Genomic DNA, 72,089 nt, shown 5'->3' on the forward strand with positions numbered 1-72,089 from the left:
TACGTTTAAATCTCCTGTCAAAATTCCTTCTTAGCTTTTATAGCTGAATATATTAAATTAATGAGGACGAAAGCCTATTACAAAATAATCCTTCTAACGTTAGAGAATAATTTGTAATAAAATGTCAAGAAAGAAAATTAATCTTCGTACTTATAGAAAATAAAGCTTATGCATTCTTTCACTTTATGACATTATCTTTTCTCTTTTAATATTTCCAGTAATAGCCTATAAAGTTTGTCTACATTTATAAAAAACATTACATTATACATTTCCGTCTAGGTTTCTGTATTAATAATCCCTTTTTCGCAATAAATATTCATAATTCTGAAGTTTTACTATAGGCTATGATGATTTCATCATCCTTTCTTTTTTGTATAGTAGTGATTCGAAGGAAAATTAGTTTCTTACAAATGTTGTAAGATTTTAAAAGACAATCGATGTTCGTAAAATAGAAACGAGTAAAGCTTCCTGCACATCCAGTTACTTTCAGGAAATTTTGGAGGAGATTCTGTGAGCAACATTTCAGCTTTCTATAGCATTAATACGCACCGGAATTTCGGAAGCTAAAACAGACGAGTTAGATTTACAGCTGACACATTTTCTCACATTGTAGCCGTACCGAACGGCGGAAATAACTTTCTACCGTCAACACAGCAACCTAAGTTCAACGACATCATCGATTCGGTAGATAATATCCTGTGCGACTTTGAGGCACTACAACGAAGTGAGCCACAAAAATTTGTTCAGAGCACAGAAAACGTTAGTACTAGACTGAACATTTTTAACAAGTTAACTTATGATTTCTACCATTGTTTGTAGAGCATGATAAAATATCTATCTAAATTCTCACATATTATATTAACATTTTTAAGATCCTACTATTTTCTAAAGTTATAGATAAATCACAGATCATATTAGATGAAATTTTAGCATTACTAAAACATATTTGGCTGCATATTCAATTCGTATGTGGGCCCTGTCAGAAGGATTCTGATTACTTTTGTTAAAAATATGAAATCTGCATATTTGAAAAAAGTTAAGGTAAGTAACTTATGAGACGTTTTAAAGAATTCTAAATTGATGTGTGAACTTATAGGGAAACAAAATACATTTTGTATACAGGGCTTTCATTTCAAAACTTCCCAGTCCAAATAACTGATTATTTAAATTGAATTCAGATCAAACAAAAACCACGTCAATTTAGATATTGAGGGGGAAATCTGAAACCAAGTTTAATTGCATTTTAGATTTCACTTCCCACACCCCAGTCACCCCCATTCTGAAATTTCAAATGGCACTCCAATATTTTTATACTTAAATATGAAAGAACATTCAATTGTTTATACACCTCTTTAATTTGTTTTCGCATTCCTTTTGTTTTCTGTCGTCGCCTGGCAACCTGTATTTTTGTTGTTATCACTTGATTTTAGGATGAAAACAACTTATTTTGTGTAATTTCCTAAATTTAATCAATAAGGATGATTTATGTTCTCTCTAGAAGGGTATACACCATTTTAAAATAATTTAACTAACTATTACATGAAATGCTCAATAAGTTTTTGTAGCTTTATTCTCTTCAGCACTAATCAACAATAACAACAATCCAGGTTGCCTGGCGACGCTAGAACATAAAGGGTGCGAAAACAAATGAATGAGGTGTATAAACAACTGAATCCTCTTTCATATTTAAGTATAAAAAATTTCAAAGTGGGGATGGCTGGGGGTGGAGGGTGAAATCTAAAATGCGATTAAGCCTGGTTTCAAACTTCTCCCTCAATATCTAAATTGATGTGGTTTTTATTTAAATTGAATTGAATTTAAATAATTAGTTATTTAGACTGGGAAAGTTTGAAATGAAAACCCTGTATGTGAATGCAATAAAATTGAGTTAAAAGTAGGTCTAAGCATCTACTTGAAGAATTTTTTACCTTTTGCAACACAGCCGAAATTGCATTTTTATACAGATTTCATGAATTCCGTACAATGTCAATAATTATACATCATGCCAAATATTTTGGCATCATATTTGATATTAATAGAAATTAGATTGCGAATATAATTTCAGTTTTGATTTCATGTCTAATATAAATTTTACATATTGAATGTGAAGTAGGAAAGTGTGAGGTGTTTTATAAGTGAGTTATTATTTTTACTGATATGGTTGCTTAAACATGTTTTGTTTTTAGAGGATCGGAAGATTCAGTTCGTATCCTCAATCTGAAAGCGTCTTCTCGGCTAATTCACGGAAATATTAAAGAACCTTGTCAATATAACTTGAAAAATATTTGTGTGGGATGCTGATAGGGATCAGATCGCAGGAGTGCCCTGCCTTCTTCAGGCCTTGGCACCGATATCAGGACCTTGCAGGCACAGATGTAGACTGGTTGCTCGACCTGGGCAGTGCATCATCAATATGGTAACAGGTTGTAGCTATAGATTATCCAAGTATAGGCACGCCACAAGACAAGGTTTTGTACATTTTATTACTAAATTAGAGTCGTTGTTTCATGTTTTGTTTTAACACCTGTACAATAAATACAGAAGAATGTCTTACCTCCTGCATGAGGAAGGTCGACTTCTCTTACTCTAGCGTTACTAACCAATTTGGGGTTTACAGTTTTGCAGTCTAACATTGTGACTATTTCTCATTACATTTCAGTACACATAAAGTAATCTAAATTCCCCCAAAAATGATTCTTTACAGATATGAGCATTTCATCAGTCGTTGTTTGTCAGAAAGACATGTTTTCTTTTGTTAGACTGTTTTTTTTTTAAGATGGAATGATTAGAGTATAATGTGCAATGGCTATTCCAATAGACGTTCTGCTAAGTGATTGCCTTCCACCGTGGTGAACGGTGTGATGCATACGAGCGTCTATGTCTGGAGCAGTCATTTGAGTGATACCAGCGTCTCAGTAAAACCCGAAGGAGATGTCGTGCAGTGGCTGGCCGCCAGGAGGCAGTGCGTAGTCCTTGGCGAGCTGGTCGAGGAGTCCCCCGGTTTGTCGGGACTGGGGGCGCGACGGGGCTATGGGCTGCGCATGGTACACGGGTGCAGGGGGGCTCTGACGGACGGTTGCCTGGGTGAATGCGGATGGCTTCTGGATGGGGGGTCGGGGTTGAGAGTACACGATACCGCTGCTGGAACCGCCGGCGGGTATCGCTCCCGGTATCTGCGCCCTGGGGGGCACGGGGCCGAAACTGCCGCCGCTGCTGGGTCGTGGGGGACTAGGTCTGGGGGCGGGGGCGGGAGCGGGGGCAGAATAGGACTGCTCAGACTCGTAGGAATCGTAGCTGGGTGGTGGGGGAGCGGGGCGCGGGGCAGGGCGGGGGGCAGGTGCGGGCGCGGGTGCGGGGCGCGCTACAGGGCGCGAGAACCTCGACGCAGACTGAGAGGCGCGCGCCGGCAGCTGCTCGTAGTACTGGCCGTCGTCGTACTCGACGGCCTCGGCGCCCTCCCGCCGCTTGCTGTCGTCCACCAGCGTGGGCGGCGCCACAGTGATGCCCTCCCCCGCGGGCTGGAAGCCGTACTTGTTGGCGCCGTACTCCACGACGCGTACCTTGCCCAGGTCGTCCACGTAGCCGTACTTGCCCATCACCTCGCCTGTTTGCAGCTTCGTCTCGATCTTGAAGCTGCCGTCGGCGCCCTCATAGCCGTACGTGTAGGAGCCGTCCTCGTTGTGCCTGCAACACACACCGCATCACTCATAACCTTTCGATCTGCCGTATGACAATTTACGAATAGATCAATATTCTTTAGTAACCAATCATGTATCACGTATGGGCGAAGCCAGAAATGCATTTAGAGTGTTAGTTGGGAGGCCGGAGGGAAAAAGACCTTTAGGGAGGCCGAGACGTAGATGGGAAGATAATATTAAAATGGATTTGAGGGAGGTGGGATATGATGATAGAGAATGGATTAATTTTGCTCAGGATAGGGACCAATGGCGGGCTTATGTGAGGGCGGCAATGAACCTCCGGGTTCCTTAAATGCCAGTAAGTAAGTAAGTAACCAATCATAACATTTGCGGAACTTTGAGAAGGAATTTTTAGGTTCTAATAACTGTATTAGGTATATTTATCTGTTGTTTAAAAAGTAATCAGAGGTTCTACACTAAACAGAATCATTACTATGCTGCATATCTGCATATCTTTACATAGAAAGGTTGACCAACAAAGTGCTGAACAAGAAGAGCAAGGGGAATGCAGGGAGAACAAGGAAAATACAGAGAGAAGAAGGGGAAGATAAGAAGAATAAATGGAAAACAAGGAGAAGATGGGGAATAGAAGGAGAACAAGAGGAAGACAAGAAGAATAAAGGGAAAACAAGGAGAAGATGGGGACTATAAGTAGAATATGAAGAATATGAAGTATACCACGAGAAATGCAAGGAGAACAAGTGGAAGCCATAGAGAACAAGGAAACTATAAGGAGGAGAAGAGGAATTCAAGGATAACAAGGAAATTAAATGGAGAACAATCGAAAAACAAGAAGAATATAAGGAGAACATGAATTCAAGTATACCACAAGAAATGCAAGCAGAACAAGTGGAAGTCATGAAGAACAAGGAAAATATAAGGAGAAGAAGAGGAATTCAAAGATAACAAGGTTGAGGTTTTTTCCGAGGTTTTCCCTCAACCCAATATGAGCAAATACAGAGTAACTTTCGGTGCTGGACCCCGGACTCATTTCACCGGCATTATCACCTTCATATCATTCAGACGCTAAATGACCTAAGATGTTGATAAAGCGTCGTAAAATAACCTACTAAAAATATACATGGCACGTTAAGAGATGGCAACCTACCAAAAATCTGTCTGCTCCTCTTACGAGAAAATCACAGTTACTGATTGTCTTCAAGAAAGCAGTCGAGATGAAAACTCTGTTTGAAAATGTCCTACTTGTTCAGGAACTCAGGATAATTCCTATAGCTTTATTGTAACTGTTATTCTGAATAATGTGAAATACGTTTTGACATGACGTGACGTAAATTAAGGTCGCGGCTTCTCAAGCTCTGCACACACCCATCGCCGATCATGTGGTCGCTTGCTGCCACATTCCAAGCAGGCATCACGTTCAGACCACGCGGCAATGCTTTCACTGCCCGTTGCACAGTTATTTGTCGCCTGGACGTGAAGGTCACTTTCAATTCCTTTGTGCAATGTTGTCCGGCAGTTGAACTAAAGACTGCAATTTAAACAGAACGAACTATAGGCCTATAGATACAGGAATTCACACCGTAAAGTGAGGCATGATGTGCAACCTGAGGTATTCCACCACCAATTTTGGATCAAGATGTTTGCAGTTATACAGTAGTACGTATCTTTTTCTAAAGACGGGATATGACAGTTAAGCGGCCGGACCTGGAACTACAGCGCTATGTTTCCAATATGGACGACTAAGCGATCAGCTGATGTTAGCTACCAGCTGACGTTAGATGTCTGACGTCAAAAAATGCATTGATACTATATAATATTTGGCGTTTTATACAGAAGACAGAATGAAATACAAACGTATTAATAAATGACGCTGCGTGCACAGAAATTTCGCCAAGAGAGCCATTGAATACTCAACATGTCGGAATGTAGCGTCACAGTAACATTTATTTATTTATTTATTTATTTATTTATTTATTTATTTATTTATTTATTTATTTATTTGTCTATAACAGGGCAAAGCCCCAATTACAATATACAGTACAAATAGGTGCTTAAAACATGAAAAAGAATGTGAAAAAAAAAAACAAATATTTACAGATATAAATACCAGACACAGGTATAAATATAAATGAAAAATAGAAAATAAAAAAATGAAAAATAGATAAATTCAGATAGTATAAACCAATGATATTCAATCTTCTTTGCAAGCGTACCCTCAATATATAGGCCTACTTGTATCCCCCAAACTGCATTGCAGTTATATAAGAATTAACAAAACACTATGATTGATGTTGTACTAAAAATAAATTATTATTATTATTATTATTATTATTATTATTATTATTATTATTATTATTGTACAGTAGTTTTTGATTCAATAATAATAGTATTGATTTACATAAAATGATATTCAAGCAAGGAGATATTGCAAAAGAAACTATTATATGCTGTAATGCAGTAATTATCAACAAGTGTCGCCCTCGGTAGCGCAGTTGGTTTAGCGAGGTTGCGGGTTCGATCCCGGCCGAGGTCGATGGCATTTAAGTGTGTTTAAATGCGACAGGCTCATGTCAGTAGACTTACATGGCATGTAAAAGAAGTCCTGCGGGACAAAAATTCCGGCACACCGGCGACGCTGATATAACCTCTGCAGTTGCGAGCGTCGTTAAACAAACCATAAAAAAATCAACAAGTATAGCCTAATAAAATTAATATGCCAGTATTTTTACTCCGGGAGCATTCTGGACGTTTTGGCAATGAAAAAATTCCCATCTGAGATTTAACCCAGGACTTTCAGGCCGTAGAAAATTACTCTAACAACTGATATACCCGGTCACCTAAATCGTTAATAGGATAACATAAAAACTCTGCAGAAAATGGTCACACCGAGAAGAAATTCATCCTTATGCCCAAATAGCAACACGTTGAATTTCTTAGAGCTCCTCTCACCAGTTGACCTACTCCACATGTATCCTGTCATTTACCACTCATCTTTCGGCCTATTAATTTTTTTCCATTTGCATTCAATCCAAATGACAGATCAGAACACATAATGCGAGTGATTTTGAAGTAATTTTTATACAACGTGACTTCGTACATGGACCACATTGATTACGAACTTATAAGATGCAAATTTATGGAACGCCCACATGCTTCAAGTTCTTGAGAAAGATCGGTGATAAAAACTAGACCGTACGAGACTAAAGCCATATATTGTCCTTGAATGAATCACCTTTCACAGGATGTATGTTCGATATGTTAGTAAATGAATAAGGAAGTTGAAGAACTGGCTCATTACTCTAAAAAGCCGGTTGAATCACATATATATTGCTGAAAGACCGGAAATAACAATTCATGTCATTGGTCTTCATGGACGTCTTAATGTCAAGGCACAGGCACCTCATGTCCGCCTCAATGTGATCAACCTTACTGTCAATTACTGGCAATTTAGGTCTGCCTTTTGCCCTGCTGGAACTCAGTATTCTGACGACCATGGAAGAGGTAATGTCCCAGTACTTCAGTTTCATCTGTTAGCATACTCCTGAACCATTAATGGGCCTGCTATATGTTTATCATCATGACAAAGTCATTATATTTTTTCAATGTATAGTTTCAATCTAAGCATGTGCCGACTTCACGTGTCTTTGGACCGTCCTGTTCAAAGCCTACCTTGCTCTCTGAAGAGGTGAAGCTTTGATTTTTTCCAGCGCTATAACAAACAACATCTATCAATGTTTCAAATGCCAGTTCTAGCTTCTTCGCCTTCAGGTGAAAAAGAGAGGGAAATAGTATCCTGCTCGTTGAGGTAGTTACAAAAAATGGAGAACTACAAACGACTGTGCGAATTTTTAAGCTTTGATGGCGATGTGTTCATAAATAGATTTTTCGATATTCCACTGTGTCCTGGAACTCAACATTTAAAGCATTTCAGAACTAGAAAGAGCTTCCATTATCAGGATAGGTAGGATTCGCCTGCTTTGTTGCGCTCTAACTGGTTACCTCAAACAACTGAGCAAGACTAAATACATGGTTCCTTGCTTATACAGGGTGGAAGTGAAATAATCCTCCAGATTCGAGGGGATGATGGGTACACTAAAATGAATATAAAACCTACATTATGTCTTGTGATTAAATTCACGATTAAGGATCATTGGTTGAGAAGAAACTGCCTTCTGAAGGATGTACTGGAAGGAATGGCGAACAGGAGAAGAGTTCGGAGCAGAAGAAGATATCAGATGATAGACGACATTGAGACCATATAAGGAGACAAAGAAGAAGGCAGATAATAAGGAAAGACTGGAGAATTCTGGGTTTTGCAGTGAAAGACCTGCCCTTGGGCAGACACTATAAATGAATGAAATTAGAAAATTGCATTATATAGCTCGCGCAAGGAACGATTACCGAAAAGTAATGATGGCGTTGCTGTCTGTTTTGACATGTGCATGTAGGAACACCGAGGGGGGGGGGAGCGAGAGATGCGGGCCGATGGAAGTACCGTCTCTTCCAAGAAGATTAAAAAAGATGACATTGCTGTGGAAATAAAGAATGTAGCAAGAGAAAAATTCGAAGCTAATTAAACGCGCAACATATGTTTACGAATGAAATAATAATACCGTGCGATACAAGACATGTATTTACATGCAATGGAACAAACTAAAGTCGTAATGTAACTATCACAACGCAAGACTGATTCTATCGATGTCATTTCTCTACCGAATGTACTCTTGAATATCATACAATCTATCTCGTGGCCTTTCCTGTCGCCCGCTCTTCCTTATCGCATTGTTTCATTCGCATTCCTTCCGCCGGTATTCCCTGCTTGCGAGACCTATAACTTTCAGCAGTCTGGCAATATCGTCGCTAACACACTACTGTTTATTCTCGTAATACAGATGTAAGATGTCAACGAACTTAGGTTTGTCTGACTTTGTGAACTACTTCCCACCTCTTTTCCTGGCTACAGTGTTGCAAGCTGGTCGCATCGGTCAGTGGCTTCAAATTAGTGGTTTTTAAATTAAATTTACACGAAAACCGCCCTTACTATTGAAATACGCCAGAGGAATAAATTATTCTTTATAATATTTTCTATCGATATGGACAAAAATCACGATCCTACTCGCAATAGTTACCGAATAAGAGGGAGTTAAACGTTTGGGAAAAAACATTTTTGTGAGAAATCTATGGACTGTCCACCAATATGGTATTACAATTGTATAGAGCTAACTATTGAAGTACAATGTGATACCCGAAGAATACGAAAATATAGGCCTATATTATGTAAAAGAGAAACATAAATAATCTCTTTGAATAATGTTTAGTCAAATTTTAGAGCACATTTGGCAATATAATTTTTATGCAGATGGAGAATTTTAAGGTTTTAAAATTTTTTGGTTATAGAGTACGGCGTAGTTTTATGTTCTTATTTCTTTGTAAACTTTTCTCATTAGAACGAGACAAAAACTTTGGGGTAGCAATTCCAATTTGATGTCAGTAGCAACATTTAGTATTTCCAAGAAAAATAGAAAAACTTCGCACATCATTCTGTTCAGGAACCAAAAATATAACATAAAATAGCACAATAAAAGCAACTGAAATATATTAAGGGTTCAGAACTATAGTGGGCCAAGCGCCATTTACTAAAACCGTAGAAAACAAGGGTTAAAATGAAGTTATTACCATAATTCAATGGAAACATATAGCAAGTAATATAAAGTATACACATTAAAATGAAATGATATGTCAATCTTCATTAAATTATGGTATTCACTTAACTTTAAGCCTTGCTTTCTCCGTTTTTAATAAATGGCGCTTGGCCCACTATGGCTCTGAGCCGTTCATGTGGTAGATTATGTTATGCAAGACTTTACGCTTGAAAGGTTTAACATTGTATTAATAAACAAAGAGCATAAAGTTTTGCACATTAATGTACGAAGAAGCTAAATGCTCTAAATCGTTCCATCAACACGATTTCCTTTTCTACTCTCTCTTTCTTGAAGATTATAATGAATGTTACTCGTACTTTAGCACTATTCAAAGTACTCTTATTTTATAATGTTTCTGTAAATCAGTATTTAGTTTGTAATTCCGTGACGTTAGCGCCAGACACAGCTGGAAGTGATATTCATCTATATATACATTTCATTTACCGTCCTTAGCGTTAGTCAATACTTTCCAGTCAATTTAGCTACTACAATGATCCAATTTCTTCAGTAATCCCTTCTCTACCTCTGCATATTGCCGATGTATATCCTTTCACCGAGAAACTGTTGAGAAGTTATCAATTCACACCCGGGAATTGTTTGTACGTCAACCAGGAAACGCACTGATGCGTGTCAACGTTTTGCACCAGGCCGTGCGGGTGAGCTTCATGATTTCTGGCACCAAACTACAAAACGCACGGATCACAATCTCTCACATTCCTAAAATCCTCATTTATAAGTGCATGAAACTATTATTACATATCGTCGTTGTTCCTGCAATAACTCCTATGTGACATATTTATCGATTTTCAGATTTTTGCTCTATTAAATAACTTAAATAGTGATACAGCAAATAATAAAATCCCCTATATGTATTTTCTTTCTTTCGTTTGTGTTGTTTGTTTTGTTGTTTTTTTCTCTCTTATTATGTATTTTGTATATACATCTGTGTAAGCCACCTGTAATTGGAAGCCTGCTTCTGTTGGTGGTGGATTTAAAAATAAAATAAAATATTTCTGTGTTTTCAAAATGTAAGAATTAAAAATCTCCTATGTACGACTGCTATAGGATGAATAAATGTGTTTTTTCTTCCTACTGAAAATTTTCATATTTTGCACATAGCAGCTATACCAGGAACAACGACGATATACATATGCTCGCTATTATGTGCTAAGTGGTTAAAAGCAAATAAGTGGAAGCCTCAATCGTGGGATTGAGTCCAGTATAGGGCATTAATTTTTGTCGTGAGTGTGGCGATGTCTGTGTTTATAAGGTTAAGATAGAGCGGGGTGTTATCCCCACGTAACTTATTCCCAGTGAATGTTTATTTACTGCCTGTTCGAAAAGAACATTAATATGGAGTGTGTGTGTATAAATACATATACATGTATATATACGTGCAGTAGGCCTATGTATGCCTTTGTATATAATGCACTGTAATGCATGAGTATGTATGTATGTACGTATGGTATGTATGTATGTATGGTATTGTATGTATGTATATATGTATGTATGTATGCAGCCTACGTGATGTAAGTTATATAGCGTACATAGACGCTTTGTACACATTATAAAGTATAGTACATTATGCAACGAGCCTATAATGATAGTAATTAAGACGCAAGTATGTTTGGTTATGAAACGAGCGCAAGCGAGTTTCATAATTTTCATACGAGCGTCTAGAGTACCATTATAGGCAAGTTTCAAACGACTTCTTATGCTCGACCATATTTCTAACTTGAAATTATTCAGAAGTATCATTTTATTTGTATCTGACACAAGATCGGAAGTGACCTTGTGCATAGCTCGTGTGAGATGTGCGCAGACGCGAAAGTATTGATTTTTTTCCGAGGAACAATAATGTCATTGATCTTGATGTAGAGAATACATGAACTAATTTTGGTATAACCTGGAAATTGATTTAGAGTTGAAAATCGAGATGACAAATTGAATTTATTTGAATATTATTTACAATTAACGCTAATTATTATAGTAACAGAACATTACCTTCTGCGACATTATTGGATTTCCAGCCTCCGTGACGTTTCCCTCGTTGTCTTTCGATTGCATATCCGAGAATAATCGAAAACCTGAACTTTAATGAATAGGTGTACTTTAATGACATGCATTGAAGTACTGCTACCAGGTGTATAATTACTACATTTCGGCATGGTCGAGCATAAAATATATAAACGTTTAGGAAAATACCTTACTGCAAAATTCCGGTTATCGGTTTTGAGAACTGTTATGTGGAATGACAATCTCAATGATCTGCTGAAAGTTTAATGTTATTTAACATTACAGAATAATGCTTATTTCTGGTTGGAAAATGAAGGTATATATTTTATATAGGCCTAATACTAATATTTATAATGTTCCATTCTTTATGTTTATTATAAGATCAAAAATATCATGCCTTTGTCGCCAAATGATGAATAATTCGACTTCCCATATATACCGGAAACTGAAATCATCCACCTTTCACAAATAGCGAAGGAACTGGGGCGATCAAAGAATGACATTTTCCGTCTTTCAAACAAACCGGAGACACAAGATGCAGTTTACAACTTTCTTAACTTCCTCTTGTACAGGAACTCAAGCAAACACGGAATATTCTCCCCTCACGAAAATCTATGCTCGAAGCTTAGAATTGTTAAAAAAAAAACCATGAGAATGCAAGATGGACGCTAAAAAATATTACCAATTTAAAATGCAATTATGTTATCAAATCTGGATAAATTTATGGAGCAAAAAACTATCAATAAAAACTCCAGAAAGATAAATTGAAACATTTCATTCCTCGTACCTAAAAGGTTTGCATGATCTAATTTGTTGCTGACATCTAACCCGGATGTGACCTTGAGAGGCGTGGCTGCCATCTTAATCGCTTGTTGTAAGGTCAATTTTCATCTACAAGTTTTGCACCGGGTACCAAATTTAGCTCCATCGCTTTCAAAGAGTTCATTATTCACTGAATTTCTTTCAAGATATCGCTCATAACGATTATTGTGACCGGGTGCTCCAGGATCGAGTCTGACGGGTGAAAGGACGGCAAATTGAAAAGCAGCGACTGCTCGTGATCTGAAGTCAAGGCTGGAGCAACACTCCACCGCTTTGTTTTGCTGAGTCCACTTTGGCGTGGCTCTGGGCGAAGTACCAGACAGGAAACAGGCCAATGTTGTTTCTAGAAGCTTCAGTTTAATATAGTGTAGAAAAGAAACAACTGATGTTTCTATAATATTCACTTCACGAGTCACGGGAAACAGATTAGCCTAACTAATATTTCTAGATAGGCCTAGTTTACTTCATCAGATGAGAAAACAGATAGCAAGTAGGGGGTATATGATGAAGGATGGGTGGAGCAGACCGGCTCCGAGAGTCGAACCCGTGTTTTCAGCTCTACTTGCTGACGCTTTATCCACTAAACCACACCGGATTCCAGTTCCGATGCCGGATTGAATCCTCTCAGTTTAAGTTCCACCTCTTAGTTTCCCTTTAGTGGCCAACCCTCATGCACTATGTCAAAATGTCCAACACATTATGTGCAGAGGTGCACTCATTACGAGTGACTAGTGGCTGGGATCCGACGGAATGAGCGCCGTCTTAAATCACTAAATGATTATTTACGCATATCATATTATTGTGATGTAAGGAAGTACGTATGATATTTCCGTGCACGAATTCTGCAATACCATAATATGATGAAGGATGAGCGGAGTGGGACTCGAACCCGGGTTTTCAGCTCATTCATGGAATTTTCATGGGTCAGGTCGTCATTATTTTTATAATAGCACCATGAAAACTCTGATATTAAATTTTATTGGGTTATTTTACGACGCTGTATCAACATCTAGGTTATTTAGCGTCTGAATAATATGAAGGTGATAATGCAGGTGAAATGAATCCGGGGTCCAGCATCGAAGTTACCCAACATTTTCTGGTATTGAGTTGAGGGAAAACCCCGGAGAAAACCTCAACCAGGTAACTTGCCCAGACCGGGAATCGAACCCGGGCCACCTGGTTTCGCGGCCAGACGCGCTGACCATTACTCCACAGGTGTGGACGATATTAAATTATCCGACAATGAAATTATATATATATATATATATATATATATATATATATATATATATATATGTTGTCTTTCTTAATTGTTCAGTATTTTGCCCTGTGTTTGATTCGGATTTTTTTAACTGAACAGTAAACAGATGGCAAAGTTTCAAACTTCTGTCACGGAGTCAGCATAGGGTCTTACATTTGATGCAACATGGGGCTTCACACAACAACTGAAATAAACCCATATTCTCTATGAGGTTAAAATTAATGTGGCTTTTGCGGTCCTTTACAGCTGCATCTTCTCACTTCTAGTCTCTCACATAGTAGGACTCTTAACATTCTAACTATTTCAATCTAGTTTTACCAGAAATTTATCACTTCGTGCTTAATGTTTCTTTTTCAGAGAATTATCCATTTTTAGTCACTACTAATGGTGCAATTGACTCTGTCTCCTAAATTAAGACCATTTATCCCTGCTATGGCCTTCCTTTGGTTTTCCCAAGGCGTTAAGACAAATGTCGAGATGAATTCTTGAAGAAATGGGCCCCGGACCTATCACCCACCAGTACATTTCTGATTTCCTAATTTTGTCGTACACTTTTCTCCCGACAACGAAGCTTTAATATTAGCAGAGTTTCTTAAACACCGTAGGCGTTGGGGACTTGGCTTTGGCTGTGCTGCTTTTCTCCCTCGGTTCGATGACTGGACGGGGGATACTGTGGGATGCAGCGGGATGCGGCAGTAGTAACTGTCTATGTCTATACTACTGTGAGTACTTGTGGCCTGCTGGCTGAACTTCCATGCAATTTAACCTTCTACTAGTTGACGATCTTTTCGGCTTTTATCCCTGCGAAATTTCCTTAAATCCCTTAAGGGGAGAGGATGGTATTTTTTGGTGAAAAATGAGTGAATTTTCAACAAAAAAATTCTTTAAAATACTCTGTGATATGTGTGGAATGCATAGCATAACATTTTGTGGGTATTTGTGTCCTTATCGGATGTTGAGTCGCCATTTTTAAACGTCCTGCGTTATGGATTTTTAAATCACTCGCCCAATTTTATTGTTGTTTCCGGTAAATTAAATTTTCAAATTTTTTTAAATACCCTTTGGTATGTGTGGAATGCATTGCATAACATTTTGTGGGTATTTATGCCCTTATCGGATGTTGAGTCGTCATTTTTAAACTTCCTGCGCTATGGATTTTTAAATCACACGCCCGCTTTTATCGGTTTCCAGTAACCTCATTTTTTTTTTTTTGCTACATTGCCAGACAAAAATGGATATAATTTCTGAACTATTAAAGATACATGCATGAAATTTAGAACACACATTCTTTAGACTATTAGGAAACTTTTCTCTGTAACAGAATTTTGTCAATTGATTTCATTTTAAAAATACGTCCGTTTGTTTGCAAGATAGGAAATCAGAAAATTGTTATTAAATTTAATTGTTTATTTTACAAACGTAGGGACAAATATCAAAATTCTGTTACAGACAGTTTGTAGAACATGCTTTTGCGAATACATTGCAAAAAACTGTTTGAATCTATCTTTAAACACGGTTGAGATATATTGGTTTCAGTACAATTCTGCATTGGGTATTTTTTTTTCAAATTTGGGCCCCCAAATAATTTTTTTTCAAACTATTTTTATTTGGTTGAGTTGCCACAGCTATGAGCTCTCTAGATACAAAAAATTAATATTTTACGCCAAATAGGAAAAAAGCTAAAAAAAATACCATCCTCTCCCCTTAAGTGGGACAGTGTGAACGAAGTAAGACAAATGACCTTTAGGCTAGGAGCTCACATAGAGATTAAGATGAATTTCTAGAGCCCGATTATCATGTATTTTAATTTCCAATTCCTCTTCTTTTCCTCATTCATTCATTTACTTTTGTTTTGAACATAATGAACGGTCGATATATTATTTTTAAGAAACTGTTATAGTAAAGGCAGAAGAAATAGGCGGGTTTTTGGTCTTGTGCGGGAACTACTCACTCCACACTTTCTCTAGCGGTTTATGACCTGAACAAAGAGACCTTCCTGTTGCTGCGTTCAAATGCTAGTTGTTGACAAGTGCTCGTCTGTGTTATAGTTTGTTCGAAAAATATATCATAATAACGTAATAAACAGTATTTTTAATACTAATCATCCAAGTAATCGCTATCATGTCTCTGATATCAGAATTCATACTAAAGGCGTTATTTATCAAGTTTACTGTTTCTTGAAAGAATTTAAAATTTGTGACGACATTAAAAGTGTCCTGTCATCAACGCAGACAGTCACTGCCAAGGCATGTGGTGTTTCTCTACGATCGATTAAGAGAACCTGTGCAGGACGATTTTTTTAGTCATACTTATTGTGTCATTTGTTTTGTTAAACTAAGCGATTCTTAAGTGTGCTTCTAGTAGGCCTACATAAGTATTTTTATTACGAAACTTGTTCATGTTACAATAACGTGTAAATTTTTTACATACAGTAAAATTATATTAATTTTTTGCACTTTAATTTTTAATTTCCTCATGATTCACAAAGTTGATAATTGTATAAACATTATTTAGTAGTTACTAATTCAATACAATATTCTAAAAACACATAAAAACAAAATACTAACTGTGTGTAATGCTAAATATTTGATTTCTCGTATTAGGTTTGCATTATATGATAATAATTATTGCATTTTTGTGAAATGGCTAACTTGAGAAATATTATAAACGATAATATCATCTAATGTAGGAAACAGAAAACGGATGTAGGTAAATTCTCATTTTTAAATAGAACTGTAAATGATTGGAATGACCTACCTGCAGCGGTCTTTCCTTAAGGAGATTCAAGAATAATTTAAAAAGTTGTATATAAAGTGAAAATTAAAATTAAGGTGACATTCAACATTTAATTTTTTTAAGGTGACATGTATTTATCTAGGCTGACGAGTTTACTTCCTTGGTTTGAATTGTAAATTATTTAAAACTAGCGTGTAAGAGGGCCTTAGACTAGAAATGTTTAGTTTAAATGTAGTTCTGTTTATAAGTATGCATAGGGGTGTAATTATTTGACTTATTTGAACTGTTGTATCAGTGAAGCGAGGTGAGTCAGTGAAGTTATGGTTTTACAGTGCAGTGAACAGTTCCGATCAGTGATAATTTATAGCGTCAATGAAATGTGTTCTATAGTGTCAGTGAAATGTGTTACAGAGTGTCAGTGAAATGTGTGCTAAAGTGTCAGTGAAATGCGTCATAGTGCCGCTACAGTGAGTGAGATGAGAGTAAAGTGAAAGACTATTGAAACTTATGTAGGACCTATAGATAATTATGTAGGTTGTATTGTAAAATTAGGTATTTTATTTTATGTTTTATTATTATTGTGTTAAATTGTATTATGTATTATTATTGTATTGTGTGTAAAATTGTATATGTGTTGTAAAATTGTATTGTGTATTGTAAATTTTATTGTGTATTGGTTATCATTTTATTGTGTATTGTTAATATTGTATATACCACTGCCACCGGGTGCTTGCCCACTTGCAGTGTAAATAAATACATACATAAAGTCTGATTAGTGTAATATGTTACTATTCAGCGACGTATGCAATGTAGGAGGAAAGAGAACTGGCCACCATAACCCATTATCTCCTGGCTTAGTTACATCATTAGTGATGTCTTATTGTTGTCACTTATGAGTTTCAGACCTGCATTCGGACAGTTGACTAAACAAAACTACAATATTCAGTAAATCAGGTTTTTTTTTTTTTTTTTTTTTTGTAATTACTAGAATGACATTATTTTATTTTTTGTTCTTTTAAGTTTTCCTATAGTGCAAAACGTGTGAATGGAGGAATAAGTTATTTGGGACAGGACCATACACAAGGCAGGTTCTTAGGTATATAGGAGTCGAGGTTCGCCATACCCGCCTATTTCTTCTGCCCCTAGTATAGCGTCAGAGCAGTATAGAAAATGCATAAGTATTAATTGGAGAACAAGAGTGCATCTAGTTAAAAAAAATGTCAGCTATGCGGAAAACTTACCTGTTGATTTGCTTGAGAATAGGAACTGGGGTTGCCCGAGGGCTAGGCGGGCCGCTCTGTCGGATGGGGGAGGGTGCGGGACGAGAGTAGGACCTCGGAGATGGCCTTGGAGCTGGTGCAGATTGCGCCGGGGCTTCATAATCGTAATCGGAATCCACGTAGTTGCTTCCGCCGCTGTACTGCTGAGCCAATGAGACCGATGCTAGGAGCGCTAGCACCGTCATCTGTGGGAAGTGAAAGAACACGTAATTGGCTATTAGATGTAAGAGTGCGCCACTAAGCAACCAGTTTAAATGAAGTGACATTTCATTTCGCGCGCACGTATACACACACAGAGCTAGATATTATTGTCATGTGGATTCTCAAAAATATTGAAAATTATACTTTTTACTGAAAAATTCTTGAGACTGTATGTGTAGTACGAAAAAAATCTAATCCGGATGGGTTAAAAACGAATCTAATATTCGTACATTTTCTGCTTCAGGTAAAGAAACTGACGAAAAATCCTATCGATGGCCTAGATCTGATATTACGTATCTTTCAATTTTACGAAATCGAGTTTTTTAACTATTCTAGAGTAATTTTTTATGTTCTATCCAATGATGCTAATGCCACGTATGAGAAAAAATTGCATTGGGAGCTTTTTACGTTATCTAATAACTAGACTTCAAAGTTAAGATCCCCGTCGGAGAGATACAGGTTAACTGATAGCAGAGTATCGGGTGGAGACGGGGGGAACAGGCGAGGTTTTGTTTACTTCGTTCTGAACTATCCACTGTGCTGTCTGTCTACGACTGGTTGGAAGTTTCGTACGTAGGCCTACTAGCACTGAAGCTGGGACAGTTTGGACAACGTGAAGTCATTGCGATGTCTATAACAATTCAATTCGAACAAATTTTAAAATATAAATTATTAAATTCCTTCTACAATAAAAAAACCTTATAAGTAGAAATAAGTATAAGCTTATTTTATTTGAAAAAAGCAAAAATCGTAACAACTGCTGGCAAAAAATACAGAATTATGGACTAAACATTTATAATCACGTGATTTTGAAGTACCGGTATCTATATTAAAAATTATAACGTATAATTAGAAATAGGAAATACTTAAAATACGTAATATAAATTAGCATAAATATATCGTAATTAACATAGTGTATAGTTTAAATAAGTATCTTGTGATTCCGTTACTTCATTTTGATTCGCTTGATTCTTAGTTTACTCTATTTTGTTATCAAGTTAACCAACAAAACTTTCATTCTAACTTCTTACTAATAAATTCTTACTAAATGCAATACTTGAGTTATTTCAATGTTAAGTATAATATTATCTTCTTTTTCGTACTCTATGCTCACTTGTCCCACCCGAACACTAGAATTTTTTCTACCCTCTTGTACGGAGGAGGATTCCGAAGGCTTACACTGTAGCCTGAGGCTTATTGTGTGGACACGAATTTTACTCATAAGGAGGTTAGATTTATATTAAACGGAACATAATGTTTTTGGATGCTTTTTGTAAGTGTTGATTATTTTATAGTAATCTTATTATTCTCAGACAAGTTTATTTCTGTAACCTATAATTTAGAATTACTGTAATATGTCTCCTCGTTTCTTTATATTGTAATTTATGTATAATTACAAATAAAGTCTTTTCTGATATTCAAATAATAATAATAATAATAATAATAATAATAATAATAATAATAACAATAATAAAATATTATTTTAAAAATTGTTATCAAGTAGGCTACCTGCGTAAAAATAATATTTCCCTATATAACTGTTTATACACCTAAGAGAAATATTACGCTTCTACATCCGAGAGACGATAATGCATTGTATTCTCACCTACATAAAATTTACGTATGTCATTCAGATGAACGTTTAATTATTTTCATTGCTAGGTATACATTACAAATGGTTCTGCCAAATGGCAGATCTGTCACTGTAAACCCAGCATCCTCCAATCTTGTTTTCTGCCTTCCTCTTTGTGTCCGCATATGATTCATATATCTTAATGTCATGTCATCTGATAGCCTATCTTCTTCTGCTCCGAACTCTTCTCCAGTTCACCATTCCTTCCAGTGTATCCTTCAGTAGGCTGTTTCTTCTCAGCCAGTGACCCACCCAATTCCTTTTCCTCTTCCTGATCAGTTTCAACGTCATTCTTTCTTCGACCATTCTTTCCAGCACAGCTTCATTTCCTATTCTGTCTGTCCACTTCACACCTTCCATCCTTTTCCATATCCACATTTCAAATGCTTCTAGTCGCTTCTCTTCACTTCGTCGTAATGTCCATGTTTCTGTCCTATACAATGTCACGCCTCATACAAAGCACTTCACTAGTCTCTTCCTTAGTTCATTTTTCAGAGGTCCGCAGAAGATGCTCCTTTTTCTATTAAAAACTTCCTTTGCCATTATTACCCTCTGTATTACAAAAGCCCCATCTTACATAATATGTAAGTATATGAGGGGAGAGGACTATCATGCCAGCTGCTTTGTAAACACTGTATTATTCCGTGTGCACTTAACTTCAGAGTAAATGTGCCTCAACGTAGAAATATACCATTAATACGCATCATAATTTTGGAATTATTGCTGCTAATGTCACGTATGACATATTTTTTTAATAACGCCTATTAGGTATCCTATTAGAATATGTCCTAATATCATAGTCTAGTATACAGTCACGAAGCTCAATATGTATTAAATATGCATCCATAGATAGTTACTAACCACTAGGATCGCTACTGTCGCCCCATTATAGACACTGCGAAATAGTACCGGCACAGTCTATTGTTCCTAGTACCCTCAAAACTCAAGCTTCATGATTGTATATACTAGACTGTGCTAATACTATTTGTCTGAGTTCATATTCGTCTTCCCTACAAGCCACAATCAGAAACTCCTCTTATTTTACAAGATAATACATTTTTTGTCAGATCTGATGGCTGTACGCTATCCAAAGTTATTAAGAAATCTACCAATATTCTTTACACAACTGGAAGTCTACAACTTAACCACACCAATCGTCGAAGAGAGTTCTTACCACTTTTCTAACATACTTGAGCAGCCACTATAAGAAAATTTTGCTTCCAATACGAAGTTAGTACCTTACAACAACTCTGATCGGGAGACAAATTCAGATAATGTTAATATTTTCAGTTTTGCATTAAAATATCTTAAAAATAATCTATAGTAAACGTTGAACATTAATCTGAGATTGTACTGTGTAATATACTCTTCATTTATACACATCGTGTACAGCGTGGTCCGTCGAAGTAGTGTAAAAATTGAAAATGGGTCACAATTCTGCCATCTATCCGCAATATGTGGAACTCGAATCACACAAGTGAAGTGGGTAGGCATTAGACACACACATTTGTACAGTATTTTGATAATAACTTATCTGCCACAAAAGTAGTAGTAGTAGTAATAATAATAATAATAATAATAATAATAATAATGATAATAATAATAATAATAATAATAATAATAATTTATTTAATAATTAATGGTCTAGCTATCTTTTAAATTTTTTTCGTATATCTTACACTTTCTTATTGTTTTAGTGCAAGTTTCGATCATTACATCACAAAAGTAGTAAGCTATATTTATTTTGAAATTTATCTCATGCTTTTAAAATATGTGCTTCAGTGAAATGATTCAGATTGATTCTCAATGACAATAACTTATAATTAACACCATAAAGATGAGATATTTCAGAATAAAAGTACAGTGCCACGACTGATGTCTCGCCATATTCGTATACAAGCATTATTCTTACGTTTTAAACAAAGAGGTAAATTTCTGAACGTGAACTGATTACATCTAGCCTATTATTTCTTCACCTGCGTTCCTCAGGTCTAAACTAGCGCCATCTTTGAACATGACTGGAGTTTTTAAGCGAATATAACTGCTCGACTTGCTTTAAATAGACCGTCAAGGTTGACGAGAGAGGCTAGTAACATTAACCATGGCAGCCACACATTTAATTATATCAGTTGTAACTGTGGTCATGTCACCCGACCACTTCCACTCAAGGTGGAGGAGCTGGACTGGAACCAGAAATCCACCGTTAGCGTCGTTACGTATACATATTGTCTATTGTACCGTTAACCTATGTGAGCACCTCCCATACCCAGATTTCAGTTCAGTCCTTGACTGCTGGAGTGACCTAAACCATACTAAATTATGATAGTAACTGTCCGATAAAGATAATAGTAATATGCGTTACAAGAGCGGTATGTTGAAGTTTTCATGCTCGATTAAAAGTTTTAAAAAGCGAAACGTAGTTGAGCTATTTTAATTTCCGAGAATTGAAAGAAAACATACCGCTCGTGTATCGTACATTATTTTGTGCGAAGATCGTTTATTACATACCTGAAAGAGGAATTTCTAATTAGTTGCAATGAAATCTTCATCTTGGTTTCTGTTCAATGACGGCAAATTTGCAAAACAAAAATATCTATCTTTAACATTGTTGCTTTAAAATGTTTTCTGTGTTTACTATACTCCAGCAGGCTGTGATATACGTCTGTCTTCCCCCTCCCCCCAGTCCATAAATGCGAACTTAAAACAAACGGTAAGGTAATGTAATGATTTATTTTTCATTTTGATACTTTAACAATATTATTTATATAACATATTGCAGTAATAACATCGGCATCTGGAATCGTGTTGATTTTTTCACGGCTTCCTTAATGTTACTTGCATCACGAATGCAGTAACTTTAGTGGAGTTGTAGAGTTTACTTAATTTTTGCAAATATTTAAAAACAATAATTAACAGTGCAATTTAGGTGAAATTGCAGTGGTAAGTTTCCGATTTATAATTATTACTATATTGAACGTCTCTAAAAATAATATGTTAGAAGCCTAAAGCAGTAAAATCAGTATGTCACTTAAGCGGTAAGAAGAGGGAAATTGTTATGTGTGTTAGGTTGGGAATACTGAATGTGGAATTTTAGACTTACCGCGGATTGGTTTTGTGCGGAAACCAAGCAAATACGCACGATCTCGCACAAAACTGTTTTCCTTTAATCATTTCTGAAGTGAAACTTCTTTTGTAAAGAACATTGCAATATAAAAAGTCGAACTAAACTCAGCTCTATTTTGCTTTTTTGCAGCACTGACCAACACTTAAATTTTGTTGTTATTTTAACTTTTTCGCCTTATTTCACCACTGCTACAGTACTCCCATCATATAATTTCGTAAGTACTGAATAATCACATATATTATAGACATTTTCTTGTTAACTTTAATAAATTTATGCTTTTCTATATTTTATTTTTCTTTATTCAGAACATTCAAACTTCATGTAATAAACAGACAAGTGCAGGACTCTCCTGAAGTGTGGTAAGCACGTTGACGGTCTATGGAAGCTACAATGTTTTGTACGGACGTTCGTCTGTTATCAGTGTGATATTTTTCTTGTCTTGTCCTAGGTGGAAATGAAACATCGTGTTCACCCAATGTTCCGGTGTCATGTATCTGTCTTGTGTTTTCATTGATAGGAGTAAAATACTAACTGAAGGATGGAAGAAAGAAAGAAACAAAGAAAGAAAGAAAGAAAGAAACAAACAAAGAAAGAAAGGGGAAGGGAAAAAGAGAACGAACAAATTGTAAACACCAAGAAAGAGGTAAAAAGGGAGTAAGAAAGAAACAAAGAGTGAAATGAAAAGAATTAAAGAAAGAAATGAAGAACTAAACGTAAAGGAAAAAAGAATGAGGGAAAGAGAGAAGACAAGTAACCAGATAGATAGAAAGGAAGAGGGAAAATAAGAAAAATTTAGAAAAAATCAGAAAGAAAGAAATTAAGCAGAAAAAGGAAACAAGAAACAAAGGAAGATAGACCTGAAGAAAAAATGAAGAAAGGAAACGTAAGAAAGAAAACAAGAAAGAAAAGATGAGAAAGAAATGAAGAAAGATAAACGGAAAGAAGTAAATAAAATCCAACTATCGAAAAGATACAGGAAAGAGGAAATTAATATAAAAAGAAACCATAAAAATAATTAGGGCCTATTGAAAGAAGGGAAGAAATAGGAAAGAAAAAATAAAATAAGGAAAAAAGGAACAGAGGAAGAAATGGAGGAAGGTGGAAACAAATGAAGAAACAAAAATGATAAACAATAAAATGAGAAACAAAGGAAGATGGAAATGAATAAAAAACAGTGATAGAAAGGGCAAAGAGAGGAAGAAAGAAAGAAGGAAAAAAATATATATAAATGGTGGAAGGGAAAGTAGAAAGGAAGCAAGAAAGAAAGATGGGAAGAAAGAAGAAAAGATATGAAAATACGGAAGAAAAACAAGAACAAACAAAAATGTGGAACAAAGAAATAAGAAACGAAGAAAAATAAACAGAAGGAAAGAAATAAAAACTAAGAAACAAAGAAAAATACACAGGAAGGAGAATGATAGGAAAAATGGAAATAACAGAAAGTAATTACGGGAAGAAAGAAAGATGACGAAGAAATATTGGAGAGAAAATAGAGAACAAAGAAAGACATGAAGGAAGAATGGAAGAAAGAAGAATTAAATAAGAAAAAAAAAAGATATATGTGCAGAAATAAAGGTAGAATTTTGTTTTGATATTTTGTTAGTAAACACAATAACAATATCATAGTCTAGTGTTCACAGTGTTAGGCGTGACGAGTGACCGTTCGGTTGAACCTGAAATTCCACTCTCGATTTCAGAATGGGTGTCAGTGACCACTTTCTCCCGGTCCTCTAAGTCTATGCGAATTCTTTACATTTCAGTACCACTTTCGTTACACTCGACATCACGTAATGTGGATGCTGTAACTAGGCAACGTGAGATCCGAGCGCCGAGCGTGGCTAACGAGAAAGACAGACTACGGCGCGACGTCACATTCTTAGTCATAACATGGCCAACATTGAACAAGTTTATATATAAATGCACGTTTATCATGAGTTTTTTAGAACTTTGAAGATGTATTTATATTAGGCTATTGTCAAGATGGCCATGGCTAGACCATGATAATCACATGGCTCCAATTCGTGTAGCAGCCTGTCTTTCTCGTTAGCCGCGAATCCGAGCTAGTGACGCAGTTTTTGTGAGTACTATGAAAAAGCTACTTAACATCTCAATTCTTTATATTAAGTTATCGACATTTGCGTTATGAGATGTGCGGTTGAAACCGTTTTCATAATCTCTTACTCGAAATGTCGGAATTTAAACATACTTTGACGTCACTAGCCAACTTCTCAAGGAAATTGCCGGATGGTCTCCAATTGAAATTTGTGGTAGATAAAGTGGTTTAAAATTTTGATTGATATTCGATATTCTCCCTTACCGACATTCCACCATTGTTCCATTAATCATCATACTGGTGCGCTAGATCAACTCCAATGGTGCACAAAAATTACCCTCCGAAGGCAAAAAATTTACAATTACAGACGTGGACAAATTATTGTATTTATCGGTAGAAATAATGAATAAAAATGAATTTTGGACAGCTATAATGAACAGAAAATTGAGTCTTGAAGTTACTAATATTTTGTGAACATTTCCTTATTCTTTATTTACACGTTGGTTTTGTCAGGTATGCTGGAAACAAAAGTTTGAGCCTTTCTTTGAATATCAGCATCATTTAGCCAGATATCAGACAGTGCTTAAATGAGCCCATATTTTGTTGTAAGCCTCTTTTTGTTCACTTTCTTCTTCAGTATAGATCACAGATTTTCAATTTCGTTCTTGTCCGGTCTTCTTGCAGGCTATGGCAGAATATCTTCTGCAGTATATAATTAAAACACCAGTAGTACCAACATAGCCAGAAAAAATATACTTAACCAATGGAAAAATATACCAGAAGATGTAAACAATCATATTTATATCAATAGAGACTCTGTGAATTATACTGATAGTTGATATGACGAATTATATTATGTTTCCAGGAAAAAGTTTTAGTCTAATAATTTGTTTACGTCTGTACTGTAAGGCGCGGCCATCCTAGAGAAGGACACATGGGGGAATAACGTAAATCAGTTCCCGCTGTTTTAAAAATGTATTTATAGAACTGTATGTAAGAAATTAATAACATTTATTTTATTTGTAATTTAAACGTTCATTTAGTTTTAATTGTTGTAAATATACTATACATTATACTGCAGATTTCTTGACCTATTGTCATAATGCACTCCAATGCCTTGTTAATCTACTATAACCCCTAGCGTCATTCCCGGTGATCTACCTAGCCGTCGTATTACAGTTTCAGGAGTTCGATTCCGGCTGACAAGACGGAATTTAAAGAGTGACACTACTTTAGCATGGTATCCTCCGAAAAGGAAATAAAGTTGTCTCTCTCGTGTCGTTGATTTACAGCAAGTCAAAGAACCCTGTATCTCATAGCGGGCTCCGGGCAAATTTGTCTACCATGTCTCATCCATTTTGAATTTTAATGTTGAATAATCTCTGCAACTCAAAGCGTCGTTAAATAAAATACTACAACTACTACTACTACTACTACTACTACTAATATTACTACTGAGTCCTTCGCATATAACGCCACGGATGTACAGAAAAGTGCCTCTCAAAGTGCGATTCGTATGTGCTGAAGGTCAAGGGCGTTTATCGGGCGTTGCATGCGTACAGTTCACCTCAGTCTATTGTGAACCACTAAAGGAATTACTCATTCGTGCGTAATGTAGTGCAAACTATTGTATTTTTTCTAATTGTTTGATTACATTGAAGGTATAATTAGGCCAAATTCTTACGCAGTGTAGTGCGTTCTGTTATTGATTTCTTACATACAGTGTATATATATGTATGTATGTATGTATATATATATATATATATATATATATATATATATCCGACAAGTCATTTTGAACATTTTACAAGAAGACATTAGTTGAGTATTTCAGAACGATTTTTAGTCTACTACTACTATTCTTTGCACACAAATGCAAAGTAAAGTGTTTTATTTTATATTCATTTGGGGAGATTCAGTAACAACAACAACAACAATAATAACAATAATAATAATAATAATAATAACACTGTAAATTGTCTCTGATTGAGATTCTGGCTGATATGTAGCCTACATCTATTATCAGGCAGTACATCTCACTTGATGATGTGTGTAAGAGAAAGAACAATTGTTTGTATGCATCCGAAGTCTGATTAGTGTAATACGTAGTTAATCGACGATGGAGGGAAAAAGGAACTGGCTACCCTATCCCATTTTATCCAGGCCTATTTGCCTCATAAGTGGTGTCTTGTTTGTATCACTTGTGAGGTTCAGTCCTGTCCTCGGACAATTGACTAAACAACAAACAACAGTGTAAACAAGTTCAAGTTAATATTAAGTTCTAATCTGTCCATCAGATGTATATTTATAAGATTTGACCATTTTATATCAAATATTGTAATATTTTCACTATTAATTTACCGGTATTTGTTTTATTTACTTTTTAGTAAACATTCCGGACTAGCTCCGTTAAATATCTCATATATTTATGTTTTCGCCAGCAATATGTGTGGAGAATTGAAGGCTGTAATCCTTTCTAAATTATTCTGGTCTTTTCTTTTCTTTTATTTCCGCGAGTGGGAAGCTTGGTTGAAAACAAGTATATCGGATTGCTATTGGATATCGTCACTGTCCGTTGTAACTGGTTTCCGTTGCCTCCAGATATGATCGAATAAGATTTTTCTGAAGTTATATTAGTCTGCATTGTACAAACGTACTCATACTATTAATGAAGAATAACTGTATTCACTTTTTCTCGAAGTGTTTACTTGATTCTGCTCCTTATGTTGTTTTTAAATACCGGTACCGTATTACTTCGTAATCATAGAGTGTTTTATTTGAACTATAAAACAGGAATGTAGAAATAGTCATACTGTTTCTGACCTTCAAATACAAGACATTTGTCGCGTTGCTCCAACTCCATGAAACTACAGCCGCTAGAGGGGAGCCAAGCGTCTGCCATCTAGTAGCCTACTCCGTTACTACCGAACGGGATAGGGGCGCTTCTTTGTCAGTGGTGCGAGTTCGTACAAGCATTATTAATCGTCTTTCTTTTATTTTATTTTTTTTCCAATTACGAGATGGTTTCGATCTCCGTTCCAGACCTTGTAACCTTGAAAAAGTCTTGTAAATTGTCAGGAATGGAACCCAGGACGTCCGTGTTCATAGTTAGACAAGTATATAGACTATAGTAAGGAGGCAGTCTATGTCTATTCTCTGGCATAGATAATTAATGAACATCGCTTCTTCTATATGTTGCTTATTTTACTGCTTTACAATTTTTCCACCTCTTTCTACAATATTAATGAAGGCGACATATCGGAATTAAGCTTAAATATTGATTGCTGATGATTTATTTAAATTTAAATTTGGCGACCTTGATATTTTTAGATCTACTAAACACCATTAATTAGGACTGCAGATGTTTTAAAAACTGAATATTTTGCATAACTGCGATAATTCTAAGTTGGCTTGTTTAAAACTTCAGATTCGGTTTTCAGGGTTTTATGTTTTAGAAATACCGCATATCTGTATTTTATAGTAAATATGAAACTTGTAGTAGGCTATGTTACCGATTACTGGGCACTGGATATATTCGATATATCAATAATTTCAGATATTGGTTTTAAAAATTAAATTATAGGAAATTATTTAAAGTAAAGTAAATCCATGGCTCTATAACCCTGAAGGGCCAAGACCGACCAGCCGGCTGCTGGCCTCACGTTCACATGCCGAAGCGGAGGTGGACGATCAGCCAACCAAAATGGAGGTATCGTATGGTTAGCACGATGATCCCTCCTGCCGTTATAGTTGGTTTGCGAAACGGGATTTTCGCTACCTATCGTAGCTCCCCAAGTGCATCACGATGCTAGGTGGGCACCGATCCCACACACTGGCCGAAATTTCTTCCCCCATGAGGACTCGAACCAGCACGCATTTCGTAATGCGAGTCCTAGGCAGTATGCCTTAGACCGCGACGCCACGGCGTGGAACTTACGAAATTATTTACTGAACTAATAGTCTATGTAAACTGTTTGATATAAACCTTCAAAATTAAATATTGCTCTTTCTAATGCATATTTATGTGGGAAAACTGTATATTAAAATTACTCGTATTTGTCTGAATTTAGTATGAAACATCTCAGACTAGAACATCTCCAGTTAACATTATTTTCAGAAATAAGCAATGATGTTTAAAGCTGAAATTTAATAGAAGATCTAGTACTGTATTTGTTGGATAACGAAACTTCTCTCTTTATCCGACTTTTACCGATATTCCTGCACAAGAAGAGGATCTTACATTCTTTTATGATAGATAATAGAACAGGGAACTAGGAAATTTTTTAGGAAAATCTTCACAACTTAGCCTACTGGTATTGTAGTTCAAATTTAAACTGAAGGCGTTTTAATTGTTATTCGTTTATTCAGAAATGAGGGAATGTAACTTATGTTATTAAATTTACCGATTTTCTCTTTGAAAGTGACCAAGATGTACATTTTATAGAACAACTCTCTAATCTTTGTCCCGTCTTCTACCTTAAAACTGTAGAATCCAATATGTGAAGAAAAATAAGTTCTCACTTCTGGTTTTAAAAATTGAGGAGGATCCTACAGGTAGATCTTCTCCTCAAGTAGGCTAAATTTGGTGGTTACGTTATGAAGAAGCTGCTCTGGTAATATTCTGAAAGCTTGATAAAATTTATCTAATAGAGGAAAGATTTGAAGAACTGCAGTCTCCATAAGAGCCATTGGTCGTCTATAAATGACATAATAAGTCCGAAGTTCGATCTCAAGCGCCGGCTATTCGTAGACTACTTGGATTTTTCGTGGTTTGCCTAATCTCTTCAAAATACCAATTACAAAAGGACAATGACAGGCATCCTATGCGATATTTAACCTTTAACAATCACACTGCAAGATATCGTCTGACATGTTCTGCGACAGACAAACCATCTTTACGGTAAGTAGCGAACTAAATGGTCGAAAACATCGCCCTCCATCGGAAAGCAAGAGGGTAGACGTGTGAGTTACCGCTGAAAGTCCCGGAAAAAAAAAAAAAAAACTTTAAGTGATAAATTAAAATTGAGATGCCATATTCGATGCAAAACTACATTATCTCCTCTTACTCGTAACATATTTGAGTAAAAGTACCTCAGTCGTATCCACACCCATAGTTAAAGGAGTTAAACAATTACAGGTATCATGAATGTTTTGTTTTCCTTATGATTGGTCTATTATGCGATCCTTTCGAATAGCAATTTTGAATTCCACCAACGCCTACCCATCCAATACGGAAGAACATGTGTCCTTGCCTATTATTACTTTCACGTCTTGCATCACGTAGCTAAAATAACAGTATGGACACCGGATTATACATGCCCACATCAGATCAGATCAGAGAATACATTTGCATATTCAGGTTTATACTATGCTTGATCGAAATGTAACGTCATTCAATACTGCTCTACCGAATTGAAAGGTTACTGAACTTACAGATACCGAAGTATGAGAAATTATAGGTATGGTGTTTTATGTTTTGGTAGGATGTAGTTGGCTCTTTGGTTAAGTCACATGGATGAGTATGAAAATCTTTAACACAAAAATCGATTAAGGGGATACTTACGTGAGTTTTAAATCTTTTACAATTTTCATCCAAAATTTATTAATTTTAAACTACATAAACATGCCTACACTACTATCATCTGTACAAAATTTGGTGCCATTAGGGCTCATAGTTTTGAAATTATGTTTTTAAAATATATTTTATATTGACATCATTAAAAAGGCTCCTCGCGTCTCAATTTTCACAATTTCTAGTTTATATTAGCTCAAAAGTTTCAAAATAGTCATGGGAACATAAATTAATTAGCTTTTTTTGAGCTCGGTCTAAATAGAGAGTCACAATAAATTGTTAAGTGGATTTTCTTAATTTTTCACCATTATATCACCATAGTGCCCCCTTCCGCTGAAAAAAATAATTTTGACATGAATTACAGTTTTGTATGCGAATCAGAATATATAGTAAGAAATATGAAAGTAAACACAAAAAAATAAAGAAATTCTCATAATAAGCGAAATGCTTCCTATTTCAGTATCTACTTTTAATTCATACGAAGTTGAATGATAAGTAACCAGCCAACGTTTGTAAAGTGTTGGAAATCAAGTAGACTAAATGAGTTTTATAATAAGTCTACTTTAATAATTTGATCTTATGTAATAGTACTCTCACAACTATTGTCTTTAATAACATTATTATACATTAAATCCTGTTTTTATACTTTATAAGCGCATTACTTTCATGTAATTTCAATAAATGTACTTAAAGTTCCCTGTTTTCAACATTTATTGCTTGAAGGGGACATATCCACATGATAAAAATCACTCTAACAATAACAAATACTTTTAAATAGGGTAATATCACCGTCTAGTAGATATATACAGTCATGAAGCTTGAGTTGTGAGGCTGCTAGGAACAATAGACTGTGCCGGTACTGTTTCGCATTGTCTGTAATGAAGCGATATTAGCGATCTTAATGGTTAGCAACTATCTATGGATGCATATTAACTACGCATTGAGATTCGTGACTGTATATACTAGACTGTGGTAATATTCTTACACATTTCCAATAAAGGGCTCTAAGTTATGGCACAATAAAAATTTTAATTATTTTAATAAAAATAATTCTAGAATGTTTTTTCTTTGTCCTGAAATATTTGTAAAATAGGACTTATCCCCATTTAGAAATAAGCAATTTAATTGTTCTATTATAAATTGCTTCGTACAGACATATAATTAAATTGGTAAGTAAGCCTAGGACTTTGATAACGAAATTTTGAACAGTATTTTAATGTCTGAAAGAAAATGACACAATACATCAAATTAGAACTGAAGGTCATTTTAAAATATAGCCTATTAGCTATGCATGTTCTCATTTGAGTACAATTTGCAATGGAAAATTATTACTTACGTTTTCCTCAGTCCTATTTATATATTCATACTATAGTGAAGTTAAGTGAAATAAAATAAGGCAAACACAACAAAATAATAAGATAAATACGTAAAGCAGGTTATGAAAGTCACATTTTAAATATTTCAAGGGTATGAGGTCTGCATATGTAGGCCTATTAATCAATTTTGCCGTATAAATATCATTCAAATCCGGATATGTTGAATTAAAGGTCGTTTTACAATCCATTATTTATGCATGTTTTCATTTGAGTATAATTTTCAATTAAAATATTATTATTTATGATTTTTTCTTTTCTACTTTTTTTAAATTCATAATGCATTGAAGGTAAGTGAAGGAAAACAGGACAAGTACAGTAAAAGAATAATAGAATAAATGTGTAAACCTTATGTAACAAGTTACATTTTCAAGATTTCAGGAATACAAGTTCTGTATAAATGTGATAACGAAATTCTGCATTACACAATGAAATTCAAATCCGAATTTCTTAAATTGAAGATCGTTTCACACTACATTAGTTCTACGTGCTTCCATTTGAGTATAAAATAGTTTCAATTAAAAAATAAAATAAAGTATCTTCCTTTCCCATATTTATTAAATCATACCACACTGAAGTTAAGTGAAGGAAAACAGGGCAAGCACAGTAAAAGAATAAGAAGATAAATACCTAAAAGGTCTGTAATATGTCACATTATAATGATATCAAGAATACATGATCCGTATATGTGTTAATACTGAGATGTACGAAATTCAGTGTAAGAACAGTCTATTCATATAATTTCTTTTCTTAATAGCATTTGTAATATAACTTATTGTTATTGCACTGCATGTAAAATAAAATGAATTTTTAAAATGTAACCGTACTTCAACACGTCTTTATTATTTGTATCTGTTTAAAGATATCGAAACGTGATGATCAAGAATTCACTTTATACTAATGCCGTGTTAAATAATGTATGGTATCTACTACACTGTCTTGCTTTCCGCATCTCAGTGACATAGATGCAAAGAAACTGAGCATAATGTTTTAAGTACTGTTGTTTTTTAAGATTTGAACTGAAAAACATACATTCGATAACTTTCAAAGCCAACTCACATCATTTTCTGAATGTGGTTTCTTAAGAATTACAGAAAATTTACAATTTGTTAACCTCGCATGATATTCATTGTTACCTTTCAAGTAACAATGGTTGAGCCGCCATTTTGGTTATAAAAGATTCACTTTATCACCACTGGAGAGCGCTGCAGCAACTACTAACATATTGTTAAAATTAATTGTCGTCATCAGATTATTGTCACCACTTAAGCTACACCATGCGGTCACATCGAACTACGTACCAATCTAGGAAGCGCCATAATGCGAAGCTCCAAAGGGCACTGTTATCTCAAAATGTGGTCCTTCTTCCTAACCTCCACTAAGTGTATTTGAACAACTGGGCCGGTTTCTGTCGCAAACACCTTGTTTTATATGGGGCAAATGTACCGGGGAAATGTCAGATGCAGGCCGGTAGCTCTAACAAGAGGGAGGGAAGGAATCAATCCGCGATCGGGAGAGGGTGGCAGGGAGGGGGGGCATGTATGTGTAACATTAGAGCAAGGTCCATGCGAGACTGTACAGACCTGTCGGGCAGCCGCCGTCCGCGCTGCGACGTTCCATGAGAGGGAGGAGACCAGCAAGGTCTCGCGTGACTTTCACCGGCTTCTAGGTGTAAAACTGCCGTGTATTGTCTCATTTTACACAATACAAATAACCACGACTACTGTCCTATCCGTCTAAGTTAAAATTTAAGAGAACAATCCCCACTCTTCCGAAAGAAATTTACAAGAAATAATTTCGAGGGAAAAATTGTTCCAGGGCCGGGCATCGAATCCGGGACCTTTGGTTAAACGTACAAACGCTCTACCAACTGAGCTACCCGTGAACTCTACCAGACACCGATCCAATTTTTCCCACAGACCTCAAAGTGGGCTGACAACCGTCAAGCAACCAACATTGAGTGCACGCTAACTCTGTGTGACTTTCAAATTCAAATTCAAATTTATTTACAATTTATATTTGAAATGAATACATATGAATAGATACCCGAAATGAGCATATGCTCGTGCTCGGGTACAGTCCAGTAGTGTACATAAATTTTACAGAGATCAAATAATAATGCTGATGATAGAAATAATAGTAACAATAATAATAATGATAATAATAATAATAATAATAATAATAATAATAATAATAGAATAATCGTGAAGGAGATGATACAAAGATATTAATACAAAATAATTCATTAATAATAATAATAATAATAATAATAATAATAATAATAATAATAATAGTGATAAAACAAAAATATTTACAATAATAAAATAAATACTAAGACGGATAAAATAAAATATAAAACCATTAGCGAGAGTTAACACAGCTTAAATAAGCATATAATAATAGGAAAAAAATAACGAACTCGAAAATCAACAGAAAAGTTCGTTGTATCGCAGACGACAGCAACCGCCGTATTGAGGGTACGGCCACACGAGCTACATCTGTAGCAAGCTTTCTGCGACAAATGTAGCTGGACTTAAATTGTGGTTTTCTGTTAACGAACAGTGACGTGTATTATGCAAATCAAGCTTTCAGGTATAATTCCCTGCAATGTTGCTTTGAATAATTTCGAGGAAAAAATTGTTCCGGGGCCGGGTATCGAACCCGAACGTTTAACCAAAGGTCCCGGGTTCGATTCCCGGCCCGGAAAAATTTTTCCCTCGAAATTATTCAAGTCAACTTTGCAGGGAGTTATACCTGAAGACTTGATTTGCGAAATCTACAACATTCTGAAGATGAGCTTTGGGGCAACACACTGCTGTAGCATTGTTGGATTTCAATCTTAACTCAATCAGTTGATTAACTTGTACAGAATACATATTAAAGTAATAGAAACCAATGGCAGATCCTCTTGGAATAGCACTAACCTGCAACTCTTCCTTAGTTTTGCGTCTCTTGATGTCATTCGTTATTTTTTATTATAATTTCGTTTATCATGCACTGCAACTTCGTTTTGTGATAGCCATTGCACGATTGTAGTAGGAGACCTAGTAGTAACGTTACTATGCTTGCCGCTGTATTCCGAGTAAAGTCCTGCTCAACAGGTTACGAAAAGAGGAAATTATATAGGTCGTTAAAAAAAAGTATCCAATATTTTAGGAGGTACTATATGCATCAAAACAAGGAAAAAAATGTCTTATAATCATGGGTCCTACAACACATACTTTCTGAGACCTGAACATGTGTTCACAGGAGGTGCTCAATGTGACGTCCATTCATACAATGCATTCCTCTGCCCTTCGGCGTAAGGAATCACGCACTCTTTGAAATGACCTGGTTGTTCTTGATAATCAAAAGTCTATAGGATTTAGATTTGAGGAACGAGCAGGCCAAGGTGTGGGACCTCCCCAATCAATCCAGCGGTCCCGAAATGTCAGAGTCAGGTGTTCATGCTCATTGCGGGTAAAATGTGCTGGTGTGCCATCATGCATGAACCACATCTGTAGTCTTTGCTGACATGGCACATACTCCAGCAAGGTAGGCAATACGTTAATAAGACAATCCTTATAACGAGCCCCAGTTAATCTTTGTGGCAGCACGTATGGCGCTTAATCTATCGCTAAGAACGCCTGCCCATAAGTTGATTGAGAATCAGTGCTGATGCCTTGTTTCTTCAAGTGCATGGGAATTTTCATCAGCCCATAGGCCTTCATGCTGATTACAAAAATTCACATCATCTCTACTGAACCCTGCTCACATCCGCAACCAAACGTTTCTTTTCAGTATTCCTTGCGACGTATCAATATTCCATGCCAGGAGTGTCAACTACGGTATGATTATCTGGTAGTCTGCTGTATTGTAAGGCAGAAAAATGCATTGCCATAAATGGACGTCACATTGAGCACCTCCTATAAACACGTGTTCAGATCTCAGAAAGTATGTGTTGTAGGACTCATGTTTATTAGACAGTTTTTTCTTGTTTTGACGCATACTATCACCTCCTAAAATATTGAATACTTTTTAACACCCTATATATTGATACAGAACGCCTGGCTCTTTAGGCAGTTTGCAAAGCTCTTCCGTCTTGCGGACTGCCTTAGTGTTCGATTTAAGGATTGAGTTGTTACACACGCTTTGTACTGTAGATGGACGGCACTGGTGTATAAAAAGCGGATCACATTGAGCAGTTGGGTATCGTTAACAACATGCATCGTGAAAAATAAGTGTTAGGAGTCTGAGAGTACTTTTTTGTTATTAATAACATTTTATAATCTTAAAAAAAAAGATTTCTTAATGATGTAATGCACCTGCATAGAACCTTATAGTAATTAAAAAGCATTATGTATGGAGAACTACTGTTTTGGAGATATATATTTTGAATTTTTTTATTATTGGGTTATTTTACGACGCTGTATCAACATCTAGGTTATTTAGCGTCTGAATGATATGAAGGTGATAATGCCGGTGAAATGAGTCCGGGGTCCAACACCGAAAGTTACCCAGCATTTGCTCGTATTGGGTTGAGGGAAAACCCCGGAAAAAACCTCAACCGGGTAATTTGCCCCGACCGGGATTCGAACCCGGGCCACCTGGTTTCGCAGCCAGACGCGCTGACCGTTACTCCACAGGTGTGGACTTATTTTGAATTTAAAGTATCAACGTTATAATGGAATATATGTATTTATTTGTTCTTCTGTTTTGCAAGTAACTGTAATCCTATTTTTGCACTTGAATTGGTCACCCCAACAATGTTGTAACAGATAGAGCCATTGCCTCTGCGAGTATTTTGAAAAAAGACCAGTTTTTTTTCCTGTGGACTAAAAATACCGGTAATAATGTACTGCTTTGGCGAAGATTGTACCCAAATCTGCCTTAATCGATTTCAACGATATTCCCTCTATCACATTTATTTTCATTTTGCACTGACAAAATTTTATAAAAACTTTGAAAATCTCTGTTTTATTTTAGTGTATTAAAAAGCCATTATGCTCGCTAAACCTTGCACTTGACTACTACAGTCATTCATTATATAATATAATCACGAATTTTTGCTAGTAACATATCGCTTCCCTTTTATTTTACATGGCTCGGTACAGTAAGGTACCGACACGGTCACTAGTAGCGAGCATAGTTGGACCTGTTTTACCACAAGCATTCTGCGGTTGTTTCTAATGTTATTCACCATTCAGTCACAGGAGGACGAAGAATAAAGCGCGTAAGATTTGCTGATGATATGGCGTTGTTAGCAGTAAAGTAGATGGATGATACTAGGAGATATGATACTGGAACTAAATTATAGCTGTGAGCAGTATGCAAACAAAACGAATATTATGGTTATCAGAAGAAAAATAAAGAAGATGAAGGTACGAATTCGAAATGAGGTAGTAGAACAAGTGGACAGCTTCAAATATTTCGGTGGTACCATTAGTAGTAACATGAGCGGCTGCCAGAAAATCAAAAGGAGGATAGTAATAGCAATGGAAGTTTTCAATAGAAAAAGGGAGCATCCTCTGCGGACCTCTGGAAAAATAACCAAGGAAGAGAGTAGTGAAGTGCTTTGTGTGGAATGTGGCATTGTATAGGGCAGAAACATTGACATTACGCCAAAGTGAAGAGAAATGATAAGGAGCATTTGGAATGTGGATATGGGGAAGAATGGAGCATGTGAAATGGACAGACAGAGTAAGAAATGAAGCTCTGCTAGAAAGAGTGGGTGAAGAAAGTATAATGCTCAAATTGGTCAGGATGAGAAGAGAAAACTGGCTGGATCACTGACTGAGAAGAAACTGCCTACTGAAGGATTCATTGTATGGAAGGCGGAAAATAGGAAAGACTGGAGAATACTGGGTTTGCAGTAAAACAACTCTCCTTGGGCTGAACACTATGAATTAATGAATTGAGTCACCCTGAAATCTCGATTCGGAAACTATCAAATTGAAAGTCACTACAAAATGTAGTCTTGTGGTATTTTCAGTCCAGTAAAATATTACGTTACGTGTACTTACGGACAATATATGAATTTGAATTGTCTTCTCAGCAAAGATTCTACCCTGCAGAGTCTGTAAGACTGCGATTCTTCTAGATTTCCTTCCAGTACCCCTGTGAGAAGTACCGTTACACTACACTGCTTTTCTGTTATTACCGTATAATAAACTAACCGAATCAGTTTTGTTTCTGTAGCTGTTGATGCTGGGATCAGGCTGTGTTGTTTCCAGGAAAGCGACCCTCAGCGAGTCCGGTTTCTTTGTATTCTCTCGGTATCACGATCTGACCCCGGATATTTTTGAATGATGACGAAGAGAGACTTATTTCCGAATATATTATTTTTTCTGTATCGTCGTCATCATCATCGTCATAAGCATCATCATCATGTGCTTCCTTCACTTTTGCTGTCTAAGAAATGTCTGGTATTAGTTAATAGGGCCTAATAATAATAATAATAATAATAATAATAATAATAATAATAATAATAATAATAATGAATAGTGTCCAGCCACGCTTACTTTCTTGAGATGAATTAAAGTAATTGCACAGTGCATGCCATCGTCTTGATTTCAAGCTTCGCCACTGAGATGGAATGAAAAGGGAGGGCAGAAAGAAGATGGAGTGAAAAAGAGGCGAAAAGGAGAAGTTGGTGTGAAAAAGGAAGAAAAACGAGAAGGTGGAGTAAAAAGGGGGGAAAAGGAGAAGATGGTGTGAAAAAGAAAGAAAAATGAGAAGATGGAATGAAAAGGATAGGAAAATAAGAGGAATAGGAGAAGATGGTGTGAAAAGGAGGGAAAAAGGAGAAGATGGTGTGAAAAAGTAAAAAAAAGAAAAGATGGATTGAAAGGGAGAAGAAAAGGAGAAGATGGTGTGAAAAAGGAAGAAAAAACGGGAAGATGGAGTGAAAAGGAGAAAAGGAGAAGATGGTGTGAAAAAGGAAGAAAAAACGGGAAGATGGAGTGAAAAGGAGAAAAGGAGAAGATGGTGTGAAAAAGGAAGAAAAAACGGGAAGATGGAGTGAAAAGGAGAAAAGGAGAAGATGGTGTGGAAAAGGAAGAAAAAACGAGAAGATGGAGTGAAAAGGAGAAGATGGTGTGAAAAAGGAAGAAAAAACGGGAAGATGGAGTGAAAAGGAGAAAAGGAGAAGATGGTGTGGAAAAGGAAGAAAAAACGAGAAGATGGAGTGAAAAGGAGAAGATGGTGTGAAAAAGGAAGAAAAAACGGGAAGATGGAGTGAAAAGTAGAAAAGGAGAAGATGGTGTGGAAAAGGAAGAAAAAACGAGAAGATGGAGTGAAAAGGAGAAGATGGTGTGAATAAAGGAAGAAGAACAAAAAGGGGAAGATGGAGTGAAAAGGAGAAAAGGAGAAGATGGTGTGAAAAAGGAAGACAAACGAGAAGATGGAGTGAAAAGGAAAAGAAAAGGAGAAGATGGTGTGAAAAAAGAAGAAAAAACGTGAAGGTGGAGTGAAAATGAAAATATGTGTGAAAAAGGAAGAAAAAACGAGAAGATGGAGTAAAAATGAAAAGATGGTGTGAAAAAGGAAGAAAAACGAGAAGATGGAATGAAAATGAGAAGATGGTGTGAAAAAGGAAGAAAGAAACGAGAAGATGGAGTGAAAAGGATAGGAAAAGGAGAAGAATAGGAGAAGATGGTGTGAAAAGGAGGGGAAAAGGAGAAATTGGTGTGAAAAAGGAAGAAAAAACGAGACGATGAAGTGAAAAGAAAAGGAAAAGGAGAGGAATAGGAGAAGATGGCGTGAAAAGGAGGGGAAAATGAGAAATTGGTGTGAAAAAGGAAGAAAAAACGAGACGATGGAGTGAAAAAGGAAGGAAAAAGAAAATTCCGTATAAAAGGAGATAGAGAGGAAAGGGAGCATTATCACATTCTTCGTAGTCTTATACTTTTCGTTTCCTGATTCCGTTACTCGATTTCGTCACCCTGATTTGTCTAGTGGCCCTTCGATATAGACGTATTTATCTCAGAATATGTTAAATCTGTATGAGTGTACTAATTGTAAATTTCTCTTTACACGCACTGCCATATTACGGACATCTGTTGTTCAGAGTTTTATTAGGTCGGTTCAATATACGGTACGATGTAAATTTTTGTATTTATCATTGCCGTTCAAAACCAAGTATCTTTAAGAAAAATATAAATATAGTACAACTTTTTATTTCCCAATATATGCTACTCTCATAAAAAGCCTTAGCATAGTCGATTTTATTTCGTATTTCCTTTAAAGATTGCGGAAGATCCTACAAGATAAACGAGTGGCGGAGTTGTTCTCTGTGTCCTTGAGTTCCTTCTCATTTCATAATTGTTCCATCATCACTGTCTCATTGATGTCAAACAACTTATGTAAAACAATGAACAAGTTCAAATTATAAAAAGCGAACGCGGATGCGACCCTGATGAGCCCGTGCAATGGAACACGAGCTCTTATACGAGTAACATCACATGTTTGTGCCCTGGACAGAGTTACACAGCTATTGTGTAAACGTTTCGTTCTCACCTGATTGTGTCACACAATAGTCTGCAGGTAGAGGAGAACGTAAGGTCAGCTATTACAGTGCTTGATTTACTATTTTCTTTTGTCTTTTTTATAAGCTTTTAAGCCTCTCTTAGTAATGAAGCAGAAAAGATGTAGGATTTTTCACTTTCCAAGAAAGTGATTATCTACTATACAGTAATATGGAGAATACATTTTCCGTAATGGTAATATATTCATTTTATTCATTCATAATTTTCTGTCTAAGGGCAAGTCTTTCACTGCAAATCCAGCATTCTCCAATAGTTCCTATTTTTTACTTTCCTCTTTGTCTCAGCATATGATCCGTATATCTTAATGTCGTCTATAATTTGATACCTTCTTCTGCCCCGAACTCTTCTCCCGTTCACCATTCCTTCCAGTCCATCCTTCAGTAGGCAGTTTCTTCTCAGCCAGTGACCCAAACAATTCCTCTTTGTCTTCCCGATCAGTTTCAGTATTATTCTCTCTTCACCCACTATTTCCAACACAGCTTCATTTCTTATTCTGTCTGTCCATTTCATACGCTCCATTCTTCTCCATATCCACATTTCAAACGCTTCTAGTCACATCTCTTCATTTCGTCGTAATGTCCAAGTTTCTGCCCCATATAATGCCACACTCCATACAAAGCACTTCACTAGTCTCTTCCTTAGTTCTTTTTTCCAGAGGTCCGCAGAAGATGCTCCTTTCTGTATTAAAAACTTCCGTTTCCATTGCTATCCTTCTTTTGACTTCCTGGTAGCAATATTCATGTTACTACTAACAGTAGCTATTAGGGTAAGGTTGCTATCAATGGGCCGGTTCCTTCTATGGGCCGGCTCGATTTATCCATAGGTATTGACAATAGCCACACTCTGGTAGCTGTTTAGTGTACTTCAGGTTGTCAAAGTGTCGCCATATTAGTTGTGAGTTGCTCGACGCAGACACAAAGCAGCAGTGAAAGAAAGTACGATTTTCACGTTTTTACTCTAATTTACTAATGTAATGAAGGAAGCATTTCTGTCAAATATTAATCCTTTATAAATTTCTACAGACATTGTCTGAAAGTACGATGAATTCTCATTATTTAGTCTTATTTACATTATAAATTTAGGTACTGTGGACGGAGACAGGGTCATGCTAAACGATGCAGTGCTAGTTGCCTTCAATGAGCCACTCCGAGTTGCTATGAATGGGCTAGTGGCCCAATTATGGAAACCGTACCCGCGCGCACTTTCGTAATTACTGTTTCTAATTAGTTAATAATGTAAACTAATGATTAGTTATAAATCCACATATTATAAATATGTATGTTTTCTTTCCTAAATGTCAAAAAAGAAATATGGTTAGTGGCAGGAAGATGATATGAGTCGTGCTTTACCTGCAGTACGAAATGGTGACATGGGTATCAATGAGGCTGCCAGAACATATAGTGAGCCCAGGGTACCATTACAAAGACATTTAGCGGGCAAGAATTGTTTTGCTGTTGAACATAAAAAAACTTATAGATAGCATAGCTAATCTTCCCGCAGAAGTGGAAAATGAACTTTATGCTCATATTCTCAGACTTGAGGAATTTATGTTAGTATTACACCAAGGAAACTACGCTTGCTAGCTTTTGATATAGCATAAAGAAACGAAATCCCTCATAGATTCAGTCAAGAAAAGAGAATCGCGGAAAGAAATGGTATTATGCATTTATGAGAAGACATCCCGAACTTCGAATACACGTTCTGTCGTTCCACTTGCCAACACAGTATTCCTGTTAATGCCGAAGATATTGTGTATAGGCATTTATTTAGATGTGGGTTGTTATTTAACAATATTATTCTGCAGCCCATTCATGGAAACTACCTGGCCCAATGAAGGAAACGAGTTTCCTTCATTGGGCCGACGATTCTTATTTTTTTTTCTAAATATTTCATTAACATCGAATACTTATACCTTCTATTTGTAGCGCAGTGAAATACAGAAGATAATATTTAAGTTTGCTTGAAAAAGGAAATAAATATTACTTTATCCGAGAATATTATAGAAGATTTCTTTTAAGTGGCCCAATGATAGCAACCTTACCCTATATTATACAATTTCATTGTAGCTGTAATTTTAATTTTAGTTTCAACTTTATTTTATTTTCTATATTTCTCTTATATTTAATTGTTTCCCCAAGCTGCAGAACACACAAGGATTTATATTGTAGAGTTGCCATTAAAAAATGTCTCCTGTGACAACAGAATAAATATGTTTTCCGAAATTTAGAGCTTAAAATTTGGAAGTTTGATTATCAAATAACGTATAGGCCTACCATGTTCACTTCTCATTAATACATACTTAACAATAATCATATGAAGGTGTGCATAAGGCAGTTACACTGTTATGGTTGTCGATTTACAAATCAATATCTTTCATTTTAGGGTATAAATCTACCCAATGAACTGCATCCCACCCATGACAGGGATGTTTTTCCATTGCATTTACGTACTGTATAACGTTTCGTGTTGTATTATACCTATGTAGGTATCGTGTCGGGCCTAATTGAAGTCACGCCAATTATTCGTTCAGTGTTGTTTCGGACTGCCAAGATACCCAAGTGTTAAAATCCACTACTTTCCAACCTTTTGGGGGTATTATGTTGAATCCACCCATCGTTCTATTTAGTGATTCCTTGAAACGCTTATCTTGGGATTGGGAACTACCCGAGCGAATAGCTATTCACTCTCCTTTTGACTACACCTTGTAAATTGTAACTCATGTTCAACCGTCACGACTGTTATTTTTTTGTTCTTGGCTTAATATCGAGAATTATCAAAGTTTAAGGAGACTGAAAACTTGTATCGCGTTACCTGTGAATCGTTTTACCCTTGTATTAAGTGGAAGCAATAGTAAGAATTTATTTCGATTCTTTTATTTTATTTTAATAGGTTATTTTACGACGCTTTTTCAACATCTTAGGTTATGTAGCATCTGAATGAGATGAAGGTGATAATGTCGGTGAAATGAGTCCGGGGTCCAACACCGAAAATTGCCCAGCATTTTCTCATATTGGGTTGAGGGAAAATCCGGAAAAAACCCCAACCAGATAACTTGGCCCGGGCCACCTGGTTTCGCGGCCAGACGCGCTAACGTTACTCCACAGGTGTGGACTTGTTTTTTTTTTAATTGAACATGTTCATTAGATAATTGTCAGTACTCATGCCAGCTTTAGGAATGTGAACTGATTCAAGGAAATGGATTACAAATATTGCAAATTAAAGACAAGTAGAAAGCTTCATTCTCATTCATCTCATAATTTCGGGGTGCACAATAGGCCACTGTCGAGTCGATGTGCGGAAGGGCCGTCCATAACCCACTCCTAGTCACTCACTACTGCTATTGCTACTACTGCTGCTGCTACTACTAAGGTACAATTTATACAAAAATGCAAAACGTTTTTTGTTCAGGAAACAAGTCTACGGATTATATTTTTCTAATTGTAGAGACATATTTCTCGGAAGAATCCAACCTCATGGCGCTGCAGCCCTTGAATCTTGGCTTCCTCTTTTCCCCTCCTTACCATAGCACTTCGTCTCGTTTACGAGTCATGGCCTCCTCAACTTCCTTCTTCCACTACATTCTGTCTAATGTTGTTGTTTTCCAGTTTGTTATATGGATGAAAGAAACTGCGTCCTTAATGCTCCGTGGTCTTACTACCAGCCTTCTTCCTTCCATACTTCCTCCTAATTTCTTTTTTGGGATGTAATGGTCTTCCATTCTCGTCACATGACTGGCCCAATTAAGAATATCGTATATGTAAATTAGTGGACAATTAGACTGGTCTGCAATGATTTTGCTACTGAACAAAAACAAGTGTACCAACCCTAATTTGAGTGTGCTGATTATAGATCTGAAGTCCGTTTTTTTCTATCACGCACAATTTAAAAATAATAACATTTTTTTTTAATTTTTAACACAAGGCGCTCGTTGACGTAAAGAAGATATTTCTTTCACCTCTTCACATTAAACTTGGCCTAATGAAAAACTTTGTGTAGGCTCTGAATCATGATGCTGTAGGCTTTAAGTATCTGAAGGAGAAGTTTAGGAGAGTGAAAGGTGATGCAGAATTGTATGCCGAAATTTTCATTGGGTCAGAGATCCGACAATTGATGTGTGACACTACGTTCAGGTCAAAATTGAGTGCTCTTGAATTCGAAGTTTGGGACACGTTTATACTAGGTTTTTAGGAAATTATCGAGCTGATAATTATGATGAGCTAGTATATTATGAAGTGTTCGGAAAAAGTGACACAGGTCAAAAATGTTAATTTTACGGTAGAAGGAAAAAACTGTCTTCACACTGGTTTATGTCGATTTGATTTTCTTCTGTATGAATTATTCTAATGGGAGAAATACGTATGTCTCTTTTTCCAAGCGAGCAGATGTTCAGTAAGTTGTCAATAAATTAATAAAGAATGTTTGTGGAAACATGGAAACCGACTTATGCCACTTTTCCCAAGCATTGCAGAATATAACATGCTTAGAGCATTTCAGAATCTAGGTTGTCGCATGTCTTTAAAAAATGCATTTTCTTCATTCACACCTTGAATTTTTTCCATCAAATCTCGGCGCTGTATTGACGACCATGGTAAGAGGTTCCATCAGGACATATCAACGATGGAATCCAGGTACCGGGTCAATATGGTCCGAGCATGAAGGGTGATTTCTGCTGGATCCTACAGCGATCAACCACATGTCATATGATATATAACATGTTTTAATACTAAAGTATACATATATTATATTTCAACATATTGCATTCTATGAACATAACACACATTCAGGCTTGTGAATTCAGTATACTTTGACTCATGTCTTGCCTTATATAATATATAAATTTTGTATGTTCATTTTAAATATTTTATCCAAGTGTACACTACGTTTGACATTTTACATAAATTGTACTTTATTATGATGCACACTTTTGAACTTTATAATTGATTTTAGATATTTGATATTGTAACGCTAAGTTATTGTACCTGATGATGCCCCTTGGAGAGCGAAAACGTTCGTAGAATAATAAAACAATGTAAATATACTAAACATTGAAAGTTTGTTTTGTATATTGTGTTAAGCCATAAGATTGATAAAAAATTGCAATATATTGATATATAGCGACATTAGTATTGGGCTTAGCTGACTATATCAAAATGAATTGTAAATTACTTTTAACAGAGTTTTTAAAGCTTAGGGGAGAGTTGGGTAGTATCGGACATCGGGTAATATCGGACAGTGAGTTTCTTTCATCTACCACACGATGATAGTACCTGATCGACATGGTTACGTTTCTGTGATGTCGCATAGAGAAACGTAACCATGTCATTCAGGTACTACCATATGGTAGTAGATGAAAAAAACGCACTGTCTGATACTACCCGATGTCCGATACTACCCGACTCTCCCCTACTACATATTGTAAGTATATGTCTTCTTATAAATGTATTTAAATAACACAATATGATATGATATGATATATATTTCGTCGCAGCACTTCTTTACATGTAATGGTGTACCTCACATTTCTGTATCCGGTGCCACCATTAACATATTATTACAATAACACAGTATTTGCAGTACACGTCTACACACATATTCCCAATTAAACTATGTACCTTTTTTTGTTACTTGGTCAATCTCCCCTTCAGTATTTCCCTACATTTCATTTGCTATTCTCTATTTGATCATTAATCCTAATATATCTAATATTGTATACCCCTTTACCTCTAACTACTATTCACTAAAATCTCAATTTCAATTTTTCTCTATAAATTATCATATTGAATTATTTTCCTATTTGTTCTTTGACCTTTTATTCAATTACTGTTTCAACATTCAAATGTTAGTACTATTTTTATGCTGTCACGTGTTCATTTCTCTAAACCCTTTCTCACTATTATCACTCATTCCTATTTGCGCTCACTTTCACTTTCTCACTATTCTCCTTACACCTAATCCATTGTCACTATTCACACTTCCTATAAATACTTTTATTTTATTTTAAACATCTGTTAATAACACAATATAACAATGCACAGAATATGTAAACTAAATTCAATTTACATCTCTGACTTTATGGTACAGGTATATTATACTGAATAGTAAGTTTTAGAATTAATGTTACAGTCCCATAACTCGCAAACCTGACGTGCTGTGATAAATCTGATTGCAGATTTGGAATCAGTGCATCAATTTCATCATAATATACTTGAAATTTCCTCAGAGCAGATTTTTTTTTTAGACCATTGTTAGGGCCTATAGCTCTGCTGTGTTTTATTGAAGAATTATTTTCTACTGACCGAGAGCCTTTAGATTTTAGGTGTATATTTATTTTTCCATAGATGGATACATAGTGAGGTTCTCGGAATGTAGGGTAAGCACAACATCGGGCCACCATCTGAGACAACACAGGATGTCACTTTGGCAGTATTCTGGGTAGGCTCGAGATCCAATAGTCAACCATAAAATTTTATGTTAGCTATCGCATACACCATGGTCAGCGAGTAATTACTTTATAACTTCAAAATCCGGAAACACTTCGTGTTGTCCTTGCAGAATTATCATATATAAATTAAAACAATAGATTTAACACCTGGAATTGAACACTCGTAAAGATCCCATACCAAAATATACTCATTGCCTAGGGAGTAACAATTGTCGAATTATCTGAATCGTAACAGCCACCCCACTGTACTTAGGACCAATGCGTGCGACATGTAATAACATAGAAGCCGTGATTGGTTCAAGGTTTTAGTCAATTTTTGACCTCAGAATTCTCGACACGATCCCCGACAAGGTTAATGAGGCACCAACTTCCGATACACCTCCTCGAAGACAAAGCTCACCTTGTAGTACAACGATGCCACGTCATGGCGGGGTGAGGTCCTCCAGAAATACATGTGTTTGCGTTGTAAGCGAGTTGCTTCTGGTAATGGACTGTTCAGGGACATCACAACCCAAGTATTTGTGAATGTGCTCTGCCTTTGCTTAGGGGAGATCCTACAGGTTCTTTCTTATTATAGTAATAATTGTACGTGAATGGTGCATTCACTACATTTAAAAGTATAAAAATAGACTGTCCGGTATCTGTGTGCTAGAACACAGGCTTATCCTGCAGACACGAGTTCGATATTTACTGCATTAGAAATATTTGGTGGAAAATATCAAAGGACTAGGAGCGTCCCGAAATTATTCCATTTTTCTTTAACTTAAGGGGTTAGGTACAGCTTAAAGCAGTAAAATTTTGGAATTATTCAACATTTTTTCCCTCCATTACTGTATCTTGTACAATGATGAAAATTAGTACTGTTCTCCAACCAGGAGATTAACCGTGAAAGGAATGTGCTTACTATTGCGTCATCTATTGTAGCGAAGTAGATAGATAATATTAGAGTTATAACGTCAGTTTAAAAATCATGCGCTCTCCTGCATATGTTATTTCCTGTATGGAGGGATTAAAAGACCAGGAGATTAACCGTGATCTAATTTTGTAACTAGGGTAGTATAAAAATGTGTATATCAGTGTTATTGTTTGTGCTGTGAGACTTAGCCAATAGAGATACGAGTACCCACGTGTGTGACCTTATGACATCTTATGACATCAACATTCATTCACAGCATCACCCCGCTGCCTCTCATTTCTTGGAGACTTTCTCGTGGTTGGAGTACAGTATGTGTAAAACACTGTCCCTTTGCTATATGAAAAAAATATTTTTACGATTTAAAAAAGTTATTTACATTTTTTTAATTCAGTTCACTGGGCAGTAATGAAGCGTTTCCCACATAACTCAAAAACTATCCAACATTCTGTGATGAAATTTGTTGTGTTTATTTATGCATGTCATGTCTACAACATGATGCAAGATCACTTCTCTGTCTTTGATAGATTGTCTGATAAAAAATAAATTCATTTTAAAAATCGTCAAATATCAGTTCTTTCTTCTAACATAAAAAAAATATTATTTATTAACCCAGATAAGACTGACGTCCTATATATAGGACACCGGACGTTTCACACAAATATGTTAATAACAATGACTATGACAGACTAAATATAAGAAAAAAAAAATGGAGGCAATTTATAACATATAAGGATTATGGTATCATGATTGCCGACTATGAAAATCTTACACAGCAATGTTAAAAAAATAAAACGTTCCGTCCTATATATAGGACGTCAGTCTTATCTGGGTTAAGGAATGTAGTTGAAAGAGCATGATATTGTGAATGTGAGTTTCATCAATAAAATAACAGAGAGAGAACATGAAAAAGTTAACTAGTTTATGAGTTATGAGGGAAACGCTTCATCACTGCACAATGAACTACCACCATTATGAATTTTGAAAAAAAAAAAAATATATTTTTTTTTAATCGTAAAAATATTTTTTCCATATAACAGAAGGACAGTGTTTTAAACACACCAATTTTCATTATGGTAAAAGATAGAGTAATGGAGGAAAAAATGTTGAATATTTCCAAAAATTTTACTGATGTAAGCTGTACCTAACCCCTTAACAGATTTCAATCCAGGGAAATTATTTATTTCGCCTTACTTCCCCTGTCATCTTACACCATTTCACTTCATTACAAAATGGCATAGGGTAGCGTAGAAAGTTGGTGATACTAAAAGTAGACTAATATTTAGGGGGATGAATTGCTTCTCTTGTGAAGACATTATGAGCCTACATGTTCTGAGTTGTCTAGAGAGAGCTCTAATTCTTCCTGCAGGATTGGTTTGTAAATGCAGTAGAACTGTAGAGAACTGTCGAAACTGTATCTATAGTGTTTTCAGGATTATGAATCGTCCCTTGGAAGATAATCAGCTCACCTCTTCTTTCCCAGGGTCATACACAGATAATATGAGAAAATAGATCTGTTGTGGCAGTGCCGAAGGCCTATTATAGTTATCCGTAATCTCCAAGTTATAATAAATGTAATGTATTTATGTTGTCGGCTGTCCATAAACATTATGTTTATGTTTACTTCAAATTTAAAATTTCGAATGCATCGAAAGATCCTATAACATGGTCAAGTACAAATTTATGTAATAATACAGATCACAACATATAATACAGAATAATACATCAGACTATAGAATATAATTACAATAATAGAAATATAAATAAAATGATACAATCAATATAAAAAGAGGATACAATAATATTAACAAAATTTGAGGACCGAATGAGCAGCGCTCGTGTTCGGTCGCAGTTCAGATATATTATTAATATAAGAGGACTATAGAAAATAAAATAAACTAGGAATTAAAATTAAAATTACAGCTGCAATGAAATTATATAATATAATATAGTATTAATATAAGACGAATATAGAAAATAAATTAAATGGAACTAAAATTAAAATTACAGATACAAATGTAAAGGAAAGAATTAATCACATAATATCCGCGTGTGTTTGTGAATCTTCCAAAACCATAGATACGATATTGTGTCATTTCTATTCTAATTTGCCAGATTGCGTACAGAAATATTCTAGGTTCTGCAAGCCTAATAGAAGTAAAAATTTTAGCTGAAGATGAATTGCCATTTTCGAACTAAAATCCTATCTCTTGTAATAGATAAATTTTAAAGTATAATTGCGTCCAATTTAATTAATACAATTTCTTTTTATTGCATTAGTGAATCTCTCGTTCATATAAATTCTAGATATTATTTGATATAGGATAAACTAGGGTCTGTTGGACAGTCGGGCATGTTGGACACTCCGTACTTTAACATGTTACCACGCCACTTGTGGGCACCACATTCAGCTAGAAGTCAATGACGGAAGTAGCCACGAGTGGGGCTACTTCCGTCATTGACTTCTAGCTGAATGTGGTGCCCACAAGTGGCGTGGTAACACGTTAAAGTACGGAGTGTCCAACATGCCCGACTGTCCAACAGATTCTAGTTTACCCTATTATAAATTATGACAATTATTATCATCTACTATTTTCATGACTTGAATCATTAGGTCCACGCTAAAGTTACAACAGAATCACAGAATTAAATTAAATTATGGTTTATTTAACGACGCTCGCAACCTCAGAGGTTATATCAGCGTGGTCAGTGTGCCGGGATTTTGTCCCGCAGGAGTTCTTTTACATGCTAGTAAATCTATTGACATGCCCCGAACTCTTCTTCCGTTTACCATCCCTTCAAGTGCATCCTTCAGAAGGCAGTTTCTTCTCAACCAGTGACCCATCCAATTCCTTTTCCTTTTCTGACCAGTTTCAGCATCATTCTTTCTTCAACCTCTCTTTCCAACACAGCTTCGTTTCTTATTCTGTCTGTCCATTTCACACGTTCCATCCTTCTCCATATCCACATTTCAGACGCTTCTAGTCATTTCTCTTCACTTCGTCATAATGTCCATGTTTCTGCTCAGTACAATGCCACACTCCACACAAAGCACTTCACTAGTCTCTTTCTTAGTTCTTTCCAGATTATTATTTTTAAAACGATGTCATTGAAAGACATTGAAATAGTATTATTGTATTAAATTCTCACGAAATATGTAGTAACCTTGTTTACAATAGATGTAGAATTTCTGGTAATAATCAATCTCTGAATGTTTAGTTCGAAGTTGTCACGTAATAGACAAAAGCCAAAATTAGGCTTGTAGAAATTAAGAAAATGATATACAGTATTTTCAGGGTTATGTTTCCAATATGGTATGAAGTCAATAAAGAGGAAACATATCTGATCTGCTGTTGCAGAATCAAGATCGAAATAAGATAGCTACGTTATTAGCGAAGGGGGCTTAATTTAATCTGAAATTCAAATTAATTCCAACCTGACGGAACCACACATGCTGTTAAGCATACCGGAGCTATTATTAACCTTTCTAAAGTCATGTGTGTTTATTAAACGAATTTTACAGAGTAATGCCTCCAATTTCTGAAGAGAAAGTACTCTAGATTATTTCCTCTGGATCCTTCGTGATTCGGCTCAGTTTTCTTTCCTGTATAACGATGTCTACAGTATGTATACTTCATAATCCAAATACTATTACGAAATGCTACACATGCTATTAAAGTGTGCACTTTAGCATGTGTGCCAATAAAGGAAATATTTCAGAATGAGGTAAAAGAAACTTCCTTGTTTAATACGCACCATTACACGAATATTTTGCAACACTAGGATGGAATTAAAGCCATTCTCAATACAGAATTACAGAGTGTTTTGTTAACCTGCAGCCTGTTTGCTCTGAGTGAAAGCATCAGGCATCACAAATTCAGAAACGTGCGGACATCATTATCGGTTTGATAGTGATGGAAAAGAAGAATCTCCTTCCTGTGCTTAAAATCGAACCACAGACTTGTAATCTGTTCCAGTACCCCCAAGCAACTGGACTGAAATATTGCCACATACACTTCTCACTATATTATCATAATTTTCATATAGATTTTAGTTTTCTGAATTAAAATACGGTGGACCTTTAGTCGCTCTCCTATTCAACAAAAGTTGAGGATTTTTAAGAAGTCATTAAAAAGGCTTTTAGATAAATTTATTTGACTCAGATATTGTGCGAGAAAGTATGTTTAAGTGTCCCAAAATGTGTTCAGTGACATATCAACGCAAAAGGAAAACAGTTTGAAAAGTAATTCATAATGACTTTTAGTAGGCCTTACTTAGTTACTGGCTTTTAAGGAACCCGGACGTTCATTGCCGTCCTCACATAAGCCCGCCATTGGTCCCTATCCTGAGCAAGATTAATCCAGACTCTACCATCATATCCCACCTCCCTCAAATCAATTTTAATATTATCTTCCCATCTACGTCTCGGCCTCCCAAAAGATCTTTTTCCCTCCGGCCTCCCAACTAACACTCTATATGCATTTCTGGATTCGCCCATACGTGCTACATGCCCTGCCTATCTCAAACGTCTGAATTTAATGTTCCTAATTATGTCAGATGAAGAATACAATGCGTGCAGTTCTGTGTTGTGTAACTTTCTCCATTCTCTGTAACTTCATCCCTCTTAGCCCCAAATATTTTCCTAAGCACCTTATTCTCAAACAACCTTAACCTACTATGTCTCTCTCTCAAAATGAGAGTCCAAGTTTCACAATCATAAAAAACAACCGGTAATATAACTGTTTTATAAATTCTAACTTTCAGATTTTTTGACAAACAGACTGGATGATAAAAGCTTCTCAACCGAATAATAACAGGCATTTCCCAAATTAATTATGTGTTTAATTTCCTCCCGAGTGTCATTTATATTTGTTACTGTTGTTCCGAGGTATTTGAATTTCTCCACGTCTTCAAAGGATAAATTTCCAATTTTTAGGCCTATATTTCCATTTCGTACAATATTCTCGTCACAAGACATAATCATATACTTTGTCTTTTCGGGATTTACTTCCAAACCTATCTCTTTACTTGCTTCAAGTAAAATTCCCGTATTTTCCCTAATCGTTTGTGGATTTCCTCCTACCATATTCACGTCATCCGCATAGACAAGCAGCTGATGTAACCCGTTTAATTCCAAACCCTCTCTGTTATCCTGAACTTTCCTAATGGCATATTCTAGAGCAAAGTTAAAACGTAAAGGTGATAGTGCATCTCCTTGCTTTAGCTCAAAGTTAACTGGAAACGCATCTGACAGAAACGTTTAGACGTTACATGTCAAAAATTCAGGAAGACTACGTAAGGGTACCCATGACTGAAATTACGAAATTATAAACTATAAAAGCTAGATTTTCAAATTTGTACCATAGCTGTATACTAATATAACTAAAGAACTGACAAAAATGTGTCCTTGTAGCTCTCATGGTTCACAAATTATGGGAAAGTTTATATTTTTGGTGGGCGAATAACTCAAAAAGTTCCTTGGGTAACAATTTTCTTTTTTTCGTTCCCATAATTTTTGAACAGGCTCACCACAATATACTTATTTAAATTGTCCTGAATTTCCACGTAGATTGATTACTTAAGCCTCTAGAATTATTTTAAATATTGTACAATTTGTTTTTCTTAAAAATAAAAAAAAACATTAAGGGCCGTATTCACAGACATTTTTAGCGCGGGCTTTCGGTGGATGATCAGCGTTTTTCGTATTCATAAACCAGTGTTAGCGATAGGATATGATTTGAATTCTGTACTAGTAACCAGTAGATAGCCGGGGCTAGCTTAGTACGCTCGTAGCGCGTGCTACGAAATGTCTATGAATAGCACCCAATGAAACTGAAAAAAAAAAAATATATATATATATATATACATATATATATTAAAATTGTATTTACCATCAAACTCAGAGCAATTTTTATTCACTACATATCTGTGAACTTAAATACCAAATTTTAATTATTACAAAATCTGCTTCGCAAGGAGCATTTTATAGAAACGAAAATGCTGAAAATTTAAAGTGTGAGAAAACAGTGAAAAACTCAGCGTAACTGGAATTTAAAGCGTATGGACTTTAAAAATAGAGCTACCATACTGGTGATGCTATTTTTTAATACAGGGAGATATGTAGTATTTTATAATGTCAAAAAATAAAAATGTGATTTCTGAGAATTTCTTCAAAATTCACTCATGTGTACCTTTAACGCTGGAGTAATGAATTGTGGCTACAACGGACAGAAAAATTAACGTATATATGATAATGAAATATTTCTCCTGATTTTAAGTCTCAGAGAACTTTTATACGTTATCTTGCGATTCAATTTCCATAATTTTACTCTTTAATGTAAAGAGCACAGTATTAACAAGTAATCTGTTACAAAACAGAGAACTTTCGAAGCACACAAAGGTGCTAATGTTCTTTGTAAAATATAACTATACAGTAAATGTGGAAAACTTACTTTCTTTTAACACCTTTTCGCAATATAGCACGAAATGGAGCACTCTTACAGTCCTCGAAATCCACAAACCCGTGTATTGTCAGTGATTTACACAAATTTGTATCCTTTAACACGTACTCACTACTTCCTGTTTTCTATGGAGGAATAACCATTCTTAAACCCACTCAGCAAAATGTATGACGTTAAATCCTTTCTAAATTTAAAATATTTCGCATTTTGCGCAATCTTAAGGCCGCTTGTACCCTTGAATTTAATCGTCATTGAGTCTGTGACTAAATCAAATAAGGACAAATGTCAGAATAAAATAAAGTATAAATCTCTCAGATGGCAAATACACAGTGAACAACCTCTGTGACGTATTCGTAATCTGGTACTTGGCCAAGAGTTTGATACAGGTTTGATTAAATATTCGTTTATTAAGTGTTTTGGCCTAGAGACAGTCTGCTCTTAACCTTAATCAATTTGTCAAGGCACAAAACCTTAACCTGAACTGCTAGTGAATATTAGAACAATTTATGGGATTAGCATAGGGAATACCACGAGAAATTTTTGAGTGCGAAGCACTCTTGAATTAAGACCCGGAATTCAAGAGGGGCCCAAGTTCATTACATCAAACTTTTGGAGAATTGAAAAAAATGTTTGCTGTTGCTACAAAATGCTTCTGACTAATTATTTTTTGTTTCGTAAGTACATCTCCATTACATCTTTTCATATAACCATGGCAACAAGCTTTTACTAATTATTTTACATGAGAAATAAATTTTGAAAGTGATTAAATATTGGGCCCCTCTTGGATTCCGAGTCTCAATTTATTCAAGGCAATTTTTTTTATATTTTATTTTGCTAATACTTGTAACATAAAATATAGTATACACAGATAAAATTTTAGCTCACCCCTCAAAGAGTAAACTCGTGCTCAGGAGCGATAACTTGTGACATTTAATAACATTTCGTCAATAGAATAATAAATAGTTTATAAATTATAGTACATTATGCAACGAGCCTACAATTATGATAGTAATTAAGACGCGAGTATGTTTGTTTATGAAACGAGCGCAAGCGAGTTTTCATAATTTTCATACGAGCGTCTTAATTACCATTATAGGCAAGTTTCATACGACTTTTTATGCTCGACCATATTTCTAACTTGAAATTATTCAGAAGTATTCATTTTATTCGTATCTCACTGAAGATCGGAAGTGACCTTGTGCATAGCTCGTAAATTGTGAGATGTGCGCAGACGCGAAAGTATTGATTTTTCCGAGGAACAATAATGTCATTGACCTTGATGTAATCTAGAGAATAACTAATTTTGATTTAAAACTGGAAATTGATTTAGACTTGAAAAACGAGATGACAAATTGAATTTATTTGAATATTATTTACAATTAACGTTAATTATTATAGTAACAGAACATAACTTTCTGCGGCAGTATTGTATTTCCAGCCTCCGTGACGTTTCCCTCGTTGTCTTTCGATTGCATATCCGAGAATAATTGAAAACCTGAACTTTAATGAATAGGTGTACTTTAATGACATGCATTAAATGACTGCTACCAGGTGTATAATTACTACATTTCGGCATGGTCGAGCATAAAAGATAATAACGCATACTGTATGAGTTATACTTACATCGTATCACATTTCATTCGCTGCCACGACTTACTGCATTCGTACAAAACGAATGAAAAATGGATTTATAAATAAGACCAAAGTTATCTCGTGTTAATGACTGTAACTAACTAAATGTGGATGATAGAAAGAACGTACAACGTGGAGTATTAAAATGAATGAATAAAAGTCAAGTGTAATAGTTTTCACAAAAAGAAGACCTTCAATATCACTCCATTACAAATTAATAACAAAGATATACCATAAGCAACAAACGCAAAATATCTGAAAATAAAACTCGGTAGAAGATTAACATAGCAGTGTATATCAGTTATACAAGGCAGAGAAATATTGCTAGTTTATTTTATTATTTTTTCCCATGAATTATAGAAAAAATAACATTTTCAAAAGTTCAAAAAATTTTTGAGAAGGAATAAATGAGATATTTCATAAAATGAATGCATAGCAATGTTTCTCTATGTCTTGTGAATGTAACCAAAAAAGAGGAAGCTTAAACATTTAGATCGTCTACTAAAAAGTTGGGTTTGAAAATATTAAAAAAAATAGAAAAAAGAAAATTAAAAAACCAAAAGCCAAAATCATTGGATGTTCAAAATTTGGATTTTGTTAGTCCTTTACTTAATAAATATGCTCTCAAAATTTGATTGAAGAATGATTAGAAAAAAGTTGTAATTTTTAATGGAGTGTTCCCTTAAATCGACACACGAAGAAACGCCCTTGATGTGAGAGCGACAAGACGCTGGTCCTTCTGAAGCAACGCGGGTCCTCACATTGACAAAGGACAATCGCCATGGCCATGTGGAATTCCGTGACTTCCACGCACTCTCGGTCATTGCGTATACCACGAACGACAAATTAATGCTGAACAGAGGCGTGTTAATGATCATAGATCATTAGTGACGAAATGCGTGCCTACTACGTAAATATCCAGTTGGAAGGCCTTGCGTCTTGAACTTGGTAGGATATCATGTCGGAATGTAAGCTACTCATGGCTGCCGAATCTTTTCCGGTATTGTGGTTCCTGCAGCGAAGGCTAACACCGCACGTCAACACGAGACTATGAAGACAAAAACACGAATTAGTCATGTAAACAGTTAGTTGTCAGTTCTTGAAATAGTACTTACCAAAATTTGGTGAGATAATTTAATTATCTCTGTACATAAATGAAATTGAACTTAATTCATCGGAATAAGATCAGGAATGAATAATAGTTTCACCTGACTTCAGTAGGGACGTTGCTAGATATACTAGCGAAGTGTCAGACTTAACGGAAAAAAATCGTTCGTTGCGTTCGGATTTTTATTACAGTATCGCTCACCATTCTAGCTCCTTTCCTCTATTTAATTTACACTCATGATATACCAACACCTAAATCAGATTCTCTAAGTGTAGCTCAGTTCGCTGATGACATTGCTTTCCTTAGCAAAGGAGATACTGGTGAACAAATGACAGCCAATCTACAAAACTTTCTACAAGAAATTGAAATATGGAACAATTTCATGAGAAAATTTCTTCCCCCATGAGGACTCGAACCAGCGCGCATTCCGTAACACGCGTCCTAGGCAGGATGCCTTAGACCACGACGCCACGGCGCGGGACATCGAGAAATATTACAAGACGAAAATGTACACAGGACAATTTATTAATATTGACAAGTTACTGAAAAATTGGAAAATTCCACTAATTGTTATAAAAATGTTCAAACTGTCTGATGTTCTGAGCAGAACACATCCGTACTCTTCTTCTAACACTGTCAGTGACTCCTAACATTTCGGCGTGGTCAAGTGACTAGTAAGTCTCCCGGATTCGCTGTTTTATGTCATCTCTTGTTATGGGACGACCTTGATAGAGAATGTTATTTTAACCGTCCCCAAAAATAGAAATCCAAAGGATTCAAGTCAGGAGATAGCACTGGCCATGCCACAGAACCGCATCTCCCAATCCACCGCCCAGGGAAGAGCTGATTGGCTGTATCACGTGACACCAAAGAGAAATGAGCTGGGCAACCATCCTGCTGTGAAGCCACATTACTGCTCGTGTTGCCAGTAGTACTCCAAAAGCTGGTTGAGGATAATAACTGATCGTTCGAGATGAGCTTGACATTTGGCAAGAATGGAATACTCACGACCAGCTGAAAAGAGTCTTTTTTATATAATCCAGAAGAAAAGAGGACTAGAAGAAGAACGAGGACTATATTGCAGGACGACATAGAAAAGGATGCTAAAAGTATTGAAGTGCGTAACTGGACTGGTAGAACAAAAAACAGAGAGGAGTGGCGAAGACTTCTTGGGACAGCCAGGACTCTTGATGGGTTGTAGCGATGATGATGATGAATATGTTTAGCAATATGACGCTAAAATGATTGTTTGAAAGTCATTGTGGTGCGATTCTGTCTCGTCATTGTGCTATGACGATCACTTTCACATTACTGTAAATCCTGTTTTAGTTTGGAAATCCCTATTGCGATTCCCATTGAAGTTAGTCATGTAGTATGTTAGTCATTTGAGGTCCACGCCTTGCATATTATGTCAAATATTTCTTAAGTGTCTGCCTTGATAATTTATTTCTTCTTCATTACATGAAGTACCTGTCCGTCAATTTCAGCTTCACAGTTTCACACTTGGTCTTTATAACATTCCTTTGATCCTTCTCTACCTCCTCTTTCTTACAAGTATTTTGAAAACATAATTGAGGAACCTTGTGTCTGTAATATTAGAGTGAAAAAAATATTACGAATTTGTTATATTTTATTGTTCGTAGCAAGTATTATTAATCCTTCCCTAATATGTTTATTTCTTTGATAGTTTTTTCTTACACATTCTTTTAATTTTCTTAAAAATGCCATTGAATTGAACGAGTTACATCAGCTTTTTGTCTATGCGGATGACGTGAATATGTTAAGAGAAAATCCACAAACAATTAGGGAAAACACGGAAATTTTACTTGAAGCAAGTAAAGCGATAGACAAAGTATATGATTATGTCTCGTGACCAGAATATTCTACGAAATGGTAATATAAAAATTGGACATTTATCTTTCGAAGAGGTGGAAAAATTCAAATATCTTGGAGCAAGAGTAACAAATATAAATGACACTCGGGAGGAAATTAAACGCAGAATAAATATAGGAAATGCCTGTTATTATTCGGTTGAGAAGCTTTTGTCATCTAGTCTGTTGTCAAAAAATCTGAAAGTTAGAATTTATAAAACAGTTATATTACCGGTTCTTCTGTATGGTTGTGAAACATGGACTCTCACTTTGAGAAAGGAACAGAGATTAAGTGTGTTTGAGAATAAAGTTATTAGGAAAATATTTGGGGTTAAAAGGAATGAAGTTACAGAAGAATGGAGAAAGTTACACAACGCAGAACTGCACGCAATGTATTCTTCACCTAACATAATTAGGAACATTAAATCCAGATGTTTGAGTTGGGCAGGGCATGTAGCATGTATTGGCGAATCCAGAAATGCATATAGAGTGTTAGTTGGGAGGCCGGAGGGAAAAAGACCTTTGGGGAGACCGAGAGGTAGATGGGATAATAATATTAAAATGGATTTGAGGGAGGTGGGTTATGATGATAGAGACTGGATTAATCTTGGCCAGGATAGGGACCGATGGCGGGCTTATGTGAGAGCGGCAATGAACCTGCGAGTTCCTTAAAAGCCATTTGTAAGTAAGTAAAAATGCCATTTCCGCATGCCGCATCTAGTTATGAATTTTTTGAGTGGACCCAAGCAATAACAATAAAATAATAATAATAATAATAATAATAATAATAATAATAATAATAATTATTATTATTATTATTATTATTATTATTATTGTAATCAACATTATTATTATATTGGTCCATTCCACCGCACATTGAAAAATGTGATACATCATCCTTCCAACGTAATTTTCATCTTCCTGCTTTTCTTCGTCTTATAAGTCTATAATAAAAAATATATTTTTAGAGATTCGAATTTCGGCCATTAACTCTGAAGCTTATTTATCGCTTGTGAATGACGTCATTGATATAATATTAAAATGGATAGGTGAAAATGTACAGCCACAAAATTTCCTCAGCTTTTACATTCCCGGTGTTTATAAGGGTGACAGTTTATTATCTTCTATGTGAATTTATATGTCTAATAAACTGTAAGATTTTGAAACATATGACTAAAAGAGAAATAAAACCAGTGAGGTGGAAGTAATAAAGTGAAGGGCAGATGGCACACCCAGAGCTTGAAGCCTAGTCCCCCGTCTGGTCACGCACAAGGTTAGTGGTGCTTGCCAGCAAATCGTCTAATTTTCTGTCTCGTCTGCCCCGAACCGGATCGCCGGTTATTTTCCTACTGTACTCATTTAGCTCCTGCTTCTTGTCCGGCCGGAGTACAAATTGGCAGTGGAGGGTAAAGACATTTTAGACCTGCAGATGTTCCTGAATGTGGATGTTACTCTCGTTTTCAATAAAGAATGTTTGGATTCACATGGTGATTCTGTTCTTGTTCCTTTTTGTTGTTCAAAACAAGACTCTGTAAATTTCTTTCAGATTACGTTATAAAAGGACACAGTTATTCATGTTTTTTTTCTTCGGAATATGTATTCATATGTCTTACTTACTTACATACTTACTTACTTACTTACTTATTGGCTTTTAAGGAACCCGAAGGTTCATTGTCGCCCTCACATAAGCCCGTCATTGGTCCCTAACCTGAGCAGGATTAATCCATTCTCTTATCACATCCCACCTCCCTCAAATCCATTTTAATATTATCTTGCCATCTACGTCTCGGCCTCCCTAAAGGTCTTTTTCCCTCCGGCCTCCCAACTAACACTCTATATGCATTTCTGGATTCGCCCATACGTGCTACATGCCCTGCCCATCTCAAACGTCTGGATTTAATGTTCCTAATTATGTCAGGTGAAGAATACAATGCGTGCAGTATTTGTATGTCTTACTCGTGTTAAATTCTATCTTACCTGGTTTAAATGTTTCGACCTGTTATTGGCCTTCTTCAGAACTGGTTGTTGCTGGTCTTCGCGGCTTTTGTCTTGTTTCCTGTGGGGGTGTGTTTGCGTGGTGTAATGTGGAGTCAAAGAGTGTGTGTGTTCTGAAATTGAGTTGTGTGTTGAGAATTTCATTTGGATGTGTTTTTATGTGTTTGTATATTTCGTATTGTTCTAGTGTGTTTAGTTTCTGACTTTTTGGTTGGATGTGTAGTATTTCCATGTCTGTGTTGATTCTCTGTAGATGTGGATAGCATTTGTGTTGTGTTCTGCATATATGGAAGTGTTTTGTAATTTTGTTATGGCTGTGATATGTTCTTTGTAACGTGTTTGAAATGATCTGCCTATCTGTCATATGTAGAAGTTGTTGCAGGTGTTACATTTGAATTTGTATACGCCTGCGTGGTTGTATTTGTTTGTTTGTGTTGTTTGTGTGTTGCGATGTTTTTGTAGAGTATTATTTGTTCTGTATGCGATGTTGTAATTTAATTTCTTGTATGAGGTTGCGATCTTGTGTGTGTTTTTGTTCTCGTATGTTAGTGTGATGTATTTTTTGTGTTCTTGTGTTTTGTGATTATGTTTTGTCCTTCGTATTATGTTGTCTATTATGTTGGAGTTGTATCCGTTTTCTTGTGCTATTTATTTGATTGTGTTTAGCTCTTCTTTGTAATCATGTTGTCTCATTGGTATGTTGTTTTTCTTCTTATTTTTTTCATTTTGTCTAGTACGAGTATATTGTTAGATGAATAAATTGCAATTCTATGTCTTCCTCTGACGAAAATTGAAGACCTCAGTGCAAAAACCGGTCAAATTCAGAAATGAAAATTTTATAGGAGGTAAAAAAAATCTCCACAAAAACTGAATATGCATAAATTTCAAGCTGATTTTTTACGCGATAATTTAGGAAATTAGTGGTTTTTTTTATATAGTTACCAATATTCTTGTTAGTTCTCTTTCGTCCGTAGAATTTTTTTTAATGGCGGACTTGAATGTTTTTGTTCCGAAAATACTACAGATTTCTTTGTCATGTTTGAACTTCATTTATATCTTACAACTTAGCAACAAATATTAATATTTCTATTGCTCCCGGATCAATTTATATCCATAAGAACGACAGTGATTTGGAGGTCATTCGCATGCTACTTTTTTACACTGCTTGTTAATATTGTGACGAGAAATTATGTGTCACTTGTCAAGCACAGTAAACCTTCAAGCTGTGATACATTCGGAATTTATATTAAAAAACTGACATTTTTCACAATAAGAAAACTCAACTTTCGCAAACGGCTCAATAACATAGAAAGACGTATGTATAAATAAAATCGAGATGTGAGAGTTTTTATATTTACAGATGACTGTGTCAGAAGTAGACTTTTGAATATTCCATCGTGTCTTGAAACTTAACATTTGCAACATTTCTCAATTAAATACGTGTTCCTTAATAAGGGCAAGTCATAGTAATTGCAACAGAGTAGGTAACTCCTCAGGTCGTAACAATTTGCCATCATGATGGAACCTGTATGTAGTTCCGAAACGTTGGAAATGAAAAGTTCCAGGACATGGTGGAATACTCAAAATCTTCTTCTGAAAGTCTGTATAGCGTACTCCAAAAATATTCGTTGAAGACGAAACCGACCGATTTTGTCAAATTTGTGATGCTGCTGAATAGGATGAAGGTGATGTGTTGTAATAATAATAATAATAATAATAATAATAATAATAATAATAATAATAATAGTGATATATATATATATATATATATATATATATATATATATATATATATATATATATATATTCAGGATTCTACAGCTACTGCCGTCTTCCTGTGCCAATCCTCCAAAGCCTTCTATCTTGTGGATCTTCAGTCCTCAACCCCCTCTTGTGCATGACCTCCATTACTTCGTTGTCCCAAGTTCTTTTTGGTCTACCTCTTCCTCTTCTTCCTGGAGGTTTCCATTGGTAAATTTGTTTAGGCCATCTATCTTCACCCATTCTCATCAGATGACCAAACCACTTCAAACTCATCGACCTGGTTGGCAAGTTGGTATAGCGCTGGCCTTCTATGCCCAAGGTTGCGGGTTCGATCCCGGGCCAGGTCGATGACATTTAAGTGTGCTTAAATGCGACAGGCTCATGTCAGTAGATTTACTGGCATGTAAAAGAACTCCTGCGGGACAAAATTCCGGCACATCCGGCGACGCTGATATAACCTCTGCAGTTGCGAGCGTCGTTAAATAAAACATAACATTTAACTTCAAACTCTTATTTTCTATTCTATTTAACACTGTCTCTTCAGCATCCTTTCTATGTCTAATTTCTTCATTTTTAATGTGATCCAAGCGGGAGACTCTAGCACTTCGTCTCAAATAATCCATTTCTACGGCCAAAATTATTTTTCTATTATATGCATTCATTACCCATATTTTTCACTTCCGTAGTTTTATACATTTTGCCAATATATTTTTTGGTATCCTTCCAAAGATGTTTATCCCACCATATAGAATTTAAACATGTTATAATTTTTTTTTACTTTGTTCAATTCGGTTTTTTAATAATAATAATAATAATAATAATAATAATAATAATAATAATAATAACAATAATGATAAGGGGTGAACAAAATAATGGCTTCCCAGTATTTTGAATACAAATTCGAAAAACTTAAAAATTGCCGAAAATACATATTTTGTACTTCAAATACTCGATAAGATATATAAAAAATATTAGCATTTAGTTTCAGAGCTCAAATACTGCACTTAGTTTATTAAAATAAAAATTCTATTTAACTACTTGTCATAAATCATATTCATAAAATATATACCAGCTGTTATCACGAATTGTATAAAGAAAACATTATTTAATAGCCATTGAGGAATGTTTTACATTGTGATTTAGAATTCTCAAGTTTGAAATAGTGGAAACTACCATTATGATATATTTTTTTACAATATGGCTAATGAAAACTATGATTTATATACATATTACTATTGTACAATTTGCACAGTATTTTAGAAAGGGTAAAATAAAATTTTTGAAGTTCCTGTGAGACAATTTTGCTCTTATGCAGTTATTTAAAAATCTATAATATTTTATACATAAAAAGAGTACTTGTTGGATTATTAAAAAATGGAGGTAAATATTTTTCACTACCGGTAACAAGTTCCTTAACACTTTATCTATTTCTTTTCCCAATCAGAAATTAAAGTATTATTCTAAAACTGATAATTACTGTTACTTTTCTAAAAAAAAAAAAAAAGAATAACTTCTCAAAACGTTATTCAGAGAAAGATCCTCTTGCTGATGAATGTATAAATCGTGTAAAAGAGAACAGTATTTCTACAGGCGCAGAGGAACATAAACTCAACAGTAAAATCACCTTAAAAACTTAGCATGATATCAGAAAGTCATCGATTTTAATTCACTGTAGAAACAAAGCAGGAAATACAATAAGCAATGTGCGACCAACTTATTTTCTAGCCAGAGTAAGAAAGTGTTAATCCCACAGAGTCAAAACTAAAAAAAAAATATATATATATATTTTTGAATATTTTAAATAGGCCTACAAGATACATTAATTTCATAAATTTAAATAACAAATACGAAATACTTTCTAAAATCCTTTCAGATTATAAAATATAAATCCATTTTAAATACATGGATTTCAAATACTGCGCAGCCCTGATAATAATAATAATAATAATAATAATAATAATAATAATAATAATAATAATAATAATAACTTAATAATAATAATAATAATAATCTATTTTACGCTTTCAGTATTATAAGAAATCATATTGTTCCAAGACTTGATATTGATACATTGCCCTTGAACTTAGGAGAAGAAATACTTTTTGTCATTTGCTATTTTATGGTGGTAATAAATCTGCAGTAGAACCGTTACATAATTTCTACAGCTTCATCGTTAACGTTATATAATAGATTGCTGTGAAGGCTATTGAAATATATATTACAGTCCAAGCAAACGTCTCGTTAAGGAATTTCTTAATAAACAAAATAAATTAAAATGCAAATGGCGAATGTGCCAAGTTATGTTACTTTATTTTCTGTGCTTCATATTTATTTTCTCACTTGAGTAGGGGCGCGAAATCTCGGTCTCTCGGATTGTAGAGAAGTTAATGCGAGGGTCAAGGCAGTCCAAATTCAAAACCGGATTTCTGTAGGAAAATTATTGTTCAAATCACGGGATACAATCGTCGGACACGTACTTGTGGTCTGTATGTTTTATAAATTAATCTGTTTACCACATTATTTAACGACTGGTTCACACAAAAAAGATTAAATAACAACTTATATATTAAGCTATCTTCTAAAACAGATTGGACATTTTCTCCAGGATTATACATCAGTAGCATTTTTAAATACAGTTGTCTTTTGTCACGTTCTCTTAATTTTTACAAGTTCTTTTGTAATAGAATTAATTAGAATTAAAACAATTTCTGGACGATTTATACATTTAGGGTGCTATTCATAGACATTTCGCAGCATGCGCTACGAGCGTACTAAGCTATCCCCGGCTATCCACTGGTTACTAGTACAGAATTCAAATCATATCCTATCGCTAACACTGGTTTATGAATACGAAAAACGCTGATCATCCACCGGAAGCCCGCGCTGAAAATGTCTATGAATACGGCCCTTATTTATTAAGTTGCAGTCCACACCTGTGGAGTAATGGTTAGCGCGTCTAGCCGCGAAACCAGGTGGCCCGGGTTCGATTCCCGGTCGGGACAAGTTACCTGGTTGAGGTTTTTTTCCGGGGTTTTCCCTCAACCCAATATGAACAAATGCTGGGTAACTTTCGCTGTTGGACCCCGGACTCATTTCACCAGCATTATCACCTTCATCTCATTCAGACGCTAAATAACCTAAGCTGTTGATAAAGCGTCGTAAAATAACCTACTAAAATAAAAAAAATTAAGTTGCATACAAAGTGTGTGATAGATTATATGAAGATCAGTGTTTAAGGATACACGAACGCAATAGTTTTCTTAGAAGATGTCTCCATAGGTGCCCCAATGCATGAAGAGTAATCAGTACGGGGCGGATATCAGTCATTCCATGTCAAACCGAACACCTACAAAACATATCAACTTAGTGCAAATCAAGCTTTCAAGTATAACTCCCTGTAAAGTTGATTTGAATAATTTCGAAGGAAAAATTGTTCTGGGGTCGGGTATCGAACCCGGGACCTTTGGTTAAACTTGGTTAAACGTACCAACGCTCTACCAACTGAGCTACCCGGGAACTCTACCTGACACCGATCCAATTTTTCCCTCTATATCCACAGACCTCAAAGTGGGCTGACAACCGTCAAGCAACCAACATTGAGTGCACACTAACTCTGTGTGACTTAAATTGTGGTTTTCTGTTAACGAACAGTGACGTGTATTATGCAAATCAAGCTTTCAAGTATAATTCCCTGTAAAGTTTATTTGAGTAATTTCGAAATTATCGTAGACATTAAAGTGCAAGAATTTGACTACTATATACTATTTTTTTTAAGTTTCAATCAACACATAAAATGGGCCTCTTTTAGGCATGGACCAGAACCTCCAGCTGTTAAGAATTAAATGTCAGTTCACTGGTCACCATTGGACGGATTTGCAATAACACTAGCCATGTTAATATGTTAATAGTTGTCTGATATGTAACACTTCCTGTAAAGAGAACCAAACCGTTTTCGATTGTTATAGTACGCCATATGCTATATGATCATACCACAGTCTAGTATATACAGTCACGAAGCTCAATACGTAGTAAATATGCATCCGTAGATAGTTGCTAACCACTAGGATCGCTAATATCGCCTCATTACAGACAATGCGAAATAATACCGGCACAGTCTATTGTTCCTAGCACCCTCAAAACTCAAGATTTGTGACTGTATATGCTAGACTGTGATCATACTTCAAAGATAGCAGATCACTTGAGGTGGAGCAAATGGGTTTCATTTGATCATTCTGTATAAAAATAAAAAGGAAATACGTGTACTTGAAATTTAAAATGGTGTCTGGTGACATTACGTCATGTTTTATTTGTTATAATTTGATGTTTTCTTTTTAGATTACATTAGGTCTAATGCATAGCGAAACTCGTTTTGCAGTCTATTTTTCTCGCTGGACCTGTAGTTATAACGGAATCAATTAAATCATGAAATGTCCTGTACAATGCATGGTTACTGTATGAAAGTGCATAAGAAATCACTCTTATGTAGTAACCAAAGAAACTGAATTATTTGCCAGCGTCATCTACATCTTCCGTCTGTAGAGTGCGCAATAAGTTGCAGATATGATACTGTGTGGAAATCACAGCAATAGATTTGATTCCGGCCCATAATGTGAGTGTATCGTCATTCGGGAGGGGTCAGAAGAAAAGGGATATAAGTGACATTTCTAAGAACATTAGTTAAGTGCATCTAGGGGAAGCTAAAACATTTAAAATTTTAGTGGCAAAGAGATATATCTTTTAACTACATCACATACTAAAATTGAAATAAAAATTTCAATGAACTTACGAAATCTTAAGTACTTTCAACTACATTTTCTCACAAATAACTTAAGTGCACTTATACCACTTTGTTTCTGATCCCCTCAAGTTACTGTGTACTTTATCTAAAATCCAATACTAACTTATGAAAATATTCCAATATAGGCCTATTCCTATTGTATATCAATGAAATATATATTAACTTTTATACTCACCTTTTTACAAATCCGAGCAAGACAAGACCAACATATATTCTTAGAATTGAGTTCAATGCAAACGAGTTCAGCCGAGAGATAGGTCACACTCCTACACTCTCATGAAGAAATGTGCGCTCTATGTCTACATCTGGGGACGTACTCTAATGTACAAACAAAACGATTTGCTGTTTGAATTAAAGCTAGCGTACAGAAGTGAAGGAGTATGTAAACTATTGAACAACCAAAAAGGGTATCCACTTCAATAAGACGTTTTCTTACATAATTTAGGAGTAACTAGATTCAAACCATTTACTGACAAAAAAAAGTGTCCCATATCAGCAAGTATCTTAAAAGTATTATTATTTTAATATTTCTGTTTAAGTAGGCATATTTTCGACATTTTTTAAAAGTAATACTATGTTACTTACTTACTTACTTACTTATTGGCTTTTTAGGAACCCGGAGGTTCATTGCCGCCCTCACATAAGCCCGCCATTGATCCTATCCTGAGCAAGATTAATCCAGTCTCTACCATCATATCCCACCTCCCTCAAATCCATTTTAATATTATCTTCCCATCTACGTCTCGGCCTCCCCAAAGGTCTTTTTCCCGCCGGCCTCCCAACTAACACTCTATATGCATTTCTGGATTCGCCCATACGTGCTACATGCCCTGCCCATATCAAGCGTCTGGATTTAATGTTCCTAATTATGTCAGGTGAAGAATACAATGCGTGCAGAATACTATGTTATTAAATTTTAAATTCTTAAAATTTTAAAATATATGTTAAAAGTTGTAGAACAAAAACAATTATTAGCCTAAATTAATTAACAGAACTTAATGCTTTTAGGAATAATGTATGATCAGATAGATTGTAGTCTTAAGAAGTAAGCGTCACGAAGGCGACTTTTAAAGCGTATCGCGACAATTCAATTCCGTTGTAATGTTGTGAATAATATTCCTCCATATAACTTCATTTCTTGAATTGCTAATCAAGAAGCACACCTGTATCTAAATGAAATCATTTAATATGCACCAAAGAAGAAGATCAAATTTCACTTTATCGGATTAAACACAAAATGCATTCTCTGTATTTTAAAAATAAATAGATTTCATTTCAATATACGTGTTGATTACACATTTTTAACACTTATTTCACTAATGATTTGATCAATTTGTCATATAAACACTTCTTCTTTTACTTTCCTTTGTTAATTGAAACTATTATTTTTTTAACCTTAGTTAATGATTAACTTCGAGTATTTTCAGATTTATAGCGAAGTCCTTTCTTGTTAAAAACATAAAATTACTTAGTCACACGTTAAAAAGTGTTAAAATTTTAAAAAAGGTATATACCTTCGACAGACGGCCCGTTTCGACGTGATGTTACGTCTTCATCAGTGTCTCTTGAACTACTGGTGATCTTGAATTCTTCGATGTGCATTTGTCGATTGTAGGGGTGGAGGTATGTTGCTGTTATGGTGTTCTTGTTTCCGTTTTCTTCTTATGGTGCATTGTTGGTGTGGTGTTTATGTTGAATTGTGTCAAAAATTCTGAAATTTAGTTATGTATTGAGGATGTGTTGTGCATGTGTTTCTATATGACTGTTTATTTCGTATTATTCTGATGTATTTAGTTTCTGGCTTTTTTGTTCAATATGTAGATTTCCATGTCTGTTTCTAAGTTCGTATAGTTGTGGTTGATGTTGTTGATGTACTCTGGGTAGGTGGACGTATTGTATTATTTGGTTATGGCTGTGTTGTTTTCCTTGCATCGTGGTTGAAAAGATCTCCCAGTTTTTCCGATGTAGAAGTTGTTACAACTATTGCATGTTAATTTGTAAACTCCTGTTAGATTGTATTTGTTTATTTTTTACTTGTTTGTGTGTTGAGATGTTTTTAGTGTGTTTTGTGTTCCGTATGCAATGTTGTATTTTAATTTACTGAATAGAGATGCTAACTTTTGTGTGTTTTTATTTTCGCTGGTTAGTGTAATGTAATTTTTATGTTCTTGTGCTTATGTTATGTTTCTTTGTTTCTTGTGATAATATTTTGCCTTTTTTTATGATATCTATTATGTTCGAGTCGTATCCATTGTGCTATGTACAGTGTTTGTTAGTGTGTATTTATTCATTGTACTCTTGTTGGTTTGTTGGTATGTTGATTAATCTGTGTACCATGGAACGAAATGCTGCACGTTTGTGTTCTGTTGGGTGACTGGATATGTTGTGTATGCGTGTTACTGTGATTGTGCATTTCTATAAATTTTAATGTAAAAAAAAACATGTAAAACACATCCTTAGCATACTTCATTTATACATCACACGGTTTAAGTAGATATATCTGATTAATTCTTCATGCAATTTATATAAAATAGATATATGTAAATTGTGATAATTACTAATATAACAGCATTTTCCTATTTACTATAATCGGCATTTAAAATTTATCATTATTATTACCCATCACGAACTAGTCATTATAATATTTATCTTTCACCACCACCACCACCACCACTATCATCATCATCATCATCATTATCATCATGTGTTTTAGTGAACTGGATTATTTGACCCGTTCAGTCTTATACTATATATTAAGAGGATTAAGAATCAATTCCAAACATTTGTGACACATTCGGTCATTTTCATCATTTGAGATACAGCCATACAATCATGGAATAGAAGTTACACATCCTTACATTATGGATGGGAGATAAAATTCCGCTTCTCTGACGGAATTCGAATTCAGACTCTTAGAATCTGAGTTACAGACAAACATTAATATGTTATAAGACGACAGAATTTGTGAATGATATGTAAGAAAATATTTTGTCAGTATGAAAATAAGGATGGTTTAAAATTTCATTAGGAATATGTTATACACGTATGAAGGGAACAGACATGGATTTGATATGTACTTGAAAATAGTGTAACATGTATCTAACATTAACTTATTAACAGATATAGGCCTACACGTGTACTCTTCAATAGTTAACGTTATCCGTGAACAACTGAAGGAAAATGTTAAAGATCGACTTAAGATAATATTCCGAACAAAGCTATCTCGCCTTGAAGAGGAAAAGTCGAAGTTTTTGTTGGTATACTCTACTTCCCATGACATTCCGATTGCTTAGAATGCGCTAGAATGTGTTTCCAGGATTCCTTTCCTGCATATATCGGACAGATACTGACTCTGCCTTTGGTGACAGTTTTATGCCCCTTCTCGCTCTACTATATTCAGTGCAAGAATTTATACAGTGATCCTCCCACAATTGAGTGTGAAGTTAGATTAGCTCTCTCTAATAATATATAACTTACCTGAAGTGACAGTAACTGGATCACCTCTATCTCATTATCGAACGAAAAAAAAATTGACGTCCAGGTGTAGTTCAGTCGTAAAAATAAACCGAGGTTTAACACGACTTAATATTTATCAGTTATTTAACAATACTGTATGAATTATGCGGTTACCTAGTATAGTTTAAATTAGTAAATTCGAGGATTTTCCCAAGCGGCGGGACTTCAACCCACTCCTCAACCAAAAATCATACACTTTCTTCTTCGCATTTTCAGATTATTATCTATTAATAACCTATGTAATTGAAATGACACGTTAAATGAGAAATTTAAATTGTAATTGCAAATAACGAACAAAACTTTGCTATACTTACAAATGGCTTTAAGGAACCCGAAGGTTCATTGCCGCCCTCACATAAGCCCGCCATCGGTCCCTATCCTGTGCAAGATTAATCCAGTCTCTATCATCACATCCCACCTCCCTCAAATCCACTTTAATATTATCCTCCCATCTACGTCTCGACCTCTCCAAAGGTATTTTTCCCTCCGGTCTCCCAACTAACACTCTATATGCATTTCTGGATTCGCCCATGCGTGCTACATGCCCTGCCCATCTCAAACGTCTGGATTTAATGTTCCTAATTATGTCAGGTGAAGATCACAATGCGTGCAGTTCTGCGTTGTGTAACTTTCTCCATTCTCTTGTAACTTCATCCCTCTTAGCCCCAAATATTTTCCTAAGAATCTTATTCTCAAACACCCTTAATCTCTGTTCCTCTGTCAAAGTGAGAAACCAAGTTTCACAACCATACAGAACAACCGGCAATATAACTATTTTATAAATTCTAACTTTCAGATTTTTTGACAGCAGACTAGATGACAAAAGCTTCTCAACCGAATAACAACAGGCATTTCCCATATTTATTCGGGTTTAATTTCCTCCCGAGTGTCATTTACATTTGTTATTGTTGCTCCAAGATATTTTAATTTCTCCACCTCATCGAAGGATCATCTCCAATTTTTATCTTTCCATTACGTACAACTTTCTGGTCACGAGACATAATCAAAACTTTGCTATACCGTTGCTTAATAATTTTTCTTTCCGTGAATGCACCAACAGAAGAAACCTACAATCGAACGTGTTTTGTGTCCACTCAATACGTTTTGTTTGCAATAGCGTTTGCCTTTACGAGCACGCCAACCGATAGTAATAATGTCTCGAGGCGGTATAGTGAAGCTTTGCTCACTATGTTGCATTAATTTCTAACAACTGTAGGCTACTGTTCGGGAGAGTTATGCACAGTCTGCTATGGAAATTAAAATTGTATGTAAGTAGAAATAAAAGGGCGCTGGTTTAATTTTCTTATATCAGCCCTAACCGGCTATTTGCTAGAAAGTCTAGTTATTATCATGTAAGTGACCTTCTCAGAGCAGAACGTACATGCTACTCGTTAAAGGTCTCCGAGCGGTTCTTGGCGACACGATGTCACGTGTGATAGATCTGATTAAAACTGATCTGAATAGCACAGCTGCTTTGAAACTTTGCCTAATACATGCGTTGCGAGTGAAGAGAGAAAATTACTTTCATGATTTCTATTTTATCATAATTATTTTATGGTGTACAACTCAGCTAGAGATCTTTAGCTAGTTCTTTTAAGATGCTTTGCTGTTAGTCACATATAGATTTAGTCT

The 72,089-nt window shown here is 35.4% G+C and overlaps 1 protein-coding gene across 1 annotated transcript; it reads right to left on the minus strand.

Moving 5' to 3' along the window:
* Positions 1 to 2,464: 2,464 nt before the first annotated feature.
* Positions 2,465 to 32,889, minus strand: LOC138716298 (protein VASP homolog). Its single transcript, XM_069849230.1, has 3 exons — positions 32,734 to 32,889; positions 17,438 to 17,661; positions 2,465 to 3,684 (listed from the first exon to the last, which is right to left on the minus strand). The coding sequence occupies exons 1-3, from the start codon at positions 32,749 to 32,751 to the stop codon at positions 2,913 to 2,915; spliced, it is 1,014 nt and encodes a 337-aa protein (XP_069705331.1). The 5' UTR covers positions 32,752 to 32,889; the 3' UTR covers positions 2,465 to 2,912.
* Between the last annotated feature and the right edge of the window lie 39,200 nt (positions 32,890 to 72,089).

The sequence above is a fragment of the Periplaneta americana genome, chromosome 16, assembly GCF_040183065.1.
Source record: "Periplaneta americana isolate PAMFEO1 chromosome 16, P.americana_PAMFEO1_priV1, whole genome shotgun sequence".
NCBI lineage: Eukaryota > Metazoa > Arthropoda > Insecta > Blattodea > Blattidae > Periplaneta > Periplaneta americana.

What these genes read in the sequence shown, in the direction of transcription:
- LOC138716298 (XM_069849230.1), bottom strand. An exon ending in ATTCTCAAGCAAATCAACAG is followed by an intron (nt 3,685 to 17,437) that starts GTAAGTTTTCCG and finishes TGTGTGTTGCAG; the next exon opens with GCACAACGAGGACGGCTCCT.